Source organism: Primulina eburnea, chromosome 8 (assembly GCF_022965805.1).
Source record: "Primulina eburnea isolate SZY01 chromosome 8, ASM2296580v1, whole genome shotgun sequence".
Classification (NCBI taxonomy): Eukaryota; Viridiplantae; Streptophyta; class Magnoliopsida; order Lamiales; family Gesneriaceae; genus Primulina; species Primulina eburnea.
Window position 1 is genome coordinate 24157036 of NC_133108.1, and position 72089 is coordinate 24229124.

Genomic DNA, 72089 nt, shown 5'->3' on the forward strand with positions numbered 1-72089 from the left:
TTTTCAGCAGCACCCTTAGCTGCTCCCCCCATATATCCTCAGTCACTGACTTGAGCGTCGGAGGGGCTACGCCAGGACACCCTCCTGGCCCCCTCTTAACGGTCTTTTTCGTGATTTCAGGCTCGGGACTATTTCAAAACCCTGCGTCTGTACTAGTGACACTTGCCGGGAGCGGACCCTAAAATTCCCGTGAGTATCACTTGGCGCCGTCTGTGGGAACATTTGAGTTGAGACGTAGAGATGGTAGGGAAGAGAGGGAGTAGAAGAGCTACCTCAGCATCATCGCGTCCTCAGAGGGGACCCGAACAGTCTCATGTTGAGGCAATGCAGGAACAACCCCATCAGGAGTCGAGAACAGAACAACCTCGTCAAGAGAACAGGGTCGAGCAACCCCATCCTAATGAAAATGTGGGGAACTTGACCCTGGAGCAGTTGGGTCAATTTATCACTCGGACAGTGGATGAGGCAATGAAGAGGAATCAAGAATCTATGTTTGCAGGAGAGCAGGCCGCTCGCTGATAAAGATAAAAAAATTTACATTAATTAAATGTTTTATAATATAAATATATAGTTTTTGTTTTATTAAATGTTTAAATATTACATGTTTTATATTAAATTGTATAAAATATAAGTTGTGTGTAATTATAATTTTTACTATTTTTTACAGGTTCGATAAAACAAGAATAACCTTGGCGTTGCAAATGGGATTAAGATGATTCTTGGACCTGTAGAAAGTTGATTATAATATCTACAATATTGTTGACAAGCATGAGATAAAAGTCCTCTCACAATTGAGATCAAATTAAGCAACAAAGAAAGTTACCAAAGGAGTCGTAGTTTTACCATGCTCTAGTATTTTGACCATATCTCTCAAATTACTTGGTCAAATATTCTGAAAAAAAATACCACAACTAGACAACTCAATTATCCACATGTTTCTTTTTATGTGAAGAAGCAAATTCGGAGAAGAAGATTTTCAAAAGTGATGTGTAATATAATATTAATTTCTTGGAACACCAATGAAGACTTCTGTGTAAAAAATAATATTTTATTTGTGGTTGTCTCCCCAAATTTGGTTATAAATAGGGGTGCATTGTAATGTATTGAGATATCCCTCATTCTATGAACAAACCTTTGAGTTCATAATATTTTTCTCTATATTTTTCCTTTATTTCTTCATTTAAATATAATTAGCATGTTAATTTCATATTCAAAGTTTTACACTTTGAATAATGAATAGCTAACTTCCTAAAGTTGAGATGATAAGGTGAAACTCTTGGCATGATAATAAGGTTAATAAAAGGTAAGAATGTATGTTTTATATTATTTAATCATTATTTATTTTTTATGTTATATTTATTTCTTTAAGCATTTTTATACCCTACTTATAAGTGGGAGTTTTGATTTATTGTTGCTATATGTTACACTAAATTCTTAGAACCATTTAAATGTTAGTTTGGTATTACCAACCATTTAACTTGGATTCCTTGATTTACTATATATAAATATATCATAATAATATTTTCTTGGTACCATTTAAATGTTAGTTTGGTTTTACCAATCATTTAAAGTGGGAACCTTGATTTAGTGTTTACAAATATATATATAGTACAATAAATACTTGACCACATTTATAAGTTTTGGTATATATTATATATTTATGAGATAATAAATATAAATATGATTATTTAATATATTGGAACCATTTTATTAAGTGGATTTCAATATTGTTCGTTAATGTTAACTTTATTAAAATACCAAGAGTGGATCCTTTAATCTCAACTACTTAAATTAAAATTTGAACTATTAAAATTTACCCATTAAATATTCAAACAATTAAAATTAAAAAGAAACAAAAACAAAAACAAAACAAAAAGACATTGTAGTGGACTTGTAATTACCTTAGCTTCCCTGTGGATACGATATTCGGACTCACCGAATTATATTACTTGTGGACAACCTGCTCTTGGGAGTGCAACAATCAAAGTCGCAACAAGTTTTTGGCGCCATTGCCGGGGAAGTATAATTTAATTTCAAGTCTATTTAATTTTGTTTATAGTTTATTTTTCTTTATTTGAATTTTTATTGATTTTGTGTGTTTTTATTCTTTTGCATGAGCATTTGGTCACTTACACTTAGTGGTCGACTTATTCGAAATAACCCTTTATTTTTACAAAACATGGCGGAAGAACCTATCCAAGAAAATGAAGATGAAATTCAATCTCAACATGATCATGATAGACGAAGAACACTTAGAGATCACATAAATCCTACACGTACTAGTGCACCTTCATGTCTAGTTTTTCCCCCTGATGCATCTCATTTTAATTTTAAGCCTGGTATTATCCAACTTTTACCCAATTTTCATGGCTTAGATTCTGAAAATCCATACATGCATTTATGAGAATTTGAAGAAGTGTGCAACACATATAATGATTTTAATTGTAGCATGAACACCATTCGACTTAAGCTTTTTCCTTTCTCTTTAAAAGATAAAGCTAAAACTTGGCTACAAAATCTTAGATCGGGATCCATTCGAACTTGGGATGAATTGCAACAACAATTTTTGAAAAAGTTTTTTCCATCTCATAGAACAAATTCTTTCAAAAGGCAAATCATCACTTTCACTCAAAAACAAGGAGAAACTTTTTATCAGTGTTGGGATAGATACAAAGAATTGCTTAATCTTTGTCCACATCACGGTTTTGAAATTTGGAGAGTTGTTTCTCAATTTTATGAAGGCTTAACACCTAAAGATAGGCAAATGGTTGAATTTAGGTGTAATGGAACATATGAAGATAAAGATCCAAACGAGGCAATTGAGTATCTCGATTCATTAGCTGAAAATGCTCAAAATTGGGACACTATAGGTACAATCGAACCCTCAAACAAGATTCAATCTCCTACATCTGGTGGAGGTATGTACACTCTGAAAGATGAACATGATCTTCAAGCTAGATTTACCTCTTTGGCAAGAAAAGTTGAGGCACTTAAATTGAAAAAGAATGGTCAATTAAAATCTGTTCAAGAAAATGTGTGTCACATCTGTGATACAAGTGATCATTTTACAAAAGATTGTCCCACTTTGCCCTCTTTAAAAGAATGTCTCCATGAATAAGCCAATGTTTTGAACAATTTCAAAAGGCCAAATTTTGAACCATTTCCTCAAAATTACAATCCAGGTTGGCGAAATCATCCAAATTTTAGTTGGAGGAATGATAATGCTGCACAATTTTCACAACCACATTTCCAAAATCAACAAAATTTTCAAAATTATGCACCTTATGTTCCTCCACCTAAAAGAAATTTGGAAGATACATTGAATTCTTTCATTGCAAAGCAAGAGTCTATCAATACTCAAACTGCTCAAACCATGACAGATTTGAAAGATACTCTTGATAAATTTGCATCTGCACTTAATGTTCATGAGAAAGGTAAATTTCCTTCACAACCTCTACCTAATCCCAAGGATCATCATTCACAAACTGGAACTTCTGGAACTCAACCGATGGATCAGGTAAAATCTGTTATTACCCTTCGAAGTGGTAAGGTTGTGGAAAAATCCATTCTTGAACCTTGTGAAGATGATGATAAATCAACTTCAAAGGGTAAGGAAGTGGAACCCATAACTTCCGAAGAGGAGGTTCCACAGACAGTGTCACCACCATTCCCTCATGCATAAAAAAATACAAAAAAATCAAATTTGAATTCTGATATATATGATATTTTTAAACAAGTAAAAGTTAATATTCCTTTATTAGATACAATAAAACAGGTATCATCATATGCAAAATTTTTGAAAGACTTGTGCACTGTGAAAAGAAAATGGAATGTGAAAAAGAAAGCATTTTTAGCCGAACAAGTAAGTGCAATCATTCAAAATAATAATACTTTGAAATACAAAGACCCTGGTTGTCCTACTATTTCATGTATTATTGGAGAACGAAAGATTAAAAAAGCCTTGCTTGATCTTGGAGCTAGTGTTAATTTACTTCCATATTCAGTTTATCAAGAACTCAATCTAGGCGAGTTAAAATCTACGTCGGTAACACTTTTACTTGCTGATAGATCTGTTAAAGTGCCAAGAGGTATGGTAGAAGACGTGTTGGTCCAAGTTGATTACTTTGTATATCCTGTCGATTTCATAGTTTTAGATACACAACCTATCGAAGCTTGTAATGCAATTCCTGTAATTCTGGGTCGTCCATTTTTAGCAACTTCTAATGCTCTTATAAATTGCAGGAATGGAATAATGAAGTTGTCATTTGGTAACATGACCTTGGAGCTCAATGTTTTTAATCTTTGTAAGCAACCACATGACAAAGGAAATGAAAGTGAAGATGAAAATCTTATTGAAACTCTTGTGGAAGAAAACATTCGAGAAGAGAGTACTCGTGATCAATTAGATATTTGATCAATTGAAACTGTTAAAGAAAATTTGAAATTGATCTTGATGATTTTATCAGGTATCACTTGTTACCAGGATCAGAGAAAGAATTTGATGCAAAATATGATAACAAAGACGAACCACCCATATTGGAGTTAAAACCCTTGCCAGAAGAATTGAAGTATGCATTTCTTGGAGAAGATGAAACATATCCGGTGGTAATTTCTTCCAAACTAGAAAGTGATCAAGAAGGTAAATTAGTTGATATGCTTAAAAGACATAAAAATGCAATTGGTTGGACAGTAAAAGATTTCAAGGGCATTAATCCACTAATTTGCACACACAAAATTCATTTAGAAGAAAATGCTAAAACATCTCAACAACCACAAAGGAGATTAAATCCACACATGAAAGATGTTGTGAAAACTGAAGTTCTCAAACTACTTGATGTTGGGATTATCTACCCTATTTCTGATAGTAAGTGGGTAAGCCCAACACAAGTAGTTCCAAAAAAATCTGGCATCACAGTGATAAAAAATGAAAAAGGTGAATTGTTAACTAGTCGAGTCCCATCTAGTTGGCGGATGTGTATTGATTATAGAAAATTAAATGACGCCACTAGAAAAGATCATTTTCCATTACCATTTTTGGATCAAATTTTAGAAAGAGTAGCAGGTCATCCATACTACTGTTTTCTTGATGGATATTCAGGTTATTATCAAATTCCCATTGCACTCAAAGATCAAGATAAAACTACATTCACATGTCCCTTTGGAACATTTGCATTTAGAAGGATGCCATTTGGATTATGCAATGCCCCAGCAACATTTCAAAGATGTATGCTAAGCATTTTTTGCGACATGGTTGAAAAGTGTTTGGAAATTTTCATGGATGATTTAACTGTCTTTGGGAATACATTTGATAATTGTCTTGAAAATTTGGAAAAAGTTTTAAAAAAATGCGAGGAAAAAGGTCTTATTTTAAATTGGGAAAAATGTCATTACATGATTACTTCTGGAATTGTTTTGGGACATGTCGTGTCATCTCATGGAATTGAAGTTGATAAAGCAAAAGTTGATGTCATTGCCAATTTACCCCCTCCAAAAACCATTAAAGAAATTCGCTCATTTTTGGGACATGCTGGATTTTATAGGAGGTTTATAAAGGACTTTAATTTAATCTCTAAACCCATTTGTAACCTCTTAACAAAAGACAGTGCATTTAAGTGGACTCAAGAATGTCAAAATGCTTTTGATAAAATCATTCGACATTTAACATCAGCTCCTATCATGCAACCTCCTGATTGGTCTTTACCATTTGAAATCATGTGCGACGCGAGTGATTATGTAGTCGGTGCAGTACTGGGTCAAAGAAGAAACGGTAAGCCTTATGTGATATATTATGCAAGTAGAACTTTAAATAATGCTCAAATGAATTACTCCACAACTGAAAAAGAACTACTTGCTGTAATACTTGCAATAGATAAATTTCGTTCTTATTTGATTGGATCAACGACTATTGTGTTTACTGATCATTCTGCTATTAGATATTTGTTGACGAAACAGGATGCAAAGCCACGACTGATACGATGGATTTTGTTGCTCCAAGAATTTGACATTGTGATCAAAGATAAAAAAAGGAACCGAGAATGTCGTAGCCGATCATTTATCGAGACTAGTAACAGGATCATCTTGTGAAATGACACCAATTAACGATAATTTTCCTGATGAACATCTATTTTCAGTTACTACTACACCTTGGTTTGCTAATATAGTAAATTTTTTTGTGACAGGAAAAATGCCACCGCAATGGAGTTCCCAAGATAAGAGAAAATTTTTGAATGAGGTAAAATACTTTTATTGGGATGATCCGTATCTGTTCAAGTACTGTCCAGATCAAATTTTTCGACGTTGCATACCCGACAATGAGGTAAGTAGTGTCATTAAATTTTGTCATTCAGAAGCATGCGGAGGACATTTTTCTTCAAAGAAAACAGCTGCAAAAATCCTGCAGTGTGGATTTTATTGGCCCACTTTGTTTAAAGACACCCACGAAATCTGCAAGATATGTGAAAATTGTCAAGAATTGGGTGCAATTTCAAAAAGAAACATGATGCCTTTAAATCCTATCATTGAAATTGAAATCTTTGACTATTGGGGAATTGATTTTATGGGACCTTTTACACCGTCGTTTGGATACTTGTATATTTTAGTTGCAGTTGATTATGTTTCCAAATGGATAGAGGCAATTCCATGTCGAACAAATGATCATAAAATCGTCATCAAATTTTTGAAAGAAAATATTTTTAGTAGATTCGGAATTCCTCGAGCTATGATAAGTGATGGGGAACTCACTTTGTTAATAAACCATTTGCTTCATTAATGAAAAAATATGGTATTACTCACAAAGTAACTACTCCTTATCATCCTCAAACAAATGGACAAGTTGAATTAGCTAATAGGGAGATAAAGCAAATTTTGGAAAAAACTGTTAACTCAAATAGAAAATATTGGTCTCTGCGACTTAATGATGCACTTTGGGCATATCGAACAGCTTTTAAAACATCATTGAATATGTCTCCCTATAGGTTGATTTATGGAAAACATTGTCATTTGCCTGTGGAATTGGAACATAAAGCTTATTGGGCGATCAAAACTTTAAATTCAAGCATGGATGATGCCAACAAATTGCGTAAATTGCAACTTAATGAACTTGATGAACTCAGAAATGACGCGTATGAGAATTCAAGGATTTATAAAGCAAAAATCAAATCATTTCATGATAAAACAATTCTTAGAAAATCTTTTGAGATTGGTAAAAAAGTTTTGCTTTATAATTCTCGATTTCACATATTCCCAGGAAAATTACGATCAAGATGGACAGGCCCATATGTTGTAAAGCATGTGTATCCTTATGGAGCTGTGGATATTGAAAATCCTAAAAATGGTGATGTTTTTAAAGTGAATGGACAAAGGCTTAAACCATTTTTGGAAAATGAAATCTTTCAAGAAGAGTTTATTTCCCTTTCTGATCCTTAAATTTTTATGTTGCATTTAATTTTGTTTGTTTTTATTTCAGGTTTCCTTAATCTTTTTATTTTCCCGGTTAAATGGCGGATAACGGTACTCCGTGACTCTCATAGTCGGTTAAATCAGTTTCCCACAATTGCTGATACAAAAATAAAAAAAAATCATTTCTTTTCTTTTCAAAATGGATGAAATTCTCTCAAAAATTTGTAAATATTTTCCATCTGTTTCTGAAAATGTTCTAAGAAAAATTTATTCAGGAAGGTGTGAAAGATTGAGATTGCTAATGCAAAAAGGAATTCCAGAAGATATTCGTCTTGTAATAGAAGCTAAGGTCCGATTAGGAGGAGAAGTTCCACAATCATTGCTCATTCGGTATTTGCCTGGATTAGGAAAAAGCACTTATGCGAAAAAACGAAGGGCCAAAAGTTTAGGGGTTTGTCATAAGTGTGCGAGATGGACTTGTGACAAACGATGCAGATCTTTGGGATGTGTTTCCAATAACAGAAAAGATAAAATTGATTTCATTAAGAATGGGCTGAGTAAGGAGTCTTTAGATAACATATTATTGACTCTTGAGACGCATTCTAGTGGACATGTGCATATTGAACTTCTCCGTTTAGGGAAACAATTTCAAGATGAGCGTCATAGTCTTGGGAATCTGACTAAAAAAGACGTTTGCCAATTTATAAGAAAATTGGATGGGAAGCATATCCTCGACTCATAGAAGGCGTTGAAGCCGTTTCTGGACGTAAAACCAGAGGAAAATTGTGAGCCACAATCACACTACTGTTTATATGCATGTGTGTCATTATTGTTTTTACTATTTATTCTGTTTACAGCTGTGACCCATAGTTTTGTCATGATAACATATTACCCCTATAAAATCTCTCATCTTTCTCTCTATTTTCGCATAAAAAAAAAGAAAGTAAAAACATGGCTGGATCCTCTGCACAAACATTGAAAAATATTTGTGTATTTTGTGGGTCGAGTCCTGGAAAAAATGAAATGTTTGTAGAAGCGGCGAATAATCTTAGAAAGATATTGGCTGAGAGAAAAATTCACTTGGTATATGGGGGAGGTAATATTGGGTTAATGGGATCTGTTTCAACATCTGCTCATCTTGGAGGTAGTCAGGTTTTGGGTATTATTCCTACAGCTTTAGCGGAAGGAAATATTACAGGTGTTACGATTGGGGAAAAATTAAAAGTTTCTTCTATGTATGAAAGAATCACCAAAATGATTGAAAATTCTGATGTTTTTATAGCACTACCAGGTGGTTTTGGTACATTAGAAGAAATTTTTCACACTGTTTCTTGGGCACAACTTAATATCCATAATAAACATGTGGGCTTGTTGAATATCAATAATTATTATGACAGTTTGTTGACATTTCTTGATAAAGCTGTGGAACAGAATTTCATTTCAGAAAATTCACGACGGATGATCATCTGTGCTTCGACTGCCGACCAATTAATTGATGATTTGGAAGCTTTTGTTCATAAGCCTGATCCGATGATAGAAAATATCAATTGGTCGCAATCAAGCAGTAAGAAAAGGAAGTTGGATCATTGATTCAAACGTCGAGGATTGGTTTGCGTTTGTTTCAGTTTGTTATCTTCAATAAAATTTCAGGTGATATCTCTTTCATTATGTACTCTTTATTAATAGCTATTTTGACATTAGGGACAATGTCATATTCTGATTGGGGGGAGAAAAAATTTGAAAAAAACAAATTTAAAAAAAATTAAATATTATTTTAAAATAAAACCATGTTTATTGTTTGTACCTTAGTAATTTTTGCAAAAATGTCATACTTTACATATTTGAAAGATTTAAATTAGAACATGTATTAATCTATTTAAGAATGTTTAAATTTTTATTTGAAAAAAGGTCATTTTTAATATTCTGATCAATATAAAAATATGATTTATGAAATCTTTTTGAGTGATTAACCATTGTGATAAAATTAGGTATTAAAGTATATGGCCCAAGATATACCTTATAAGAGTGCCTAAAATTTAAAACTCACACATATTTTGTGAGTGAGTGGAGAGGACTGAGAAAACAGCTTTCGAGCCTTTATTGATCATGAGAGAGACTATCTATTGTTTAGATCTTGAGTTCTTATTTTGAAAAAAAAAATGATATTTCCTGTAAAAAAAAAAAAAAGAGGAGAAAAAAAAAGAAAGATATTGAAGATCTATGTAAATTTTAAGTTATATGCTACGACCCATATATCTCTCATAAAAAAAAAAGAGAGAGAAAATTATTGTACAAATTAAATAAATATGTGGTCAAGAAGCATAAACTTAGACTGATTCCATGATGTTATGAAAAAAAAAATTAATAAAAATTATCAGGAAAAAAAATATATAATAAGAACAACTAGATTTTGAATCAATGGATTTTCTATCTTTTGATTAGTTTGGCTCGTTTGTCTGTCTGCATTCTGTAAACCATTTCCTTGAGCATTTATCTGTATTCCAACTCCATGAGAGAAATCGTTGCCATAAATTTGAAACATTTATTAACCTGTGAGGATTTGGAGTTGAGACTCTTACTAGGAATTTCTAAAGGCCGTATACATTTAACTACCTGAAATAAGCTTTGAATTGATCATCTCAAATTATTTCACAAATTATAATTATGATGATCTTGATATAACTTTGACAGTTTTCAAATTTATTTTAAACACTTGGATAGTTTTGATTACATTTCTATTTAAATTAATCAATATGTTTTGTGTTGCTATTAACGCTTAAATTGCTAGGGACTAGCAATAAGCTGGTTGGAGAGTGTGATAAAGATAAAAAATTGTACATTAATTAAATGTTTTAGAATATAAATATATAGTTTTTGTTTTATTAAATGTTTAAATATTACATGTTTTATAATAAATTGTATAAAATATAATTTGTGTGTAATTATAAATTTTTACTATTTTTTACAGGTTCGATAAAACAAGAATAACCTTGGCGTTGCAAATGAGATTAAGATGATTTTTGGACCTGTAGAAAGTTGATTATAATATCTACAATATTGTTGACAAGCATGAGATAAAAATCCTCTCACAATTGGGATCAAATTAAGCAACAAAGAAAGTTACCAAAGGAGTAGCAGTTTTACCATGCTCTAGTATTTTGACCATATCTCTCAAATTACTTGGTCAAATATTCTGAAAAAAATACCACAACTAGACAACTCAATTATCCACATGTTTCTTTTTATGTGAAGAAGCAAATTCGGAGAAGAAGATTTTCAAAAGTGATGTGTAATATAATATTAATTTCTTGGAACACCAATGAAGACTTCTGTGTAAAAAATAATACTTTATTTGTGGTTGTCTCCCCAAATTTGGCTATAAATAGGGGTGCATTGTAATGTATTGAGATATCCCTCATTCTATGAACAAACCTTTGAGTTCATAATATTTCTCTCTATATTTTTCCTTTATTTCTTCATTTAAATATAATTAACATGTTAATTTCATATTCAAAGTTTTACACTTTGAATAATGAATAGCTAACTTCCTAAAGTTGAGAGGATAAGGTGAAACTCTTGGCATGATAATAAGGTTATTAAAAGGTAAGAATCTATGTTTTATATTATTTAATCATTATTTATTGTTTATGTTATATTTATTTTTTTAAGCATTTTTATACCCTACTTATAAGTGGGAGTTTTGATTTATTGTTGCTATATGTTACACTAAATTCTTGGAACCATTTAAATGTTAGTTTGGTATTACCAACCATTTAAAGTGGATGCCTTGATTTATTATATATAAATATATTATAATATTAAATTCTTGGAACCATTTAAATGTTAGTTTGGTTTTACCAACCATTTAACTTGGATTCCTTGATTTACTATATATAAATATATCATAATAATATTTTCTTGGTATCATTTAAATGTTAGTTTGGTTTTACCAACCATTTAAAGTGGGAACCTTGATTTAGTGTTTACAAATATATATATAGCACAATAAATACTTGACCACATTTATAAGTTTTGGTATATATTATATATTTATGAGATAATAATTTATAACATAATATAAATATGATTATTTAATATATTGGAACCATTTTATTAAGTGGATTTCAATATTGTTCGTTAATGTTAACTTTATTAAAATACCAAGAGTGGATCCTTTAATCTCAACTACTTAAATTAAAATTTGAACAATTAAAATTTACCCATTAAATATTCAAACAATTAAAATTAAAAAGAAACAAAAACAAAAACAAAACAAAAAGACATTGTAGTGGACTTGTAATTACCTTAGCTTCCCTGTGGATACGATATTCGGACTCACCGAATTATATTACTTGTGGACAACCTGCTCTTGGGAGTGCAACAATCAAAGTCGCAACACTCGCCAGGAGCAAGAGGAGATTTGGAGGGCCACCAGAGCCGGGTTGAAGAGACGCATCCCCTCCAAGGTAGGGAAGTTAGTGAGATAGAATAGATGTGGAAGGAGATACGGAGGTTGAGGGGGCAGTTGGGAAGCAGAGCGCCGACACCCAAGAGAGGAAGTCCTTTTTCACTAACCATTTTAGAAGAAGGGCTTCCTCCAAATTTTCGACAGTCGAATGTGGGAGAGTACGATGGACATACTGACCCCGAGGAACACTTGGGGAGGTTTGAGAATGCGGCTCTGTTGCACCAATATTCGGATGGAGTCAGGTGCAGGGTGTTTCTGGGCACGTTGGTGAGGTCACCCCAGCAGTGGTTTAACACTTTGCAGCCCAGCTCTATACGTTCTTTTGAGGACTTCTCAGCTGCCTTCTTGCACCGATTCGCTAGCAGCAAGAGGCACCAGAAAAATTATTTAAGCCTGTTCGTGATGAAACAGCAAGAGAATGAAACTTTGCGAGAATTTGTCCAGCGTTTCAACAGTGCAGCGCTGGAAATACCAGCGGCTACCCCTGACATCATGATAAGTGCCTTCACACAAGGACTTAGGGGAGGGGAGTTTTTCAAGTCGCTAGTCAAGAAGACTCTGTTGAGCTATGATGATCTGTTGGCTCGAGCTGAGAAATATGTAAACTTGGAAGATGTCCAACGGTATAGAAGGATGGAGAGCCGGACCAGAGGAAGTAGAGTTGAGGGAGCGGAGAAAGGAGGAAGGAAGAGGGGTGCAGCGGAAAGAGAGGAAGACAGAACTAGTAGTAGAAGACAATTCTCATCCCATGTTCCCCTAGATAGGAGTCGGGACGAGGTGATGGAGGTGAGGGAGCCCGCGGGGAGGCGGGAGAAGTCGCGAAGGGTTGGGTGCAGTGCTAGATTGCCTTCACGGGATAGACGAGAAGGATCCTCATTCAGGAGTCGACAAAGGTCTCGCTCGCCCCCTAGGCGTGGTCAAGGCCCTCCATGGATAAATCAGAGGATGGGTGAGCAGAGAGGGGAAGGTCGATGTCAAGATGTCCCTCAGGAGCTCGTGGAACCAAGGAGGGGAATGAATGAGGATAACCACCCAACGAGAGGAATGATTCATATGATCTCGGGGGGTGCTACTGATGGAGACTCTGGGCGAGCTCGGAAGGCACATGGGAGAAGGTTGGAGAACTTTGAGATATCTAGGGGTGCAGACTTACCACAATACCCAGTCATCAGCTTTGAGACGGAAGACCTCCGAGGTGTTGTGACTCCACATAACGATGCCTTGGTGTTAATGTGGGGACCCGGGCTCTAACTCAATTATTTTGGGATTTATTGGATCTTTGCTCGAAAATGTGGGTCAAAATTTTGCTTTTAACATGAACTCAAATGTATAATTAAAGCATGACATGTCTCTATATTAATTAAACAACATAATGTACATACAAGTCTGTCTAGTACAATCATACGCTAGTGTTTAAATGCCAACTACAAATATCAGTAGTACAAGTCTAATAAGCAAACACTAGAAATCTTCAACGCCCGAGATCTCCACGCTATCCTCAACCTCTCATCTAGCTCGAGACCCAGATCCTGCTCCACATGTTGCCATGCACACATACAGACACGACAACAGCCGGATAACTCCGGTGAGAACAAATCCCAGTATAAAACATGGTAAGCATGTATAGAAACAATCTAAATCATAAAACATGCTATCATGAACATATTCAAAAGTAATAGATTTCATAATCTATGAAATCAAATCAAAATTAGCATGCAACCCAATTCAGATACACATGAAATTTAAATCAAATCATATAACCATGCTGTCATGACTGGAAGCAATAAACATGGATTTCATAGTCTATGAAACCACATTCATAACCACATGCAGTTCTAGTCAACTCATGTCTAGACTCGACTCAACTATATCTCTAGGGATCCCGGGGTGAATAAGACGTAACTGTCTGTCACCTACCCTCCCAATCGGGGTGACGTACGTCTTATTCCTAGACTTCGGTCATATCTGTATCGAATAATCTACAATAGGAGGGTGTCTGCTCCTATGTAACGATACACCGAACGTCTAGAAGTCTGACTATCTGTCAAACTTTCCTACCTCAAATGCAATGTATAACAATCTGTAAACAAAGCATGTTCATTTCAAAGGATTTGAATATAAAGTCTATAAACAAATCACAATTATATCAAAAGATAAACAATAATCAAGTATGTGATTTTATTGGGAAACTCAAATGAGATCTGATTTGAGTTATATCTTCCCAGATATCACATGAATTATACCTTTCTTGCCGAATCGTCGGTGTCGTCGTCGAAGTCTCGAGTTCACAATAGCCAACACAAATCTGAAATGGCATAGTCGAGGTGCACTCTATCAATATACATCTCAAACAACTCAATAAACATAGCTGAAATCGGTTTCAATACAATTTGACGGCGTAACGGTGTAATTCTCGGTACCGGTCAACTCAATCTCAACAAAACAATATATACAATAACCACAACTCATAATCTTCATAATATACTCATCAAAACACAATATAACATGCTCAATTCTTCCAATCAATATCGATATACATGCTGGAAATTCGTAAGGCTCGTATACGGTGTCCGAAAATCATTCTGATAACAAATATACGATGCTCGGTATACCAAGAACACATATTTCTAACAAAATCATAATTTCCCCAATACATAGATTTCGAACCATGCTGAAAATAATCGAAACTTACATCCTTAGCTAGCCCTCGTTGCAAGGATCAATAATCCGGACTCGGAATTAAAATCAAATGAGCAAATCTTGCACAATCTCAAATCTAAGATGACAAAGCTTGAAGGAACAAAGCTTGCTCTCGATTCTTTCCCTCAATCTGAAAGGAGAATGAAGACTCAGCAACTTTATGTATATATATACATGCCATGTGTCAACACGAAATTTAAAGGTGGCAATCTCGCATGCAGACCGCGGGTGCGGTGACTCAAGAGTGCGGGTGCGCTGTGCTCTCGGCAGCAATATTATTTTCTGGAATTCTTAGACCGCGGGTGCGGTCCTTACATGACCGCGGGTGCGGTCTCACACCGCGGGGGCGGTCTTGCTAGCACCGCGGGTGCGGTGTCTGTTCGCACAAATTCACCAATTTCTGTCACCTACACCGCGGGTGCGGTAGTCTTAGCACCGCGGGTGCGATGTGGCTTCGGCCCTGCTGATCAAAATCTCATAATTCATGCATTCTTATTTCCACAAGTCTAACATCAATGACAACGAATAATTCTCGAGCCTTACATTTCTCCCCCTCTTAGACAAGAGTTCGTCCTCGAACTCATAAACCAGTAATCACGCAAGTATACACAAAATTGCATGTCATGCATTCTCATATCTTTCGAGTCTTACATTAACGAAGATTAACAATCTTGGTTTATCAATTCTATAATTCTTGGGCATTACATTTCTCCCCCTCTTAGATCTGAGTTCGTCCTCGAACTCTCAAGTAATCAATTCAGCTATACGAGAAGAAATGTATACTCGAGTTCAACTCGAACTCAACTCTCTGATTCCAGTTTGGAATAAGAATTCATGAAGTATCCTATCATAATACTTCTTAAACTAACTCTGACAGAATCAATCTTGCCATGCGGGTTATACAACATCTGTATAAACCAATTACAGTTTAGTAACCAATACCAATAGTCATTGATCAACCTGTTTATCCCAATCAAGGATATACTCAATCTTCCACTCTCAATACCAAGCATCATCATCCGATGTTGGTTTATCAAATCTGTCATTTCTGAGCTATCTTTATTTCTGTCTGAATCTTCGTTATATGGACTCTGTAGTACTTACTGTACAATGTGTCATCTGTAACGATCTCCGTACTCTTTTGATAGCTATCACCACACAATCACCCATAAGGTAACAAAACTTTATGCCAACTAGTGCTAGCATCCAGCACTACCACTCTCTGGATATCTTCCAATATCTTGCTAGTACATTCTGACTGTCTGTCAATCTGTGAAAAATCTGCGAGAGAGAGCTCATGATATCTTCTATAATAAGTACAAAATCAATCATAATCACAATCTGATATAATCTACTTAAATGTTCTGTTCTATCTGAACATTTCTTTGACATCGATCTATGTCATTTAATTCTGTTTGTACGTAATCGGGTACAAACTGATAGATATAGATTGAGTAATCTTTCAATCATAATCATATCATATCTCAATCTAAAGAAAATGATGGTAATTTCATTACGAAAGCCATAGAAATGTACTCCCATTTCTATTCAGAAATATACAAATTCTATAGTAAACTTCTTGTTACGCCTTAAACGCATACAAATCTCGAGGATGAGATTAATGTTTTTAATGCTGTAACATATCCCAAAGTTTTTGTTTTGATGATACCAAAACTTGGCTTAAAAATGTACTAATGTTTTATATTGAGGCATGCAGGAAATTAAGAACAAAGTTACGTTCGGAAGATCCGAAGTTGGTTCGGACGTTCCGAAAAGGTGCCGATCAGAAGCAAAGTGGAAGCTGTTCGGAAGCTGCGAGGAGCCAGTTCGGACGTTCCGAAGACGTGATCGGACGTTCCGAACACAAGCAATCAAATCACTTCAATGCGGAGACAAATTGATATGACTGATTGATCGAGTAAGATTTCGGACGCTACGAAGACATTTCGGACGCTACGAAGTGTTGAAGATTTCAAATCTCCGGAAACGCGGGAATGTTCGGACGGTACGAACTGGTGTTTTCGGACCTTCCGAAGCTGTGCATAGACGGTCTGAAAGAACTGTTCGGAAGCAACGAAGTTTGATCGGTTCCTCCGAAGCATATGTTCGGACCCTACGAAGTCAAGAACGGACGATCCGAAGTCATCCCAAAATTACGGAAATTGATTTCAATCACATCGGACGTTCCGAAGCATAAACAGAAGATCCGAACCTTGGCGTTCAAGACTAGTATAAATAGGCCTTTGAGGATGCATTTTCAATCATCCCACTCCACTCTCTTGTCTCTTACAAAGCTTTCTACTATCTCTTGTGTGCGTTGATTAAAAGAGTTGTAATATCAAAAGAGTTTGTAGAAAAAGAGTGAAAGTAATACTCTCGAGTGGGTTGTAAAGTTCGTGGCTATCCTTGGAGCCCTCAAGGCCAAGTAGACGCATCGAGGCGTGGTTGTAAAAGCTAGCTTGGAGCTCCTAAAGCCAAGTCGATATAGTGATACCTCGATCCTCATCGAGAAGGGGAGACGTAGACGATTCTTCGTCGAACTTCCATAAACATCTCTATCCCTCTTTACTTTACGCATTTACTTTACTACGCATTTATTTTACGCACTTACTTTACGCATTCATTTTATTTGTGATTGTCCCTCAAGTCTTCCGCTTGCAATTTTTGCAAACTCGTTTTAAAAACGCTAAAGGGCCTAAAAGAACCTATTCACCCCCCCTTTAGGTTCTTCAAGTGGTATCAGAGCAAGGTTTTTCAAAATCTTTTAAAATGGCCAATCTAGCAAGCGAGTATGCCCAAGGACAATCCACAAATCGTCCCCCTCTTTTCAATGGTACTAATTACGGATATTGGAAAAATAGAATATCTCTATACATCCAATCCGTCGATTACGACCTTTGGAAAATAACGGTGAAAGGTCCCTATATCCCCATGAAAACGGTGGATAATAAGGAAATTCCTAAGGGAATGGATGACTTCACCAAGGACGATATGAAACTTATCTCTCAAAATGCTAAAGCTATGAATATTCTTCATTGTTCTCTAGATATGAATGAATACAACCGAATCTCGGCTTGTACCTCCGCCAAAGAGATTTGGGACAAATTGGAGATTTGCCACGAGGGAACCAATCAAGTCAAAGAAACGAAGATAGACCTTCTCCAACTCAAGTACGAGACCTTTGAGATGGAACCCAAGGAGGATATCGACACCATGTTCCGGCGACTCACCCAAATCATCAATGAGCTTGCCCAACTTGGTGAGAACTACCCAACTAAACAAGTGTGGAGGAGAGCCCTTCGAGCATTACCGGCGGAATGGGATGCAAAGCGCACGGCTATCATTGAATCCAACAAGGGAGATGCGGCATCCTACGACCTTGATCAACTTCATGGGACCCTAAAGACCCATGAACTTGAAGTATCTACCCGGAAGGAGACAAAGAAAGATGACGACAAAGTAAAGGCGAAAGGGATCGCCTTGACAAGTCAACTTGAAGATAGCGACGATGAAGAAATGGCAGTCCTCACTAGAAAGTTCAAAAGATTCATGCGGAGTTCCAACTTCAACAAGAAAGACAAAAAGTTTGAGAAGGAAGTGACCTGCTACAACTGTCAACAAAAGGGTCACTATGCAAACGAGTGTCCCTCCAAGAAGAAGGCCGGCAAAGACAAGAAAAAGGCCCTTCTAGCCACGTGGAGCGACAGCGACAACGAAGAGGAGTCTACCCTATGCTTCATGGCGAAGGAAGATCATCTGACCGACTCGGATGACGACGAGGTACCCTCTTACGATGAATTACTCTCCGCTTACACTAGTATGTACAATAAGGCTAAGTCACTTAGAAATGAGAATAAGCAACTTAAAACTGAACTAGAAGCTAGGATGCATGACAACACTAAGCTCAAGACAAACCTAAGAGACTTAGAGAAAGCCTTCAACAAGTTCAATGTGAGTAGCGGTAAACTAGAAAACCTCTTGAGCATGCAAAGGTGTAACTTCGACAAAGGAGGTCTAGGATATGAAAAGAAATCAGTCAACTTCGCTAGTCTTATCGCAAAGGCAAAACCAAGAACACCACCAACATGTACTTACTGTTGTAAGATAGGCCACATAAGACCTAAATGCAAGAAACTTAGACACCAACACAACAAGAATAGTTATTGGAAATGGATCCCCAAATCCCCAACTACTACTAACCCCAAAGGACCCAAAGAAACGGGTACCAACTATCAAACTGTATCTCAACCTTGTAGGGACAAAGGGGAGACAAGTCATCGAGCACTTGGTATCTTGACAGTGGATGCTCTCGACACATGACGGGAGAAAAGAAGCTGCTACAATCCATTCGACCAAAAGAAAAGGGATCGGTGACCTTCGGAGACAACAGCAAAGGGATCATAGAAGGCATCGGCTCAATAGGTATATCTAACTCTACTATTATTGATGATGTACTTCTTGTGAAAGGGCTTAAACATAACCTCCTAAGCATTAGTCAATTGTGCGATAGGGGTTATGAAGTCAAATTCACACCACACGATTGCACTGTATCACTCACAACTGACAAAACCATTAGTTTCAAAGGTTATAGAAGTGAAAATGTTTACAAGGTCGATTTAAAGATTTCATCTTTTTCAAAAATAAAAAGCCTTGTAACATTAAATGTTGATGACAACATTCTTTGGCATAGACGACTTGGTCATGTTGGGATGAGCACCATAGAAAAACTTTTAAAACTTGACCTAGTTTCCGGAATGCCAAAGCTGAATTTAAAATTAGATTCTTTTTGTGATGCTTGTCAACTTGGTAAACACACAAAGGAATCTTTCAAAAATAAAAATTTTGTATCCACTTCTATGCCCCTTGAATTACTTCACCTAGATTTATGTGGTCCCTCGAGGACAACTAGTCTAGGAGGAAAATCTTATGCTTTTGTCATTGTAGATGATTTTTCACGTTTTACTTGGACATTGTTTTTAGCCCACAAAAATGATGCCTTTGATCATTTCAAAATTTTTGTCAAAAAGGTTGAAAATGAGAAAAATCTTTTGATCAAACAAATCCGTAGTGACCACGGAACGGAATTTCAAAATGAAAATTTTTCAATTTTTTGTCAAAGCAAAGGCATTGGTCACAACTTTTCTTGTCCTAGAACTCCTCAACAAAACGGTGTCGTTGAGAGGAAGAATAGCACCCTAGTAGAGATTGCAAGGACCATGCTATGTGAGCATTCTCTACCAAAATATTTTTGGGCTGAAGCAATGAGTTCTGCTTGTTACATCATCAATCGCGTATCAATAAGGCCAATTCTCAAGAAAACTCCATACGAACTATGGAGAGGGAGAAAGCCTAACATTTCTTACTTCCGCGCTTTTGGATCAAAATGCTTCATCCACAACAATGGTAAGGACAACCTGGGTAAGTTCGATGCTAAATCGGACAAAGGTATCTTTCTTGGTTACTCTACTTCTAGCAAAGCATATAGAGTCTTTAATAAACGTACTTTACTAGTTGAAGAATCTATTCATGTCATATTTGATGAAACTAACCCTTGCTTGCCTAGAACTGTTGTTTCTGATGATGATGATATAGATATCCTTGGCGAAAAGTTGGAGTCCACAAGCCTAGATAATGTTCCTAAAGATCAAGAGGACGCACCTCTTCCGAAGGAGTGGACTACACACAAGGATCATCCCATGGACCTCATCATTGGTAGCCCATCGAAGGGAGTATCTACTCGCTCTTCTAATATGTGCAATTATCTTGCTTTTCTTTCTCACATAGAGCCTAAGAACATAGAAGAAGCTTTACTTGATGATTCTTGGATTATTGCTATGCAAGATGAACTAAATGAATTTAGAAGGAATAAAGTTTGGAATCTTGTACCTAGACCCACTGATAGACCTGTCATAGGAACTAAATGGGTATTTAGGAACAAGTTAGATGAGCATGGTACAATCACTAGAAATAAAGCTAGGCTAGTAGCTAAAGGATATAGTCAAGAAGAGGGAATTGATTATGATGAGACTTATGCCCCTGTTGCTAGACTAGAATCCATTCGCATGCTACTTGCTTTTGCTTGCTCTAGAGACTTTAAATTGTTTCAAATGGATGTTAAAAGTGCTTTTCTTAATGGTGATTTGAAAGAAGAAGTGTATGTTGAGCAACCTATTGGTTTTGAAGATGTGCACTTATCTGATTATGTGTATAAACTTGATAAGGCTTTGTATGGTTTGAAACAAGCTCCTAGAGCTTGGTATGAGAAATTATCTACCTTTTTGCTGTCTAATGGTTTTTGTAGAGGTAAAGTTGATATTACCTTATTTACCTTGACTAAAAATAATGATTTGCTGATAGTACAAATATATGTAGATGATATTATTTTTGGTGCTACTAATGAACACTTGTGTAGAGATTTTTCGAAGCTTATGCAGGATCACTTTGAGATGAGCATGATGGGCGAGCTCAACTACTTCCTTGGTCTCCAAATCAAGCAATGCAAGGATGGTTTCTTTGTCAACCAAGGGAAGTACATCAAGGAGATGCTAAAAAAGTTTGGGATGGAGTCTTCCAAAGCCTCATCCACACCTATGAGCACGACAGTCAGACTCGACAAAGATGAGGGAGGTAAACCTGTTGACCAAAAGTTATTTCGTAGCATGATTGGCTCCCTACTCTATGCGACTGCTAGTAGACCTGACATTATGTTTAGTGTTTGCTTGTGTGCACGATTTCAATCATGTCCAAAGGAATCACACTTATTCGCCTTAAAACGCATTTTCAAATATCTTTCAAATACTCCAAATCTCGGATTATGGTATTCTAAGAACTCATTTTTCGATTTAAAAGCTTACTGTGATGCCGACTTTGGAGGATATAAGGTGGATAGAAAGAGCACTAGTGGAACTTGTTTCTTTTTGGGAAATTGCTTGGTGTCATGGTTTTCTAAAAAGCAAAACTGTGTTGCACTTTCAACGACCGAGGCCGAGTATATGGCTGCCGGTAGTTGTTGTGCACAAATTCTTTGGATGAAGTATCAATTACTCGACTATGGTGTTACTTTTTCAAAAATTCCAATCTTTTGTGATAATACAAGCACCATATGTCTAACAAAGAATCCAGTTCAACATTCTCGTACTAAACATATTGACATTCGACATCATTTCATTCGTGATCACATTGAGCAAAATGATGTTGAACTTCACTATGTTGACACCAAGAATCAAATTGCTGATATTTTTACAAAACCACTAGATGAATCTACTTTTACTCGTTTGCGTGGTGAACTTGGCATGATTGAGTTGTAAACACTAGTCGAATACTCTCGTACATATTTGTTAAATTGAGGGGGAGTATTATTAATGTGAGCATTATAATGTCGGATAATACAAATTAATTGTATTTATCCATAATTATGGCTCAACATTCATTTATGTGCTAAATATTTTAAATTTTAGGTGTTCCTCATCTTGGCCACTTCGGAATCACCGTTCTTTTTCGGATGCTTCGTTTCACTTCGGATCCACCGAACGTGTTCGGATCGTCCGAACCTGACCATAGGTTCCAGAACCTCCGATTCCCTCTTCGGACCATCCGAACAAACATCGGATCGTCCGAACTCCTTCCGATGTCATTTATTGTTCGCGCCTTCCCATGCCTGATTGTCAGACTTCGGACCCTCCGTTTACGCTTCGTAGCCTCCGTTCTAGGATCGGATCGTCCGAGTATGAATCGGATCGTCCGAACATCCTGCCAGCTAACCGTTCCGTTCACATTCCGGACCTTCCGAACTCATGTTCGGACCATCCGAACATGGCCTATAAATAGGCGTTCGGATCCTCTGATTTATTTGCCAATTCACATCTTCTTTCTTTCCCCACACAAAACACTCACTACTCACTATGCCTCCGCGCCGTAACGTAGTTGGCCGAAATGTTCGCCCTCGTCACGGTGCCTTTCACCATGATCTTACCCAACCACCCAACCCTCGTCCTACCCCACCTGAATTCGAAACCCGTAACATTCTGCCTGGTCGTACCCTTCACACCGATTACCTTCGTGCAAATTTCTTTACGTTGATTACTCTTATTGAGTCTCAACGTTGGGGAAACTTTTTCCTACCTTCCGTACCCGATCTTATCTACCCTTCTCTCATACATCAGTTCTATGCGAACTTTTCCTTAGTTCTTGGTGGTGATGACACTCGTGTTGTTACCATTGTTCAGGGTCGGTTCATTTCTTTTTCTACCGCCGACCTCTCCACTTGGTTCGATCTTCCTCGAGACGGACCGAGTGAGTTCTTTTCTCAGTCTTGGACTGAGAATGACCCTACTTTTGATCGAGTCACTGCCTTGACCACCATCTTCGGTCGTCCGCCTACTCCTGCCGATGACCGTCCTCATGCGAAGGACCTTTCTCCTCAGCTTCAGCTTGTTCTGAAGCTCATCACTTCTTCTATTGTTCCTCGCAGTGGAGACCTCTCCACTTGCAAATATCTCGATCTGTACATTCTCTATTATTTAGTCTCCCAGCGTCCTTTTAACCTTCCCCGTTTTCTTATGTACGCCATGGAGTACGCGGCTTCTTCTACTCGCGTCTCTTTTCCATTTGGCCGGTTCATTAACCGGATTCTAGCCCATTTGGGCATTGACTTTACAGATGAAGAATCCTTATCTATTTCTCCTCGCGAGACTATCGACCATGATACTGTTGTTAAGATGGGACTCTCTTGGAATCCCGTCTTATCCTCTTGGGTCATCGACAAGGATCGCATCTTTGCGTCCTATCGTCCGACCGAACACTTTCATGTTCCCTTCGGTCTCCTTCCTCCTCACGTTCAGACGAGAGGATTTCCCGCTGGTCCCCCTACTACGGGTACCACTCCTACCCCTTCGGTTGATATTCCCTCTTCATCCCATCAGCGTGTTCCCGAACCTATTAGCACTCCTTTGATGACCATGGATGACCTTCCTCATGGCTTCACTCCGCCTGCTCCCTCTGGACCCTACGATCGGATTTTCGAGTATCTCGAGCGATTGGAGACTCGTTTCGACACTCGTTTTTCTCTTTTAGAGTCTACCTTAGAGCGCCATCATACCGAGACTTCTTCGCGTCTGGATTCCATCGAGGCTGAGATGAGGAGACATAGAGAGTCGCGGGATGCGGATTCTTAGATTATGTTTTTTGTTATTTTTGTTTATTTTATCTTTATGCATCATTGTATAAAAGACTTGCATTTATTAGTGGATATTTTACCTGTTTATTTGTCTCTCTTTATGCTTATGTCTTTTTGCTTATCACAAAAAGGGGGAGAATTTATTTGGTTAAAATTGCTATTAATTGGTTATTAAATTCGCCTTAATTCAACCTCTTAGACTTGTTATTTGATTAAGGGGGAGTTATTTAATAATCATTTCGATTATGTTGATTATTGTTATCTCAATTTTTAACCAAGTTTTGTGATCATCAAAAAGGGGGAGATTGTTACGCCTTAAACGCATACAAATCTCGAGGATGAGATTAATGTTTTTAATGCTGTAACATATCCCAAAGTTTTTGTTTTGATGATACCAAAACTTGGCTTAAAAATGTACTAATGTTTTATATTGAGGCATGCAGGAAATTAAGAACAAAGTTACGTTCGGAAGATCCGAAGTTGGTTCGGACGTTCCGAAAAGGTGCCGATCAGAAGCAAAGTGGAAGCTGTTCGGAAGCTGCGAGGAGCCAGTTCGGACGTTCCGAAGACGTGATCGGACGTTCCGAACACAAGCAATCAAATCACTTCAATGCGGAGACAAATTGATATGACTGATTGATCGAGTAAGATTTCGGACGCTACGAAGACATTTCGGACGCTACGAAGTGTTGAAGATTTCAAATCTCCGGAAACGCGGGAATGTTCGGACGGTACGAACTGGTGTTCGGACCTTCCGAAGCTGTGCATAGACGGTCTGAAAGAACTGTTCGGAAGCAACGAAGTTTGATCGGTTCCTCCGAAGCATATGTTCGGACCCTACGAAGTCAAGAACGGACGATCCGAAGTCATCCCAAAATTACGGAAATTGATTTCAATCACATCGGACGTTCCGAAGCATAAACAGAAGATCCGAACCTTGGCGTTCAAGACTAGTATAAATAGGCCTTTGAGGATGCATTTTCAATCATCCCACTCCACTCTCTTGTCTCTTACAAAGCTTTCTACTATCTCTTGTGTGCGTTGATTAAAAGAGTTGTAATATCAAAAGAGTTTGTAGAAAAAGAGTGAAAGTAATACTCTCGAGTGGGTTGTAAAGTTCGTGGCTATCCTTGGAGCCCTCAAGGCCAAGTAGACGCATCGAGGCGTGGTTGTAAAAGCTAGCTTGGAGCTCCTAAAGCCAAGTCGATATAGTGATACCTCGATCCTCATCGAGAAGGGGAGACGTAGACGATTCTTCGTCGAACTTCCATAAACATCTCTATCCCTCTTTACTTTACGCATTTACTTTACTACGCATTTATTTTACGCACTTACTTTACGCATTCATTTTATTTGTGATTGTCCCTCAAGTCTTCCGCTTGCAATTTTTGCAAACTCGTTTTAAAAACGCTAAAGGGCCTAAAAGAACCTATTCACCCCCCCTTTAGGTTCTTCACTTCTGATTCCTATCTTTCTGTCCTCTTCTGTTAGCAATTCAGACATATCAGTACAATTTCTGCCAACATTTCGGTACAAATTCTGCCATAACTGATTTAATCTGTCTATATCATAACTATCTGTTCGAATATCATACATTCACAATTACTTGAATGAAAACTGAACTCACTACTGTGCATTTCTGACACTATCTGTGCTTTCAGATTCGAACTATCCTGTATAAACAATCAGTTAATAATATAAAATAAAGAAGAAATACCTACCTGGTATTCGGCTCTGATTGTAGATATCAATTCTGTTATACAATTCTGAAACATTCTGATATCATAACACAACCAGTCTACTACAAAACACAAAATCACATATCTGTTTCTCTGACCGATACCCTGCTCTGATTATCGAAATACTGCTCTGACCATTCTGATCACGTTTTTGAACTGCTGAAATTATAGAATTCATTTCTGATACAAGCTGGACTGTATATACCCTCAACAGTTCAGAAAATCTGTATCAATACTGATTCAGAATAACAATAATCTATACTAATCTAATAAATATATAGGATTGTAAATTCTAACAATACTATCGATTTTGACAAATCAATCAGATCTTCATGCCATTCTGATCCACTGCTATATATCATCTGCAAATATAATATGCTCCCCAAACAATACAATTTGTATAAAATACTGATCTAGAAGCAATCATTCTCGAGCAGTTCAAAACACAATCATATCAGATAATCTGTCAACTCATAGAATATCAGTCTCTGACAATTCTGACATTTCTGATTTCCTGATTTTTCTGATATTAGTATCTGATCAGTCATTGATCACAATATCAACTGTCTCAAATTCAATCAGTATACTAACATCAGATATCATCTATTCTGAATACAATCTGTTTCAAACAAAATACATATCTGAACAATTTCTGTATACAATCATTATAGTTCTCAGAATATTCAATACAATCTTCAGATATTCTCTTCAATCAATCAAATGCTAGAAGTATATCAAAATCTTACAGATATAACAAGCATAAAATCATCAGAACATCTCTGAATATACTGAAACATACCAAAGAGAAACACTAAATCAGATGTAACTCCTGGTTAGTACTCTTCTACTGATTTTACAATTCACTCTGTATCATTCTGGTCATTCCATATCATTCTGTACTGAATTCTAACATACAATCAATGTCCGATCTCCATTCAATTCTAAACTCTATCTTTCTGATATAGCACACAAATCTGAAATCTTATCTAGGCAAACATCAGCCAACTCATACATCATTGACATATCTGTCAATGTTAGGCTCGATTTCAGTAGGTCTACTGAATATATAGGGATGCAATCTGCTCCTTTCTGTATTAATCGAGTCATTTACAATACAGACATCAAATGAATTCTAAATTTAGGATCCTTATCGTGGTATCTCCACTGATCAGTCATCTCTGATCCGACTTTTACCAATTCTGGAAAATTCTACAATATATCTGTACTTGTTTATCCTATACATATCAATAATGCGTTCAAATCAGAAAACACAAGTATGTCATAATCTATCTCTATTTCAGTCTCATCTTACTGTAGTATACAATATATGCAGAAATCTCTGATATCAACACTTCCTCAACAAGCAAGGACATCAATACTACAGTACATACAAACCCAATAGATACAGCATATTTCCATGCAACTTAGTCAAAGATATTCTTAACAATTGCATTAGTATATTTCAATACATATGCAATAGAATCATAAAGAATAGTACCTATTGTAAATTCTGGATCTGTGGTTTCAAGTGAACTCTGTTCCCTACGATCTTCGGGAACGCTTCTGGGGACAGACTTTAGCAAAGTGTCCCGGCTGTCCACAAATATTGCATCTACCAGTCACTCCCTGGCATTGCTCGGTGAAATGTCTCCCTCCGCAACTCCTGCACTACACTCCAGTATAGCTCGGACTAGAACTACTGGAACTCGAGGAACCACTTCCTAACTTCTTGAATGGCTTCTTCTGAGCCTTCAGCAAATATTGCTTCCCACTCGTACTGCCGTGATCATATCGAAGAGGGGATTGCTGTGCCTGAAGTGGCTTCACACACAACCTTGTCAATTGTCTAATCAGACTCGCCTCAGCTCTCTTTGCTCTACTCAGGATGTCAGCAAAATGGTAAGGTCGTTGCAAATTCATAAATGCAACTACCTCCGAATTCAGTCCTCTGATGAACTGATTCACTACAACTTCATCATTTCCAGCTATCTGAGGGGCAAAACACAGTAGAATCGAGAATTTAGCAGCATATTGGTCAATATTCAGCTGCCCTTGGCTCAAATTCTCAAACTCTGCTTTCTTGTCCTCTCGGTACGAGACTGGGAAAAATCTTCGATAAAATTCAGTTCTGAATATTTCCCACGAAATCACTGTACCTCTCTGTTCCCACATTCTTTTACTGGTAATCCACCAACTCCTGGCGGCTTCTCGTAACTGATAAGGCACCATTTTAACCTTCAGTTCATCTGTACAATCAAGCAAATCAAACAAGATTTCTATCTCATCAAACCAGTTCTGACAATCTTCAGATGTCTCAGTACCACTCAGAATCGGCGGCTGTAATAACTCAAACTCTTTCATCTTTTCTTCTAACTGAGCTTCTGATACATCCATCTGTTCAGACGAAGTGCTACCCCTTTCTGGAAATCTCCGAGGCGGTATATCTGAATATCAAACAGATTAGTACCCAATCTATACAGTCTGTCTCAGCCCTCCTCTGATCATATACCTCTGATCCAGACTCAATTCTGATTCAGGCTTGGTAATTACATGCTGTAATCAACTCAGATAACAAACGACATGTAATAGGAAAAGCAATAAATCATGCTAGCACACACAATGTTATTCAACATTGAAACAAATCTCATGCTAGCAATCATATGCAAGGAAGACAATTCAATCTACCCCGCTCATTCTCTACTATCTCATTCTAAAAGATCTATCAATTCTGACTATCTCAATCTAAAGGATCTATCGCTCTGATACCACCTGTTGTGGGGACCCGGGCTCTAACTCAATTATTTTGGGATTTATTGGATCTTTGCTCGAAAATGTGGGTCAAAATTTTGCTTTTAACATGAACTCAAATGTATAATTAAAGCATGACATGTCTCTATATTAATTAAACAACATAATGTACATACAAGTCTGTCTAGTACAATCATACGCTAGTGTTTAAATGCCAACTACAAATATCAGTAGTACAAGTCTAATAAGCAAACACTAGAAATCTTCAACGCCCGAGATCTCCACGCTATCCTCAACCTCTCATCTAGCTCGAGACCCAGATCCTGCCCCACCTGTTGCCATGCACACATACAGACACGACAACAGCCGGATAACTCCGGTGAGAACAAATCCCAGTATAAAACATGGTAAGCATGTATAGAAACAATCTAAATCATAAAAAATGCTATCATGAACATATTCAAAAGTAATAGATTTCATAATCTATGAAATCAAATCAAAATAAGCATGCAACCCAATTCAGATACACATGAAATTTAAATCAAATCATATAACCATGCTGTCATGACTGGAAGTAATAAACATGGATTTCATAGTCTATGAAACCACATTCATAACCACATGCAGTTCTAGTCAACTCATGTCTAGACTCGACTCAACTATATCTCTAGGGATCCCGGGGTGAATAAGACGTCACTGTCTGTCACCTACCCTCCCAATCGGGGTGACGTACGTCTTATTCCTAGACTTCGGTCATATCTGTATCGAATAATCTACAATAGGAGGGTGTCTGCTCCTATGTAACGATACACCGAACGTCTAGAAGTCTGACTATCTGTCAAACTTTCCTACCTCAAATGCAATGTATAACAATCTGTAAACAAAGCATGTTCATTTCAAAGGATTTGAATATAAAGTCTATAAACAAATCACAATTATATCAAAAGATAAACAATAATCAAGTATGTGATTTTATTGAGAAACTCAAATGAGATCTGATTTGAGTTATATCTTCCCAGATATCACATGAATTATACCTTTCTTGTCGAATCGTCGGTGTCGTCGTCGAAGTCTCGAGTTCACAATAGCCAACACAAATCTGAAATGGCATAGTCGAGGTGCACTCTATCAATATACATCTCAAACAACTCAATAAACATAGCTGAAATCGGTTTCAATACAATTTGACGGCGTAACGGTGTAATTCTCGGTACCGGTCAACTCAATCTCAACAAAACAATATATACAATAACCACAACTCATAATCTTCATAATATACTCATCAAAACACAATATAACATGCTCAATTCTTCCAATCAATATCGATATACATGCTGGAAATTCGCAAGGCTCGTATACGGTGTCCGAAAATCATTCTGATAACAAATATACGATGCTCGGTATACCAAGAACACATATTTCTAACAAAATCATAATTTCTCCAATACATAGATTTCGAACCATGCTGAAAATAATCGAAACTTACATCCTTAGCTAGCCCTCGTTGCAAGGATCAATAATCCGGACTCGGAATTAAAATCAAATGAGCAAATCTTGCACAATCTCAAATCTAAGATGACAAAGCTTGAAGGAACAAAGCTTGCTCTCGATTCTTTCCCTCAATCTGAAAGGAAAATGAAGACTCAGCAACTTTATGTATATATATACATGCCATGTGTCAACACGAAATTCAAAGGTGGCAATGTCGCATGCAGACCGCGGGTGCGGTGACTCAAGAGTGCGGGTGCGCTGTGCTCTCGGCAGCAATATTATTTTCTGGAATTCTTAGACCGCGGGTGCGGTCCTTACATGACCGCGGGTGCGGTCTCACACCGCGGGGGCGGTCTTGCTAGCACCGCGGGTGCGGTGTCTGTTCGCACAAATTCACCAATTTCTGTCACCTACACCGCGGGTGCGGTAGTCTTAGCACCGCGGGTGCGATGTGGCTTCGGCCCTGCTGCTCAAAATCTCATAATTCATGCATTCTTATTTCCACAAGTCTAACATCAATGACAACGAATAATTCTCGAGCCTTACAGTTAACGACCACCATTGCCAATTATGATGTGGCGAGAATATTCATTGATAATGGAAGCTCCGTGAACGTCTTGTTCAAGAGCACGCTGGATCAAATGAAGATGGGAGGATTTGAGTTTGAGCCGGTATCCACCCCACTGTATGGGTTTGCAGAACACGTCATCTTGCCTTTGGGTCAGATTGTTCTTCCCCTATCCTTGGGGACTGATAATCGACGGGTAACAAAGATGATAGCCTTCACTGTAGTAGATACCCCGTCAACGTATAGTGGAATTCTAGGACGACCAGCCCTGAAGGATTTTAGAGCAGTAGCTTCCAGTTATCATCAGAAGCTTAAGTTTCCTGTGGGAAAAGGAGTTGGAGTCATGTGCGGAGACCGAAAAGTCGCACGTAGTTGTTATGAAAGAATCGTGAAGGAAGAAGAAAAGAGAGATCATGAGCATTCGCATGGAAGCTTGAGCTCAGTCTTTCAGTTGTAGAGTCATTCGGAGAAGCTTCGAAATGGGTAACTTTGTCTTGTGGAGATACAAGAGGAGCTGAGAGGAAAGTTGGAGAATGCTGGGTAAGGCTCTAAAGAGGCATAAGAACGCTTACCACCTTAAGAATATCTTTACTTCATTTTTGATGTATTTCGTTCCTGAATTTGTCTTACGTTATTAGTTGATATTTAATAAAGCCAAGTTCTTATATTAAGTTCGTGGTTGTTCTTGTATTATGAGGATTATATGAATTTTATTTTACCTACTTAGGCTGCGCCTAGTAGAAGAGAAGAGTGGAGGAGAGAAAAGTTAAATTTTTCCTGCTAAGGCATCGCCTAGCAGAAGAGTAGAGGGTGAGGTGGAGAATATTTATTTTCCTGCTAAGGCATTGCCTAGCAGAGGAGCAGAGTTGGGGAGAAGAAATTTTTATTTTCCTGCTAAGGTGTCGCCTAGCAGAGGAGTTTGAGGGTGAGGGTGGAGAATATTTATTTTCCTGCTAAGGCATCGCCTGGCAGAGGAGTTAGAGGATGACGAGATGAAATCTTTATTTTCCTGCTAAGGCGTCGCTTAGCAGAGGAGCTAGAGAGTGACAAGGTGAAATTTTTATTTTCCTGCTAATGCATCGCCTAGCAGAGGAGTTAGAGGGTGACGAGGTGAAATCTTTATTTTCCTGCTAAGGAGTTGCCTAGCAGAGGAGTTAGAGGGTGACGGAATCTTTATTTCCTGCTAAGGTATCACCTAGCAGAGGAGTTAGAGGGTGGGGGCGTTGAATTTTCATTTTCCTGCTAAGGTATCACCTAGCAGAGGAGTTAGAGGGTGATGAGGGTGAATCTTTATTTTCCTGCTAAGGCGTCGCCTAGCAGAGGAGTTAGAGGGTGAGGGTGAAGAATTTTTATTTTCCTGCTAAGACCCGGCTTAGCAGAGGAGTTAGAGAGTGGGTAAAAGGAAATAAACAAATGTAAACATCGCAAAAAGTCGCAAGGATGAGCCGGAGATGAGCAAGTACGGTGTACGCTCGTGCGAGGTGCTCGGGCGAGCGTGCAGGCGGGGATGGGCGAGCGTGTGGGGGCGCTCGGGCGAGAGTGCAGGCGGAGATGGGCGAGCGTGTGGGGGCGCTCGGGCGAGCGTGCAGACGGGGACGGGCGAGCGTGGCGCTGGAGCGAGCGTACGGGCGGGGACGGGCGAGCGTGTGTGCGCGGAGGGGCGAGCGTGTGGGCAGGAGCGGGGGAGCGTGTGTGCGTGGAGGGGCGAGCGTGTGGGCAGGAGCGGGCTAGCGTGTGTGCGCGGAGGGACGAGCGGGCGAGGGGCGAGCGTGTGGGCAGGAGTGGGCGAGCGTCTGGGCGGCTAGTGAGGGGCGAGCTCGTGGCAGGGGCGTGCTGCTTGGCGAAGGGCGCGCGCGGCTGGGGTGCGCGGCAGGGCGAGGGGCGAGCGTGTGGGCAGGAGTGGGCGAGCGTCTGGGCGGCTAGTGAGGGGCGAGCTCGGCGAGGGGCGAGCTCGTGGCAGGGGCGCGCTGCTTGGCGAAGGGAGCGCGCTGCTGGGGTGCGCGGCAGGGGGAGCGGGCGAGCGTGTGGGAAGGAGTGGGCGAGCTCGTGGCTTGGACTTGCGTGAGGCGTGCGGCAGGGGCGCGTGGCTTTGATATCTTTCCCTCCAGGTCGATCCCCGTAATAGCGGTGAACATCATTCGTCAACGGCAAACAAAATTAATTTTTCTGGCACGGTCCGTCCTCATCGCCGAGAAACCAATGACAACACAATTAATCGAACTTTGAACCTACGATTCAGTTCGACTTGGGAAGGGGAGACTGGTGATACCCCATGGAAGACAGTCCCATCCAAGGGCCCCATTATGGAAGACAGGCCCATCAAGGGCCCTATTATCCCTGGCTCATCCCCAGCCCAAGTGGAAAACAAACCCATCAAGGGCCAAGGTATTCTCCTATAAATACCAGGTTTCAGCGTTCAGTTGATGAATTCACTATATTGTTTTCAGCAGCACCCTTAGCTGCTCCCCCCATATATCCTCAGTCACTGACTTGAGCGTCGGAGGGGCTACGCCAGGACACCCTCCTGGCCCCCTCTTAACGGTCCTTTTCGTGATTTCAGGCTCGGGACTATTTCAAAACCATGCGTATGTACTAGTGACACTTGCCGGGAGCGGACCCTAAAATTCCCGTGAGTATCATATATAATTCCAAATCGAACAAAATAAATTTCTATTTGAACATTTATATTTGAATTATAAAATTCGATTTTCGGTTCGATTAGTGTTCAATTTTTTAGATTTAAATTCTCTGTTTTTTCGATTCTATACGAAGTTTGAACTTTCCAAATCATAATTGAGTTGGAAACATGTTCTAAATTCTTGATCTTACAATGGGCCACAAACCATTAACCTCAACATGAAAAAGTTGTACAAAAAATAAACATTACAATTTAATTTGGATGTATATCGAACATTCAAATATTGAAAGTGGTACGCACTGAGCATTAAGTAATTGGACCGACCTAGTGGGAACAAGCATTTACTTTCTCACCTGTAAAAAACCCTAATCATCTGCCACGATTTCACGAAATTAAATTACTGAAAAGGAGTTGGCCATCACCAAAATTATTCTACCACCCGCTCATTAATTGAAGGGGTATTTTGGTCTTCTCGGGTACCTGCGGGGAAGAAGCAGGGGAGGGGCCAACGTAGTTGGTTCGATAAAGCAATTGCTCGTGCCCACCCATAAACAATTATTATATTATCGTAGTTTCTTGGCCCTCTTCTCTTTTTTTAACCCCACCCACATATACATTCATTGGAGAGAGATCTTTTTGATATGAATCAGATAAGCGAAATCTAATTCATTTCTCTCTGCCTTGGTGCCGTTCGTGTTCGTTTTTCGTGTATATATGTTGTCGTGTTGAAGTTTTTTTTATGATTGTTGTTGTTGTGGGTCATCTTTGATTTGGGCCATGCGGCGGGGGAGAGTAGCGCCGAGGCAGGCGGCGGCGGCGGCGGAGGTTCATGCTGGGGAAGATGACAGATCTAAGGAGATCAGATTCCGGGGTGTTAGAAAGAGGCCGTGGGGGAGGTTTGCTGCGGAGATCAGAGACCCTTGGAAGAAGACCCGGGTTTGGCTCGGCACCTTTGACTCAGCTGAGGACGCAGCTCGAGCGTATGACGCCGCCGCCCGCTCTCTTCGGGGGCCCAAGGCCAAGACAAACTTTCCCTCACCTGCCGACGGCACTTTGTTTCCGGTTTTCAACGCTAAAAACTCGCCTCATCTTCGGATGAGCAGTAACCCGGCGATCCGTTAATGGATTCTCGGTTTTACGTCCAGGACCACCAGATAATGGCCCAGCAGAGGCCAACGTCCAGCAGCATGAGCAGCACCGTGGAATCTTTCAGTGGGCCTCGACAGCTACCGCCGCCCCTTGTACAGCAGCAGAGGAGGCAACCTCGGTTTCCGCCAGCTGTTCCCGATGATTGTCATAGCGACTGTGATTCCTCTTCGTCCGTGGTTGATGATTCTGATTGTGACATCGCCTCCTCCTCTTGTAAAAAGCCCCTTCCTTTTGATCTTAACTTGCCTCCGTCGCTGGACTCTGCCACTGACACGGAAGAGCTCGCTTGCACCGCTCTCCGGCTCTAAGGGGTCTCAGAAGATGATGATCGCATAACTAGCGAAAAACCCCATTTGGTTCAAATTACTCAGTTTGTTTCTTCTTTTATATTTATTTTACTGAAAAAAAGGGGGAGGAGAGTGCTCACAGACAAGGCTGAAGACTGTTGTGGCCTAAAAACTAATACTTATCTTTAGAATGTGTTCCGATTGTCTGTTGTCTGAAGAGGATTTACGTGTTTTATATTTATAAACTTCAATGTCATTGCTAATAGCCGATATCGTGATGAGATCTTTAGTATGTTCTGTGCTGTTTTAGACCTTTTAATTTGTAATATTGCTATGATGTTCTGACCATACCCTTATCCGTTTTCTTGTTTATTATTTCAGGTTCTGAATTTCTGGGTTTGTAATTTGCTAAATTGCCCTCATTTTGATGTAAACATAGAAAGTTTAACAGCGCGACTCTGCTCAAGTGACTATGATGATATAATGAATGGTGAATTATGGGAAGATCAAGTTATGTGAACTTTAAACCAATTATTCTAGACGTTTTACTCGCCCGTTTGTATCATTTCCTCCCTTGGTGGATCGCTGTTGCGTTAGTTTCATGTTTGCTTTTATTCATTAAGATGCCTTTTTTAAGGTTCTAAAGGATGATATTTTGAGTTTTGGGAGCTGTGGTGCTCAGTTATTCCTCACTGGGTCAGTAACACGGCATTCTTAGTCCGAACAATCTCATATGCATTCTTCGTATTCGTCGATGATTTCAATCGCAATGTAAAGGTAGTGCAAATGATAAGTCGTAAATACTTAGATTAGCCGTGAAACATTGATTAATTGAGTTGTCATGTTATGCAGTAAGTGTGACTTAGTTTTTGCAACTTGATAGTCCATTGAGTGTCAAGTCATTTTTTTTAATTTATAAATCTGTTGTTTCTAATTTTTGTGGAAACACATTTTCATTGCTTACAGATTCTTTAATTAGCTATACTTTCAGTCTCACGAGTGACGTGCTGGGCTTTATTTTCTGCTGTGGTAAGTGTTCGATGGTCTAGATCTATGCTACTCTTCTTTTTTATATTCACCTGTTGTATGCTAACTCTTCTTTGTTATATTTACATGCTGTATGCTAATGGCAGGAATACAAACAATGCACACACATACACACATGTATTGGTGTACGTATACGTGTATAAATGCACCTGAATAAAGAAGATAATTGTGGAGTAGATGCGTTTAGCTTTGAATTTTCTATAGTTTTTAACATATAATAGTAGTCCGTTCTGTTTGGTATCTGTTCTTTCATACAGTTTGTTAGTTATTAATAGTAGTCCGTTCTGTTTGGTATCTGTTCTTTCATACAGTTTGTTAGTTATTGACTTATCTCATATCTGGTAATTGTTGTTATTTCTGATTTTGAAGGATAATAGCTAAAGTTAGAGACGGATTTATTCTAGGGTTGTACTAGGCTGTAGCCCAGCCCACTTTTTTTTAGCGACGGTTTTTCAGCAACCGTCACTAATATTTGCGACGGTTTTAGTACAACTGTCGCCGATGTGGATCGGCGACGGTTTTAATTCAAACAATCGCTATTAGCGACAGTTTTTTGAAAAACCGTTGCTAATAGCGACGGTTGTTTCAAAAACCGTCGTAGATCAATGTCTTAGTCCAATCAAGTCCCGTCCATTTACAAGGATGAGACCAAATTCATTCCATATCCTCTGATCCGCCCCACCTCAATTCTACAAAATTTCTCTCCCAAGTCCCAAGTCCTTTAGCGACAGAATAGAATTGCGGACTTCCGAAGAAATCGAATTGCTCATCGGCAAGGCAACTATCCAGGTAAGAATCGGCTATACATTTTTCATTTTGTTTTTTATAGCTTCTCTGTGCGTGATTTGTGGTTTTTTTTATTGTTTGTTGTTGAATTGTTGATTGACTATTACTTGTTTATTTGTTTAATAATTATTTTATTCTTGTTTAGGATTATAACTTGAACTATTTCAAAATGGAACATCAATCTGCTGCAAAGAAAGGAAAAACATTGATATCCTCTTTCTTTAAGATAAGAGATCGTCAAGCTAGTGAAGATACTTCAATTCCTACGGTCCTTACAATGCAACATCAAACCAGTGAAAGTCTTCTATTTCCCAATATCCAAATTCCTTCATGTTCCTCTCCTAGAGACGATCATCAGTCTTCGTCTGCTTTTATTGAACGAGATCCGGGAAAAAGAAAACAGATATGTGAATATCATGTTAATGTACGAGATGAGATAAGACGTTCATATCTAAATATGGGGCCTTATCAACCAGATATGTTGGAGTATCCAGGTACAAAATTTGGAAGCCAGAATCGTCGTTTTCAGAAAAAATGGTTTCAGAAATTTTATTGGTTGGAGTATTCGCCTTCAACAAATAAGGCATATTGTTTCTATTGTTTTCTTTTCCTGAATGATGTTAATTCATCTAATATAAATTTTTTTTAATAATATATAACTTATCATATTGAGTTCAAGCCCTCTCAACTCTTATTTTTGGATCCGTCCCTGGTTAAAGTAGCCTTTTATCTTTGCTTATTTTGTGTCATGGTCAGGTGAGAATTCGAATTTGGATTTAGCTACCGTAACCGTCTTTGCTTATTTTGTGGCATGGTCAGGTGAGAGTTGTTTTTTTATTATTTTTTTGTTTTCGCTAGAGTGCTAACACTGTGATGGAAATTGCTGATATGAGGACCGAATGCAAAAAAAATAAAAAACAAACAAACAAATAAACCAAATTGGTTATGTAAATTTACTTATTTTGTTCTTTATAGGTTCTATAAGTTGGTTGTTAATTTGGGTTTTTAGTCTTATTCTTCAAATGTCAGTATTGTCTTATTTTCAAGGCCATGTCCGGAAAAAATAAAAAAATAAAAAACTCATAGGAATAACGATAAATTTCAGAAAAATGTTTTTGTCAATCTTTCAAATAAGATTAAATATCTAGCCACAATTTTTTAGAAATTGGTACCTGACAATGTTATACTTTTAGTTTTAACTTTTTACAACCAAAATTTACATTTTTATTTTTTATTATTTAATTAAATATATTTTTTTATCCACAAAAATTATATGTGTCTTATCTATTTAAAATATATTAATTTTAAAAAATATTTTTCCTCAATTATCACAGAATAAAATAAATACTTATGTTGACATACAAAATACCTATTATGGGCTTTTAGATATTTGATTTCGTTCTTTGAATACTCCAAATATATTAGAAAATATTATAGTTTGGAGCATTCACCACAAATTCAGTTATTGTTGGTCATTTCATGCATTAGGATGACTTATTCACGTCATTTTATTTATATAAAAAAACATAGGTCATCACTCATCATAAAATAAGATTAAGTATTTTATTATGACCTACAAAATACCTACTTTGGAGTTCCGAATGTTTGATTTGACTCATTGAAAACTCCAAATGTTTAAGAAAATACTAGATCTTCGAGCCATCACAATAAATTATATAATTGTTGGTCTTTTCATTGAAAATGAATTAAGATGACTTATTCATGTCATTTAATTTTTGAAAAAAACATTTTTTCACTTATTGTTGAATTAGAAAAAGTTTTGATCGATAAAATACCTATTTTGAGGTTCCAAATATATGATTTGGCTATTTGAATATGTTGGGTGCAATAATTGTCCATGTTTGGTAGAGCGATCGAACCGTGGTATTTGAGGTGCTGTGCGGTTTAAAATATTTGAGTTGCACCATTACCACAAGCTATAGCTTTTGGTAAAGTGGCAAGCGCTCGGTCTCACAGAATACTTCAAATATGTAAGAAAATACTTAATTTTCAAGAAATATTAAGTGACTTTTGATGGTTTCATATGTGAAGTTAAAATGTGATACTTAAATTGGTATAAAGAGTATCTAATTATAATCTATAAATACATGATTTTATCCCTTAAATACTCATATCCAATTATTTGAGGAAGCCAAAATATAATTTGAAGTTAATATTAACTTAATCGATGATAATATTCGTGAAGTAAAAAATATGATACCTAAATTAATATAAATAATACATAATTCAAGTCCAAATACTTGATTTTAGTTTTTAAATTGTAATGCACATGGGCTGTTCCCGATTGGGCTTAAGTCTCCTCACGGTTATCCCATTACCCATTACTCATAGAACTTCTCCAGCCTAGGCACTGGAGCTTTTGCCTCCCCAGAATTAGAACCCAAGACCTCCTGGACTTATATAGATCTTGACAGCAATCCTGGTACCAGTTGAGGATTGTAGAACCCGCAAATTGGACTGCATATAAGCCATGCATAATTTCTAGTATTTAAATTAAAATGATTTTATTGCATGAGTATTTAAATTCTTTTCTTTAAATTTATTATTACGCAGTAGTTTAATTGTTGTCTTTTCAGTTAAATAAGTGAGGCCGGACTGGAGATGGAGTATTGAGATAAGTTAATAAAGACTTATTTAAGAAGTGGTAATTTAGCATGTTAGTAATTATAATTTTTTTTAAAAAAAAGTTGGCATGCATGCAAATTATTAAATTTCTTTGGTATTTTATTAAATTATTTTAAAGCATAAAATGCATGTTTATTCCATCAATTTATGTTTAATTATTTTTATGCATTTTATGCATAATTCATTCGTGGTAGAATTTAATTAATGAAATTTTAAAAGTTCACGCATTAGGATTTCTAGGTGCATTTCACGTTCGAACGAGGATCGAAGACCGAGGAATTTTCATGAAAATTATTTTTATTTCACGATTTATTTTTATAAATTAACTTAAAACATTTTAAGTGTATTTTTTGGAAATAGGAATTTTTGGGTATTTTTACCCCCAGAATTTTAGTTTTTAGCGGTATGCGAATTTTATCAAATCGGAGGACTTTTTGAGAGTTTGGCTAATATTTTCAAAATGTTTTCAACACGAAATATTTTACAGGAGTGTGTTCGGGTTTAATGGGCCTAATTTTAAGCTTATTGAACTAAAAATCTTTTAAGTTTTTTTGTTTAACCAATTTAGGGCCCATTAAACATTTGATTACTATTTAATTATCACTAAACCATTCTCTAACCTAAACCTAAAATATTATAACCGACACCTCCCCTCTCCATTCAGCCTCCCACCCCCTCCAATCAAGTATCCTCTTCGTGAATTGTTGCAGCAAGAATTTGGTTTCATATTTTCCTTTGAGAACAAGCCTTCCACGTGCCTCGGTCATGGCTCTCCTAACATTTGTTCACACAAAATTCATCAGGCACGTCGTGTACTTTCTTTGCTGCATCATTTACGTTGAATAGTTGCTGTCAGGGACGGAGCCACCCCAAAGGCTGGGGTGGGCTCCAGTCCAGGGTAGAATTGTGGGCCTTCTAAAAAATACAGACTGATTTTTTTTTTTTTTACATTTTAGCCTTATGTTTTGAATTTATTAAAAATTAGCCCATAGCCCATTCCCAAAACTCACCCGGCCCATAAACCTAATACTTAACTTCAGCACCTTCGTGTAGTGTACGTGCGTGTACACTTCACTTTCATCCTCGCGCGATCTCATCCTTCACTTCGCCCGTCAGGTTTGTCATTTTTGAGTGTTTGCTTCGGATTTATGCTGATTTTTCGATGATTGTTGCTGCTTGTGGTATATGTTTTGAAGGACGTCGATTTGGGTTGTTTCCAGATTTCATTTTTTTTGTGTAACTACTGGTTTCTCGACGATTGTTATCTGGTTTCGTTTTTGTTTTCCTTCCATTTAATTTTGTTGCTGGTTTGTCGAAGTATGATTGAAGGGTTTCGATTTTTGTTGATGAATGCCTGCTAGATTTAGTCAGAATTTTGAATAAATTCCCATTGAAACATAAAAGAGGCTGCAGATATACAGTGCCTTACTATTCTCATCTTCACAATTGTACTTCCTCTAGAATGTAAAAAGACACGGAAGAAATTTACATTTGTGAATAAATTATCTATCCTCCCAAAATAAACATTTTGATTTTCCAACTGTGGTTGTTTAACAAGCATCATTTGAATGAGGTAAATGGTGATTCATTCGGTACTCAGCTAAGCTGGTGGAAAGGAAAAACATGATTACCAAAAAATAAATTCACCCTGAGTAAATAATCAGATTAGTTTCTCCCTCAGTTTGAAAAGTTAGCTTGCTTTGTGATGAAAAGTTAGCCCATTTGTATACCGAGTTGCAAAGTTTTGAAAGAGAAGTGATACTAAGAAAGATCTAAAATTAAATAGATCTAATTTGATAAATATTTGTGGTGATAAATTATTTTGTTGCTGGTTTAATTTTGAACATTGTTTCTAAAGACATGTACACAGTTAGTCTTACTAAAGACATGTACACAGTTAGTCTTACTCAATTTTCTTAAATCAGCATTAATTTTCTTGTTGGATTTTGTTTAAAATTTGCAATTTGGTAATTATTTTGGTGTTGAAAGGTGTAGGTTACAATGGAAGCTCAAAGAGGCAAGAAAAAAAATATGTTTTCATATTTTAATCCTAAAGCTAGTACATCGACTAGAGATGAACGTTCTCTAACTAATGATGAGATCTCAAACCATGATGAACAACATCCGGTCAAGTATCAAAGAGTTGATAGTGATGTTAGCGGTTATGTTCAACTAGATCCGGTGAAGCGTACTCCAATTTGGCAATGTCCTGTCAATGAAAGAGATGCAATCAGACGAGCTTATATTTTAAGGGGGCCATATCAACCTGTTATGGAGTATCCGCGAACCAAATTAGGAGAACAATGCGGCGATTTCAAAAGGCTTGGTTTGAGCAATTTCCTCGGTTGGAGTACTCTCTTAATAAAGATGCAGCATTTTGCTTCCCATGTTTCCTTTTCCAAGGAAAAGAGGCTCGTTTTGCCGCATTTACAGCTGATGGTTTTAGAGGTTGGAAAAGAGTTAATGATGGGAAAAGATGTGCTTTATTGATGCATACAGGAAGTCCCACTTCACCACATAACAATGCCGTAGAATCTATGACTGCTTTGATGAATGTAAGTGGTCACATTGATAAAGTGATGAATGCACAAACATTAGAAGAAGTGAAGAAAAACCGTTTGAGGCTTACAACCACAATTGAAAGCATTCGTTGGCTTTGTTTGCAAGGATGTGTATTGAGAGGAAATGATGAATCTTCATATTCCAAAAATCAAGGTAATCTTATAGAAATGATAAAGCTTATGGGAAAAATGGATGTTGTAGTATCCCGATGCCTAAATTGAGTAATTATTGGATTAATTATATTCTGCGAGTTCGGAAGGAACGAACCAGGATCGGACCGTCCGAAGAGGTTCGGATCGTCCGAAGTGGGTTCGGATGGACCGTTCGGTTCGGTGTCAGACCGAGTCTTGTCAACAGTAGACCGTGTCAGGGTTCGGATCGTCCGAAGAGGTTCGGATCGTCCGAAGACAGGTGGCTGGACACGTGGAAGACATGCAGAGTTCGGAACGTCCGAAGTGGATCGGATCGTCCGAAGTGCACAGGATCGGATCTTCCGAAGTGGATCGGATCGTCCGATCGTCGTCTATAAATAGAGGCGCGAGGCTTCACTTTTCAATTACCAATTCCGAGAGTTCCAGAGCGTTTTAGTCGTTTCTGATGGGTTTCTAGCTTTTCCCGAGGTTCGGGCACTAGCAGGGAGCTACTGGCTTTGTAGCGGAGCTGTGCTCTAGTTGGGAGCTAGCGGCATCAGTGGGCTGACTACGGACGCAGGTATGGTTCTAGGTTCCCTTGAGATTTGGAAGTATCTATTAGTCTAGTTAAGGCTTTTAGATGTGGTTTAGTGATATGGTATCACTTGGATTGTAGGCTTGATTCTAGGGCTGATTACTAGGATCTACTGGTTTGAGGTACGGAAGTACTATCCGAGATATCCTGGTTGAGTATGCTTTACTATGTGTTGCATGTTTATGTGTTGCATTATTATCTGACATATGATGCATGGTTTATTATGCGGCATTTGCATAATCATGTTGGGCCTGTTTATCTTTTGAGATAGCCTGTTCAGAGGGTGCTCAGCCCTCGGTTGTTGTGGATGGTTGGACCCCGTTGGCCGACGGTGGTCAGGATACCGGTATATCCACAGGTTTATGGTATGGGAGCCACCTCCTGGTGCGACGGCGCAGAGTGCTACATACCTTGACGTCATTTGCCTGAGCAGTTTTTCGTTATACCCAGACCCTGGTATCCAGTACATTTTGCATACATGCATGTCATAGTCTTGTATACTCATTCTTTCGGTACTGAGCGTTTTATGCTCACGTCCTCGGTTTATCTCTGTTTTGGACACCCTATTCGATGGGGCAGGTCTCAGGTTGGACGGTCCAGGAGGGAGAGGACAGGGAGCTAGCAGGGGTTGACCTGTAGTTGCTGGTATTTTATTCTCGGGATTTAGTTTGATTTGGTTGTTTTAGTATTCGTACTTACTGATTCGATCGGGCTGTATATGTTGTTTTTTCCGCTGTTTATCTGATTCAGTTTTATTAAGTTAATTGCATGCTTAAGTTCTGATTAGTAGGTGATTCTGGAACGGGTCACTACATTTATGGTATCAGAGCATGCATTAAGATTTTGGGATTTAGAACTGTTCTTTTGGGTCTAATCTCTGGTTACTTTTTGTAGAGATGTCTGGTTTTGACGACGATGCTAGTAGTCATGGCAGCGTGGGACGCTGGGGAGACCGCGACGATCGGGAGCGTCGTCGAGAGCATCGGGAACGTCGTCCACACCGACGAGATGAGCCTCGGAGTTTCAGTATGCATAGGTTCTTGCAGATGGGGCCGAAACCTCTTTCGGGCGGCGAGACTCCGGATGTTGCGGAGAACTGGCTTGAGAGGATGGAGAGCTGTTTCAAGTCTTTCCAGTGCTCGGCGGAGCAGCAGATGGATACCCTTGATTTCTTGCTGGAGGGCGGTGCACGTAAGTGGTGGAGGTCTACCTCTGCACCGATAGTTCAGCGTCAGGGCCGAGTTCTTTGGGCCGATTTCCGAGCTGCTTTCATGCTGCTTTACTTTCCGCCAGCTCTTCTGCAGACCAAGGCGATTGAGTTGATCAATCTGAAGCAGGGGAGTTTGTCTGTTGATGAGTATCAGCAGAAGTTCTTTGAGTTGCTCCCATATGTTCCGCACGTCAGTGACAATGCGGTGGCCAAGTATAATCATTTTCTTCAGGGCCTCAATCAGGAGATTTATGATCGGGTCGTGGTCTGTGATGATCCGACGTCGTATGAGGGCCTTGTGAACCGTTGTCGTCAGGCAGAGGGCAGTTTGCTGAGGGGTCGAGCCATGCAGTCTGCTCGTCCTACTAGTTCTTTGGGTCCCCGTGCCCAATCATTTAAGAAGGCTGGATCTACTTCTTCTTCCTCTGGATCTGGAGGAGTTCACCATTTTGGGAAGAAGAAGGGCCCGTGTCAGCATTGCGGGAAGGACCATCCGACAGAGCGTTGTCGCAGAGTTGCGGGTGCTTGTTTCAGGTGCGGTGAGATGGGCCACATGAAGAGAGATTGTCCACAGATGGGTGGAGGATCAGGATCTGGTTCTCAGGCTTCAGTTCATCAGAGGCCACAGCAGGGACAGTCTACTCAGGGCTCTAACCTCCGACCGCGTACTCAAGGGCAGGTCTTTGCTCTTAACCAGGATCAGGCTGCTGAGGAGAACGAGAGAGTTATTGCAGGTATTTGTAATTTATGTGGATTACCTGCTTACGTTCTCATTGATACTGGTGCATCGCATTCATTTATATCTGCGAGGTTTGCTAAGCGTCATGCTTTACCTTTCACTTCTTTGGACATTGTGGTATCTGTTTCCACACCGATGGGTCATTCGGTGTTAGCTAAACGTCTAGTGATGGGTTGTCCTCTAGAGTTTGAGGGTAATATCTTAACTGCTAATTTTATGATTCTTGCGATGGAGGATTTTGATTGCATTCTGGGAATAGATGTGCTGACTGTGTATAGAGCTACTGTGGACTGTTACCAGAAGTTCGTGCAGTTTTGTCCAGTGGAGGGCGACAGTTGGTTTTTCTATGGAGAGGGAGCGCGACCCCCGATGCCTGTGGTTTCTGCTCTGAAAGCCTGTCGTGCCTTAGAGTCGGGCGGAGAAGGCTACCTTATCTATGCTATTGATTCGTCCGCAGACAGTGTCGGGGTCAGTGACATTCCAGTGGTTTGCGATTTTCCGGATGTTTTTCCCGAGGAGATTCCTGGTTTTCCTCCAGTTCGGGAAGTGGATTTCAGCATTGATTTAGTGCCAGGCACGGCACCAATCTCCAGAGCTCCTTATCGTTTAGCTCCATCAGAGATGCAAGAATTGAAACAGCAGTTGCAGGATCTTCTTGACAAGGGGTATATTCGACCCAGTGTGTCCCCGTGGGGAGCACCAGTTCTTTTTGTCAAAAAGAAGGATGGTTCTATGCGGCTCTGCATAGATTATCGGCAGTTGAATCGTGCTACGATAAAGAATAAGTATCCGTTGCCACGGATTGATGATTTATTTGATCAACTGCAAGGTACCTCTGTGTATTCCAAGATCGATTTAAGGTCTGGTTATCATCAACTTCGAGTTCATCAGGGAGATATATCAAAGACTGCATTCAGGACCCGGTATGGGCATTATGAGTTTCTGGTTATGCCTTTTGGGGTGACGAATGCACCAGCAGTTTTTATGGATCTGATGAATCGGGTATTTCGAGACTTCTTGGATAAATTTGTTGTGGTGTTCATAGATGATATCTTAATCTATTCGCGTGATCAGCGAGAACACGTACAACACTTGAGAATTATTTTACAGATACTTCGCGAGAATCAGCTTTATGCGAAGTTGAGTAAATGCGAGTTTTGGATTGACAGGGTTGTATTCCTTGGTCATGTTATTTCTAGCGAGGGAGTTTCAGTTGACCCGAGCAAGGTGGAGGCGGTATTGAACTGGTCGCGTCCGACGACAGTAGCCGAGATCCGCAGTTTTCTGGGATTGGCTGGGTATTATCGCCGCTTCATTGTCAACTTCTCTCAGATTGCTAAGCCACTTACTCAGCTCACTCGGAAAGATGTTTCATTTGAGTGGACATCAGAGTGCGAAGAGAGTTTCTTGGAGCTTCGCAGACGGTTGACATCTGCGCCTGTTTTGGCCTTACCGGCTGGATCTGGTGGTTTTAGTGTTTACACCGACGCCTCTTTGCAGGGTCTAGGGTGTGTTTTGATGCAGAATGAGCATGTGATTGCTTATGCGTCGAGGCAGTTGAAGCCTCATGAGGAGAACTATCCTGTTCATGATCTGGAATTAGCAGCGATCGTTTTTGCTTTGAAAATCTGGCGCCATTATCTGTATGGTGAGCGATTTGAGATTTTCACCGATCATAAGAGTTTGAAGTATCTGTTCACTCAGGCAGAGTTGAACATGCGTCAGCGTCGCTGGATGGATCTACTCAAGGATTATGATTGTGAGATCAAGTATCATCCAGGATCTGCGAATCTCACGGCTGATGCTCTTAGTCGCAAGGTGAGATTGTCTGCTCTTCAGACTTGTGCTGTATCTGGGATTATTCAGGATTTCTGTTCGATGGGATTCAATTATAAGCATCGGAAGGGATCAGAGAGTATCCGTGTGGCTACTATTTTGTCTGAACCAGTGTTGTACTCTCGGATTAGAGATGCTCAGATGTCTGATTCTAAGGTTCAGAAATTAGCTCGGTTGGCTGATGAAGATAATACTTCTGGTTTCCACTATCAGTCTCAGGGTCTTTTGTGCTTATCTGGTCGTGTTGTTGTACCGGAGGATGACACTTTGAGGGAGGAGATTTTGTCCCAGGCTCATCGTAGCAAGTTGAGTGTTCATCCGGGGAGCAACAAGATGTATAAAGATTTAAGGACTCGATTTTGGTGGAAAGGTATGAAACGCAATGTTTATCAGTATGTCTCCAAGTGCCTGGTCTGTCAGCAGGTAAAGGCAGAGTATCGACGACCTGGAGGTTTGTTGCAAAATCTTCCTATTCCGGAGTGGAAGTGGGAGCATATCACGATGGACTTCGTGACTCACTTGCCTATGTCTGTGGGGAATAGAGATGCTATCTGGGTTGTAGTAGATCGGCTTACCAAGTCTGCCCATTTTCTTCCGTATAACAGAGATTTCACTTTCGATCGGATGGCACGGTTGTACATTCAGGAGATTGTACGGTTTCATGGTGTGCCTGTGAGTATCGTTAGTGACAGAGATCCTCGATTTACGTCTAGATTTTGGGGTAGCTTTCAGCAAGCTTTGGGCACTACTTTGAGTTTGAGTACTGCGTATCACCCAGAGACTGACGGACAGTCAGAGAGGACTATTCGTACGCTTGAGGATATGTTGAGGTCTTGTGTGATGGACTTCGGGCCAGCTTGGCAGGATCATTTGCCACTGATAGAGTTTGCATACAACAACAGCTTTCATAGGAGTATTGGTATGTCTCCGTTTGAAGCGTTGTATGGTCGACGTTGTCGTACTCCTCTGTTCTGGGAGGAAGTCGGAGAACGACAGGTCGAGGGTCCAGAATTGATTCAGCAGGCCAAGGATAAAGTTCTTGTGATCAAGCAGCGGATTAAGACTGCTCAGGATCGACAAGCGAGTTATGCGAACACCAAGCGCAGGCCTCTTCATTTTGATGCAGGCGAGAAAGTGTTTCTCAAGGTATCACCTTTTCGGAGGATTCTGAGATTTGGACTCAAGGGTAAGCTATCTCCGAGATTCATTGGTCCTTTTGAGATCTTGGAATGTGTGGGAGATTTGGCCTACAGATTAGCCTTGCCACCGTATCTGTCTAGTGTTCACAATGTGTTTCATGTGTCCTTGTTGAGACGATACGTAGCGGATGAGTCCCATGTTTTGCATCCGACAGAAGTTCAGTTGAATCCGGATTTGTCTTTTGTAGAAAGACCGGTTTCGATCTTAGACCGGAAGGATAAGGTACTGCGGAATAAGACTATTCCTCTTGTCTTAGTGCAATGGCAGCGCCGAGGTACTGAAGAAGCTACTTGGGAACTAGAGAGTCGCATGCGGTCAGAGCATCCTGAGTTGTTCTAGTTGTAGCATTTTCAGTTATGATTGTAATTTCAGTTGGGCTTTCAATTTGTAATTCATTCTTGAGATGAATGTATTGATTGTTCAGAATTGTTATTCTTCAGACTCGATTTCGCGGACGAAATCCTTTTTAGAGGGGGAGAATGTAGTATCCCGATGCCTAAATTGAGTAATTATTGGATTAATTATATTCTGCGAGTTCGGAAGGAACGAACCAGGATCGGACCGTCCGAAGAGGTTCGGATCGTCCGAAGTGGGTTCGGATGGACCGTTCGGTTCGGTGTCAGACCGAGTCTTGTCAACAGTAGACCGTGTCAGGGTTCGGATCGTCCGAAGAGGTTCGGATCGTCCGAAGACAGGTGGCTGGACACGTGGAAGACATGCAGAGTTCGGAACGTCCGAAGTGGATCGGATCGTCCGAAGTGCACAGGATCGGATCTTCCGAAGTGGATCGGATCGTCCGATCGTCGTCTATAAATAGAGGCGCGAGGCTTCACTTTTCAATTACCAATTCCGAGAGTTCCAGAGCGTTTTAGTCGTTTCTGATGGGTTTCTAGCTTTTCCCGAGGTTCGGGCACTAGCAGGGAGCTACTGGCTTTGTAGCGGAGCTGTGCTCTAGTTGGGAGCTAGCGGCATCAGTGGGCTGACTACGGACGCAGGTATGGTTCTAGGTTCCCTTGAGATTTGGAAGTATCTATTAGTCTAGTTAAGGCTTTTAGATGTGGTTTAGTGATATGGTATCACTTGGATTGTAGGCTTGATTCTAGGGCTGATTACTAGGATCTACTGGTTTGAGGTACGGAAGTACTATCCGAGATATCCTGGTTGAGTATGCTTTACTATGTGTTGCATGTTTATGTGTTGCATTATTATCTGACATATGATGCATGGTTTATTATGCGGCATTTGCATAATCATGTTGGGCCTGTTTATCTTTTGAGATAGCCTGTTCAGAGGGTGCTCAGCCCTCGGTTGTTGTGGATGGTTGGACCCCGTTGGCCGACGGTGGTCAGGATACCGGTATATCCACAGGTTTATGGTATGGGAGCCACCTCCTGGTGCGACGGCGCAGAGTGCTACATACCTTGACGTCATTTGCCTGAGCAGTTTTTCGTTATACCCAGACCCTGGTATCCAGTACATTTTGCATACATGCATGTCATAGTCTTGTATACTCATTCTTTCGGTACTGAGCGTTTTATGCTCACGTCCTCGGTTTATCTCTGTTTTGGACACCCTATTCGATGGGGCAGGTCTCAGGTTGGACGGTCCAGGAGGGAGAGGACAGGGAGCTAGCAGGGGTTGACCTGTAGTTGCTGGTATTTTATTCTCGGGATTTAGTTTGATTTGGTTGTTTTAGTATTCGTACTTACTGATTCGATCGGGCTGTATATGTTGTTTTTTCCGCTGTTTATCTGATTCAGTTTTATTAAGTTAATTGCATGCTTAAGTTCTGATTAGTAGGTGATTCTGGAACGGGTCACTACAGATGTTAACATTAATAATGTTGTTTTGGAAAAAGCTCCAAAAAATGCAAAGTACACATCACCAGATATTCAAAAAGAAATTTTGCATATTCTTGCTGAGAGAGTGAGAAAGAAAATACGTGAAGATGTTGGGACTGCAAAATTTTGTCTTTTGATTGATGAGGCTAAAGACATATCAAACAAAGAGCAGATGGCTATTGTGTTGAGATTTTTGATCGTGAAGGGTTCTTAATGGAGCGTTTCTTTGATATTGTGCATGTTTCTGACACCACTGTGGTAACACTTAAAAAGAAATATGTAATGTGCTTGGTCGACATAATTTGCATATCAAAGATATTCGGGGTCAAGGATACGATGGAGCTAGCAATATGCGTGGCTCATGGAATGGACTGCAAGCTCTTTTTCTGAGAGATTCTCCTCAAGCATATTATGTTCATTGTTTTGCACATAGACTTCAATTAGCGTTGGTGGCTGCTGCTGAAAAGGAGAGTTCTATTTGGCTATTTTTCTCAAAATTGAATTCTATTTGTAATCTTATTAAGGCATCTCCAAAACGTCACACTGAGTTGCAATCTGCCCAAGCTATTGAAATTGCAACCATGGTAGCTACTGGTATTCTCGAGACAGGTACTAAACTTAATCATATGATTTCTTATTAATAAAATTGAGTTCTCATTTTATTTCTCATTAATCATTTCATTTCTCATTTGTTTGTGACACAGGTACTGGCCTTAATCAGATTGGTGCTTTGCAACGAGCTGGAAAGACGCGTTGGAGTTCTCATTTTGAGTCGATTTGCAGTATAATAGATATGTACAGCTTTGTGATTATTGTGCTTGAGCACATGACGGAGGAAGCGTCTTCGAATTCTATACGAGGGGAAGCTACAGGTTTTTTGATTGCATTGAGATCGTTTGATTTCATATTTATCCTATACTTAATGCATAAGATTATGGGGATCACAGATTTGCTTTGTCGAGCTTTGCAAGAGAATTCTTTGGATATTTTAAATGCAATGGATTTTGTCTCAACTACCAAAGATTTACTTCATACTTTGAGAGCAGAAGGTTATGATATTCTTCTAATGATTGTGCAATCAGTTTTTGAAACTAATGGTATTGAGATACCAGATATGAATGCTTGGTATAGATCTGCTACAGGACGATCGAGCCAGCAGAGGGATTCTATTACATTTGAACATCATTACCGTTTTGATGTATTTAATGCTGCAATAGATTTTCAAGTGGAAGAACTCAATAGCAGATTCAATGATGGGGCTGTAGAACTTCTTAGACTTAGTTCTGCTTTGGAACCTCGAGACAACTTTAAGTTGTTTAATGCTGATGATATTTACAATCTTGCAGAGAAATTCTATCCTAGTGATTTCAATAAACAAGAACTACATTATCTGAAAAGTCAGTTGGATCATTATAAGTTTGATATAATTCATCATGAAAGGTTTCAGAATATTGGTACTATTTCTGAATTATGTCGAAGATTACTAGAGACTGAAAAGGCGCGTCATTATCACTTAATTGACAGATTGATTCGTCTTGTTTTAACGCTCCCTGTTTCTACTGCGACAACAGAACGATCATTCTCAGCTATGAAACTTCTTAAAACATCTCTCCGGAATAAGATGGAAGAAGAGTTATTGGCAGATTCTATGATTGTTTACATTGAAAGAGAGTTTACTGCAAGGATAGACATTGATTCAGTAATTGACGAGTTCTACTCAATGAAAAACCGCAGGGCACATCTTCAGTAGTTTATATCTGGTTTGTATCACTTTCTAATATTAATAGTTAATTTTTAAATATTTGATTTATATTATTTAATGTTGTTTATCGATTCATTCAGCCCAGTCTGAAATTATTTCCTGGCTACGTCCCTGGTTGCTGTCAGGCGTGCCATTCTCTTGTGAAGTTCGTTCCCTACATGCTTTCATCGGTATTTTCTTTATTGCATACGTTTCTTTATTTACAACCTCACGGTTTTGTTTTGTGCTGTGCAAGGGCTGTCGGCTGCTGTTGCTAGGGGCTGTGCAACATTGTTGGTTAGAGTATAGTAAGGTGCATTAACGGTTTGGGGTTGAGAGTGTGTTTTGCTCGAGAGATGTAGGTGTTGGCTTCAGGTTGGTGTTTTGTGAGAACCGTGATCGTGGGGAGGGCTGCGGATTGCATGGGGTGATTTGCGTGAGCCCTTTGTGCCCAGAGAGGTCCTAGGGTAGCCTAGGTGTGAGTGGTTAAGGGATGATTACGTTGGGAAGGGCTAGGACGCAAGTTGGGGGGGGGGGGGGTGTGAGTTTAGGATTGGTGGTTATTTTGGGAAGGGCCGTGAGTTCATCAATTTGCTGGACTAGCAGCCGTGGATTTAAGAGCTTGATGTTAAGATTTGAGGACCATTATCGTGTTTTTAAAATATGATAAAAAGTTGGGAAAATTTTGGTTAAGTTTCGGATCGATTCGGATTAAAATCGGGACCCCGAACTGAGTTTTAAAACGAATTAGATAAGCGGAGAATTGGGCTCGGGTTTAAGTTTAGAAAAGCTTTTAAAAATGTTTTGGGATATTTTAAGGAGTTTGGTAAGCTTCGGGTCAATTTTAGAGGTCCAGGGGTAAAATGGTAATTTTTGGGTTTCCAGGGGCAAAATCGTCATTTTGCACCCGGTGAGATTTTGGTCCTATCAGCGTCCTGAGCACAAATCATGATATTTTTAAATGTTCATGCATCACGTTTATGATTTTTACGCTATTATAATAATTATGGTGCATGCTTAATTTAAAGGAATTAAGTAAGAAAGTGAAGAGCACTCCGTCTCCACCGCGTCGCGTCAGTATTTCGTTTGTTTTCTGTCAAAACAAACACAGGCATGTTTATATCTCCTTTGACTCTTCAATCAAGTCATATAGATATTTTTAAATTATCGCAAGTAAATGATTTTAATACAGGAGATTGAAATTTTTCAGATTTGATGATGCCATTTAATTATATTACGTGCATAGAAATTTAAAGTGTTTATTTTTGAGATTTATGCGATATTGCTTGTGGCCGTAGCACTATCATGGGAGACTTTGTAAATCCGGTCGCCAGTTACCGGTCAGTTTCAGTTTGTACCACCCAGTATACTGTGGCATTTTGTCTGATCAGACGAGCATATTTAAATCTGATCGCCAGTTATCGGTCCGGTCGCCATTCACCGGTCATTTTGCAGTTTATATTAGTGCAGTGGCCACTTGCGGATACCATAATCTCACCAGAAAATTATCACTTGATATTTATGACAGGGCTTGATGGAGCAACCATTTTTACTACGATGTTCAGTTTAGTTATGCACGTATTATAATTGTTTATGGCGAAGTATTTTCACTTTATGACTCCTGATATGACATCTTACCCCATGCAAAATTTTACTATTTATTTATGTACTCGCTATATACGATTTATGCATGCTGAGTCTTTAGGCTCACTAGACTTGATTGTTGTAAGTACTGCTGATGTCGGGGCTGAGGGCGGGGACCAGTGAGCTAGCTTGTCGGCAGTAGTGGAACCGAGGACCTCATTTTCAGCACTTACGATTCTTATGCTCAAACATTTTACCTCTTGTTGAATTATTTTAAATTGTTACTTTTTAAACATTAAATTCTTCCGCTGCTATTTTTAAACATTAAACATTATTTAACAGTTTATTTTATGAAGTTGATACTTCATTTAGTTTAAAAGAAAATTTTAAATTTTTCCGCAAAAATTTTCAAGCACGAATTTTAGGGCCTTTACATAAATACTCAAATTTGATTGATTATGTCAAAATATATATTTTGAAGATAATACAGAGGATTCTTTAATTATGAGATTTGTGAATAAAAACGTGTTACCTAAATTGGTAAAAATAGTACCTAATTTGATTTTACTTTTTTAAGACCCGATTTTGATTATTTTGAGTTATAAAAATAATATAGTATCAAGTAATATTGAGTGACTTTTGATGTATTATTTGTGAAATTAAAATGTGATAACTAAATTAGTACAAGAAGTATCTAATTCGAGCCTACTAATACTTAATTTTACTTCCTCTTAATTTGAGTTTGCAAATACTTGATTTCGTAAATGAGATACTCACGATATATATTAAAATACTGGATATTCGAATACGTAACGTAATTTCACCAAGTGTTGGTATTTTTATGGAAGATACATTTGGATGACATATTCATCTCATTTAATATATTTTTTAAACAAAACCAAATTCTAAACTAAGTATGAAAATTTTAAAGTACTTATTTTTCTTTGAGAAGCACCTAATTTAAGTTTGCAAATACTTGATTTCGTAAATGAGATACTCACAATATGTATTAAAACTGGATATTTGAATAGGCAACGTAAGTTCACCAAGTATTGATATTTCAATGGAATAAGCATTTGGATGACATATTAATGTCATTTAAAAATTTTTTGTAATAAAAAAAAATCCCAACTAAGTATGGAAATTTTAAATTACTTATTTTTATTTTAGAAGTACCTAATTTGATATTACAAATATTTGATTTGGTACATGAGATACTCATAATATGTAATAGAATACTGGATATTCGAATATGCAACGTAAGCTGACTAAGTGTTTATCTTTCTATGGAAGATGTATTTGGATGATATATTGACCTCATTTAATTTTTATATTTTTTACTTTAATTTTTTTTTGTAAAAAAAAAAAAATTCCCAAATAAAAATTGAAATTATAAAATACTTAGTTTTACTTGAAAATTTATCTAATTTGAGTTTGCAAATACTTGATATCTTAAATGAGATACTCACAATATGTATTAAAATACTGGATATTCGAATAAACAACGTAAGTTCACCAAGTGTTGATCTTTCCATGAAAGATGCACTGGTACAAATAGTATCTAAATTGGTGAAGTTAAAATAAGATAGTTAAATTAGTACAAAGAGTATCTAATACGAGTTTGCAAATACTTGATTTTACTCTCTAAATACTTATATCCAACTATTTGGGGATGTCAAATTATATGGTTTGAAGTTAATATTGAATGATTTTTTATGATGACATTTGTGAAGTAAAAATGTGATACCTAAATTAATACAAATAATACATAATACAAGTCCATAAATACTTGATTTTACTATTTAAATACTCAAATTCGATTATTTGATGATGGCAAAATATATAATTTGATGTCAATATCGAGTGGCTTTTGATGATGAAATCCGTGAAATAAAAATGTGATACCTAACTTGTTACAAATATTACATAATTAGATTCCACTGATAGTTGATTTTATCTTTTAAAAACTCAAATTTGATAATAAGTATAATGAACGAATATTGATACATATAATGAATGATTACCAATAAATATTATGAATGAATACTAATGATGATGACATCAAATGAACTATTGCCTTGTCATTTAATGAATATCAACAAGCATTGTGAATGAATATTAATGATTTTATAAATTAATACTCATAAGTATAAAGAAAAAAATACTAATAAAAATAATGAATAATTGTTAATAAATATTATGTCAAATAATTTATTCAATGAATATCAAAAAGTATTGTAAATTAATATTGATTAGTATTTTATAAATCATTAATCCAAGAATCGATAGATATGCTTGAAGTGCAAATTTCAAGCTCATTTACGAACAATGTTCATAATGCATCTCCAAATTAGCCCATGATGAATAATGAACTATGTATATTTATTTAAATGACATGAATAAGTATCCTAATGAATTTTCCATGGAAAGATTGTCTATTCGAATATCTAATATTTTAATACATATTGTGAGTATCTAATTTACGAAATCAAGTATTTGCAAACTCAAATTAGATATTTTTCAAGTAAAACTAACTACTTTAAAATTTTCATGCTTATTTGAGAAGTTTTTTTACAAAAAAAATATATTAAATGAGATGAATAGATCATCCAAATGCATCTTCCATAAAAAGCCAACACTCGCTGAACTTACGTTGCATATTCGAATATCCAGTATTCTATTACATATTAGGAGTATCTCTTAAATAAAATCAAGTATTTACAAACTCAAATTAGGTATTTCTCATCCAAATGAATATTCCATGGAAATAGCAACACTTGGAGAACTTACATTGCCTATTTGAATATCCAATATTTTAATATATATTGTGAGTATCTCATTTACGAAATCAAGTATTTACCAAGTCAAACTATATACTTCTCAAGTAAAACTAGGTAATTTAAAATTTTCGTGCTTATTTGGTAATTTGTTTTTTTTACAAAAATATATTAAATGAGATGAATATGTCATCCAAATGCATTTTCCATTGAAATACCAATACTTGGTGAACTTATGTTGTCTATTCGAATATCCAATATTTTAATACATATTGTGAGTATCTTATTTATGAAATCAAGTATTTGCAAACTCAAAATATGTAATTTCTCAGGTAAAACTAAGTACTTTAAAATTTACATGTTTAGTTGAGAATTTGATTTTTTTTAAAAAAATATTAAATGAGATGAATATGTAATCCAAATACAACTTTCATGAAAGCCCAACAATGATTGAATCTATGGTGATCGTTCGAAGATCCAGTATTTTTTTTACACATTTGGAGTATTTAAAGAGTCAAATCAGGTATCTAGAGCTTCAAAATAAATACTTTATATGTCAAAATAAGTACTTAATCTTATTTCATGATTAGTGAGGAATTATATTTTTTAAAAAATAAAATGACATGAATAAGTTATCATAATGCATTTTTAATGAAAAACCAACAATGACTGAATTTATGATGATTGTTCGAAAATATAGTACTGTTTTACACATTTGGAGTATTCAAATAGCAAAATCAAGTATCCGAAGCCTATAATAGGTACTAATATTTTGGTTGATGGAAAACATACAATTAATTTGGTAGATAAAATTATATATTTATTTAAATGGATTGGAGATCAAATTGTATGTTTTCCATCAACCAAAATATTGACCGTACTTGTTTGCAAAGCTGTTGAATAAGATTTCTAATAGGGAAATTTCTGAAATGGATTGGAGATCAAATTGTCAGAAATATCAAAATATAAACGATTAGGTGATCACAAGTGATGCGATCTCGTTGAAATGGATGAGCCGGGTAAGGAGCTCCAACGGATTGAACCAACAATTTATAATATTTGAGAATTTTGAGTGAAGGTAATGGCTGAGATTAACACCTGCAAACAAAAAAGTAACTCGTGAATGGACGCCGGAGGGGTGTCCGACGTAGCTACTCCGATGCTAAAGTCAGCAGGTTGAAGATGAACACAAGCAATATTTTGGAGAAAATATATATAATGCTTAGAGTTCAAAGATTTCCCGATCATTAACTGAGATTAATACCTGCTATTTATAGTGGAAGAATGGGTAGTTACCTCGACTTCCGTGCCATCTACTAAGTCGGTTTACCATACTAGCTTCTGATGACTTCTCGGACACTCCAAACCCAAGTTGTTCTGACAGATTGGACTACCTGTATCCATTACACTCGAGTGCGGTTTGTTTCTCGAGGTGGTGCAGTTATCGAGGTTGCCCAAGTGGTAATGTTTCCGAGAACTCTGCCCGGGAAGCTGAGAAGCGCCCGGATGGTTCCGCGAGGGCCCGGGCGGATGGTAGGAAACCCGGGAAGAGGAGACTTGTCTGGATTGTTAGGAAACTTATCCTGCCCTTGAGTCACGATCTCAGTCATCCAAGTAACAAACCGGGTTAATGCCAACCCGGATCCTAATGGGGGTATCACCAGTCATCCCTAAAATAGTCGGGCTAGAGTTTGACTCGCTGTCCCAATCAGTCATACTTGTTTTTTCCTAAAATATACTCCAAAGTAAATAAGGTCCCGGGGGCTTTATCTACTGCAGGTTTCGGGCTCCCACGTCTCTCGGGTTTTGAATATTTGGCATTTAATATTCTTGGGAAGTCCCAGTAGTGTCATTATGACGCACGCGTTAGTGTTGTTACTGCTGAAAATTTTTCGTATTCCGATGTAATAATGAGCATGTTTCCTCGATATTTGTACATTTCTTTTCATCTGCCTGCTCAATTTCCTAGATTCCTTCTGATCGTCCGATTAGATTCGGATCCATAGTGGAGATTGATTGCTTCCTATATATATAGTGACCCGCTTACTTATTCTCCTTTATTCCAGCAATTCAGTATCCAAGAAGTGCAATGGCAAGTTCTAGTGGTTCGAAAGCTCCCGACATGGCAGCAGAGTTCATGCAGGAAACTTTTGAGAAACGAAAAGCTGAATTGGAAGATGAAGTCTTCCAAAAGATCCTCCATTACTGGGAGGAGCTGCAAGGACTTCAGCTTCTTTACGAGTGGGAGGAGGCTACCACTTCTCAGCCGGTGGCAAAGCTTGCAAAATATCGGGACCGCTTGCAGATTTCTGATACGGAGAACCTCTTTGAGGATGACTACATCCTCCAACTAATGCTTCATGAAGAAAGGAGGACGCTGCAGAAGATTGCCGACTCCGCTAGCTTTATGAAGGGCTTCACTGGTAGCTCTGTAAAGAGTTTGATGATTAAGTGGATGGCCTCTCTAGAAGAGGAATTTTTTAATGTAGCTGGTAAAGAATTCCCAGAATAAAAAATGCTTATCTAGTTTACTCTTATTGCCCATATTTCACTGTCACCGAATGATATATGTACCATAAAATGAATCAAAATAAATATCCAAAACTGATAAGTGACCGACTGAAAGACCGGGACCTAAAATTTCCCGTGCTCAAAATGAAGTACCGGGGCCTTACTCTTGCCGGGATTTGGATAAGAAACCAAGGCTTCGAATATCCCGGGCACTAATATACGATGCCGGGGCCTAAGGCCTCCCGATCTACGATGCGGTACCATAATAATACATGAATCAGCATTAAATTCCCGCTTATAAACGTTTCATCTTCCGAGGTAATAATGATTTTGTGTCATCGGTACTTGTGCGCGCCCCTTCGATTACCCGGAACAATTCACGAGGAGCATCCTGATCGTCCACGTGCGCTTAAACTAATAGTCGTGATTAACTCTCCTCACGCATAAAAGGGAAAATGTTTCGACTGGCTAGAAAACTTCCGACTTCTTCCCCATTAAATGCCATTTGCCTATAAATAAGATAGTGAAAACGAAAAGTGATTGTCAATTCAACATGTCGAGTTCAAGTGAGTCCAGTGATTGCAGCAGCACGGTTTCTTCCATAGGTGCACATAGCCAAACACCAACCGAGGTATGTCCTTTTGTGGCGACTCTGAAAAGGACAATCGAGGAGTACATTGAGGTAAAGGTCATGTCCACCTGGTTCAAGATCCAAGATATTAATATTGCGCACCAAAATGGCTTGGTTCTCAACCGTGGACAAAGGGCAGTGGCAAGGAAATACAGGCGAGAGCTGGGAGTAACTCGAGTTGCCGACTTGGCCACTAACTAGGTTCTGATGCATGCGATGCGATGGAAGGAATGGCATCAGCTGAACAAGATATCGCTCTCCGAGTTATTTCCAATCTTCACGTTCCAGAAATAACAGATTGGATAAATGAGTGGAAAGATTATGTAGCCTCAAGATTGGCACAAATGTAATGCGATATTTAATATCTTCCTTCAATAAAAAAGTTACTTGGTTTATCTCGGCCTTCTACTTTATTACCAGCATTTAATTTCGCCATTTGATATATATCGTAAAGCCAAATAACTTTTTAAAAATGACAAACCAACATGCCAGGGCCCAATATTTCTTCAAACCTCTATAATAAGAAACCTGGATCTCAAATCTCTCGGGCCATAATGTAAGATACCGGGGCCTTAAATAAGATGTCGGGGCATCAAACCCCCTGGGCTGTAAATAAGGTGCCGGGGCCTCAAACCTCCCGGGCTGATAAGGTGCCGGGGCCTCAAACCTCCCGGGCTGTAAATAAGGTGCCGGGGCCTCAAACCTCCTGGGATGTAAATAAGATGCCGGGTAATCCAAGGGGTGTCATAATAATGCATGTCCTTTCTCTCAACGGTCAAGAACGCTTCACACTTCGAGGAGTCGATAAGTCTGACAATATAATCATTGCGCGTGTCCTTTCATATACCCGCACAATTTCTGAGATTCAGCTCATCCGTCCGATTTGATTCAAATCGACGGTGCAGATCAATTCTCCCTTTCTATAAATTTTGGCCGCCTCATTTTCAAAAATCACTCTCAAATTCAAAACTTCGGCGAAGCCCTTGCAAAAAATTTCCTCGAAGCTCATCCGCGCAGTTTTCCTTGTCTACGGTGCATCTCCGCCGCTGCCATCTCCCACACTAATCCGTCTCAAAATCGTAAGTCTTTCTTCCCCTAAATGTCTAACTCCACTTCTTCTACTTCTGGAGCCAATGCGCGAGGCTCTCCTAGTGACGAGTCCACCGCGCTGCGCTCTGACTCCTCTCCGTCTCCCCCTCGCCGTTCTATTACCCAGTCTTCCAAAAAACCCATATCTTTCCGAACCAAACCTTCCTCTGCCAAACCCTCCTCCTCGGGTACCTCTCGCGTCCCCAGAAAGGACAAGGGTAAAGGTAAAGCCCAGGCTTCAAACCCCCCTTCTTCGGAGGCCCCAGGAGTTCCCTGGTTCTCCTCAATAAGCAGCACATTGTGCTCGGGGGCGGACGAGGAACTTTGCTCTTTGGGGAATATCCCTTCTTCCCACTCTATTCTAATTCCCGGGGCTTCTGACAGGGCAGACCACCCTCCCCCGGGCTATACCACTTTTTTCCAGAACCAACTTAGAAATGGCCTTCGCTTTCCCCTCCCTTCTTTCTATACTGATGTCGCCAAGTTTTTTGGTGTCCCGGTTAATCAATTCCATCCCAAATCCTTCAGGATTATGGCCTCGGCCTATGTCCTCTTCAAAATGAACGATCTTCTCATCACCCCCTCATCCTTCACTTTTTCTTTGTTTGTAAATTAGGTGATAATGCCTTCTCTCTTTCTGCCCGGCTTAATGCCCGGTTCCTTGATGACATCCCCTCTTCCCAGAAGGGATGGAAAGGAAGATTTTCTTCATCCAACTCCCGGCCTCTCTTCCCTGTCAAACCGGATTCATCTCTTCCCTTCCCCAGCAACCTGTACTCCCTCGGGCTTAATAATTTGAAGAATTCTACACCCGAAGCCAAGAATTGGTAGAGGGCAAGAAATTTTCTTCCTCCGCCCTTATTGCTGATGAGAACCTGATTACCTACGGGTTGAGTGCCCGAGCTGAGGATCCTCTGGAAAGGGTGATTGATGAGGTTGCTGTCTCGGGCGCTCAAACCGGTAATTCTTGATGTCTTGGTTCTTTTAAAAGCTTTTATACTCACTATTCGTACTGACTCCTTTTTTCTTTATGCAGATAATTCAGAGATGCAGAAGGCCTTTGCAAAGAAATGGGCGGCTGAAAAGGCAGCCCAAGAGAAGGAGTTGGCAGCCCGGAAAGCCGCTCTTGAGGAGAAACTAACCGCGGAGGCAGCGGCCCGGAGAGCTGAAATAAATCGGGCCGAGACCCGGCAAGAGGAGGTAACCCAGGGTGACTCCCGAAAGGCTGTCAAAAGCCCGGAGCTGATTTTACTCGATGATAACCAAGAGAGGGGGCAGGGTTCTTCTCAGGCTACTCAATCAGTTACCCCTCCTCGGCAATCATCTCCAGAGGAGCCTCCCCAAGAACCTCTCCTGACTGATCAACCCACCTGGCCCATCATTTTTTTGGAGGGAGCCACCTCAACAGGCGCTCTTCGCTTTAAACACATGCTCACTCCGCCTGAAGAGGCCTTTCTGAAGAACCACGGGCCGGGTGCCCAGTTTCTCGATGGATCCAACCGACTTCTATTTGTAAGTTCCTCCTTATCTTTTCTTTCCTTGCTTCTCTTTCTTTTCCTCTAATTTTTATTTGTACAGGCTGCCCAAATGATAATTTCGGCTTTTGAGGAAGTGGCGGTGGTGGCCTCTCAAAAAAGCCAACAAGCTCGGGCTGCTCAGGAAACTCAAGACCAACTGCACAAAGAGCTTGCCCGAGCTAAGGGCTTTCATGAAGAGGAAATCGCTGTCCTCATTGCTTCCTTGGGGTCAGCTCAGATGGCACTAGAGAAGACTCGGGAAGATCTTAACGAGGCTGTTATCCGAGAAAAGTGTCTTCAAGGTGTTGTAAATGCTGCGGAGGCGAGCAACCTTGCTCTCTCCGAGCAAGTAGAAGTGCAGCAGCGTCGGGCAGAGAAAGCCGAGAGTGCTCTGGCTCTGGTTGAATACAACAAGAATAAATGTCAAGCCTCTTTTCTCCAATCGCCTGAATTCAAGAAGGCCGTGGCAGACCAAGCTTATCCTCTTTTTCAGACCAGCTTTGAGAAATGTCGGGAACAATTTGAGGAGGCCGGACTCCTGCCCCCAGGTAAGGAAAATTTTCCTGATTTTGGCCTGGCTATCGCGTCCCTTCCTAAGGATGGCGAGGAGGAGAAGGAGGAAACCCAGAAAGAGCAGCCAGAGTCCGAGCATATCGCCATAGATTAGAATTTGTATTTTTCTTTTATCCCTTTTCTGTAATCCACGCCTTCGAGCTTTCATTAATGAAAAACCCTTTTCCTTTTAACAATGTCTTGAGCTTCTCAATTATTCTTTGAAGTCGAATAATACATTTGTTTTTATGCAAACAACTAGAAAGTATTCTAAGTATTGAGAACTAACCGGGAATCTTGATAAGTGATCGGGATGATAAAATTTTAAATCGGGAGTTATGAATGGTTAAGCGTGCTCCCCGAGCCACGGTGTAGTGCCCTGTGCTTTTAAGAACCAAGGTGCGGAGCCGTGGTCCGAGGAACATGTCCCGGGACTTGTGAATGGTCGAGGTGGTTCCCCAAGCCAGGGTGTAGTGCCCTGGGCTTTTAAGAACCAAGGTGCGGAGCCTTGGGCCTGGGAACATGTCCCGGGACTTGTGAATGGTCGAGGTGTGGCTCCCCGAGCCAGGGTGTAGTGCCCTGTGCTTTTAAGAACCAAGGTGCGGAGCCTTGGGCCGAGGAACATGTCCCGGGACTTGTGAATGGTCGAGGTGGTTCCCCGAGCCTGGGTGTAGTGCCCTGGGCTTTTAAGAACCAAGGTGCGGAACCTTGGGCCGGGGAACATGTCCCGGGACTTGTGAATGGTCGAGGTGTGGTTCCCAGAGCCAGGGTGTAGTGCCCTGGGCTTTTAAGAACCAAGTGCGGAGCCTTGGGCCGGGGAACATGTCCCGGGACTTGTGAATGGTCGATGTGTGGTTCCCCGAGCCAGTGTGTAGTGCCCTGGGCTTTTAAGAACCAATGTGCGGAGCCTTGGGCCGGGGAACATGTCTCGGGACTTGTGAATGGTTGAGGTGTGGTTCCTCGAGCCAGGGTGTAGTGCCCTGGGCTTTTAAAAACCAAGGTGCGGAGCCTTGGGCCGGGGAACATGTCCCGGGACTTGTGAATGGTCGAGGTATGGTTTCCCGAGCCAGTGTGTAGTGCCCTGGTCTTTTAAGAACCAATGTGCGGAGCCTTGGGCCGGGGAACATGTCTCGGGACTTGTGAATGGTCGAGGTGTGGTTCCTCGAGCTAGGGTGTAGTGTCATGGGCTTTTAAGAACCAAGGTGCGGAGCCTTGGGCCGGGGAACATGTCCCGGGACTTGTGAATGGTCGAGGTATGGTTCCCCGAGCCAGGATGTATTGCCCTGGGCTTTTAAGAACCAAGGTGCGGAGCCTTGGGCCGGGGAACATGTCCCGAGACTTGTGAATGGTCGAGGTGTGGTTCCCCGAGCCAAGGTGCAGTGCCCTGGGCTTTTAAGAACCAAGGTGCGGAGCCTTGGGCCGGGGAACATGTCCCGGGACTTGTGAATGGTCGAGGTGTGGTTCCCCGAGCCAGGGTGTAGTGCCTTGGGCTTTTAAGAACTGGTTTTTCCCAAGTTTAAGATACGAGAGATAATATAACACTTCTTCTTCGAGAAAAAACAGATCTTTTATTATATCTTCACCAAATGATTACATCTGTCATGAGTAATACTGCTTTAAATTAAATACATTCCAAGACCTTTTGAGAGAACGTCCTTGAGCATCTTCTGTGAGACCCCGAGACTAAAATAGCTTAGATGGCATTTTGGTAAATAAGTTGAAAAATATTCAATTTATTTTGATGGCATTTTCGTAAATAAGTTGAAAAATAATGAATTAATTTTAAGGACAAAATGGTAAATTGTGACATATCTTTTTCATATTAAGTCCAAATGATTTGAAATTTTGATACAACGTAGAAAACTCAAATTTAGAGAAGTTTCATGTTTTGAGTTTTGGAAATTTTGATTGTTTGACGGATCCGAAGGGATACCGAAGTTAAAATGTTAAATAGTATATATTATATTAATCTGTTGTGGGGAGTCAGACGCTAATCATGTTCATAATCATCATTGGGACTAATCAAACAATTATGAACAAGGTCTAATTTTTTTTTAAAATGCGGAACGTAGCGAAATAAACGTATATACATCTCAGTATAAAAGTACAAGTCCTGTACCACATACATTTATTTAACTAAGGTTTAACAACTAATCTCAAGTATCCCAAACCCTATCTCTAATCCAAGTCCGGAGCCTCCACTCTAATCACGATCTCTCCTCATCTCCTGGACCCTGAACCTGTCCCACCTGTTGTCATGCACCCATACAAACACTACAACATCCGGATAATTCCGGTGAGAATATAATCCCAGTATAAATCAACGAAACATGCAATCATATGATAAACATAAAAGCATGGACAGATAACAGCAGTATATATCAAAAGCTGAAACATAATCAATATCATACTGTCGAAAATGCTCGTGACTCCACGACTCAGACTAGACTCTATCCTAGCCTAGGGATCCCGGTTTCCAGATGTGGTATTCCTATATCGACCAACAGTAATAGGAAAGACTCAAGTTCTATCCACGTCGATATAACCAAACATCCAGTGTCCTGACCAATCCTTCATGGACTGTGGTCCTATCACCAATATACTATCTCGTGACATCGTGCAATGTGCCCGTGGCTATCCCGCCACTATCAGGTACTTCTGTCACAAGATTACTCGTCTAATGCATGCTCCTATAACTCCATAGAACAGGAATTTAATCAAATCAAAAATCACAATAATAAAACATAATAATAAGTATGTGATTTAGAGAAACTCAAGTACATCCTACTTTAGTCGATGTCCCAATACCACATTGACTTATACCTTTCGTTCGTAGTTTCGGTCTGGAATTCAAACTCTGTCAATCCCTCAGTGTAAGGCCCGAGAATTCGATTACCGTAATCTGAAATGATTTGGGGGATAATTGATATGTTTATTGACGGAAAAAATCGGATCGAGAAAGACGGGAAAATGCATGAAAATGTGCGAGGAACAGTAGCCTCGCGCATATGCGCGGCACAGATGCGCGACGGGGGCAGAGAACCTCGCGCATATGTGCGACATGAATCCGCGCATGTGCGCGAGGTAAACCGAGAGTTGTGAAGAATTTTGAGGAACCTCGCGCATATGCGCCGATTGAGGGCGCGCATATGCGCGAGGCGTTGTGCATGCTACGCGCCGAGACATAGTGTCTGGCGCATATGCGCCGAGTTATGTCGCGCATATGCGCGAGACGTTCAGCACAAAGATTTAGCCACATGGCTTTAACATGCACGAAGTATATATATATATATATATATATATATATATATATATATATATATATATATATATATATATATATATATATATATATATATATATATATATATATATATATACATATGTTCCTTCATAAATCAGAAACAAAAGAATCGAGAAAGGTTTCTGAAAAAGAGTGAAAAATCCTTACGCCTTTTGTGAGAAATCCGTCCATCTGATTTTGAATCCGACTTGGGTATTGTGTTCCTATCAACGTAGGCTACAACTGGACGTAAGTTTTGCTATATTTTGATATGTTTTGAAATTATGGTATTCTCAGAATCTGATATGATTTATATATGATGTTGTTGTCATGTTAGACATCGTCTAATCGAAACCGGACTGATGAACAGATACCATATTAAATTGTTATGATTTTTAGAGTTGAGTTGATTGAGAATTGATATCAGAATTGGAGTATTATCGAGTATGAGGTGTTAGGATTGATATCTGACTAATATGGTAGTGCTGGATATATTGAAATTATGACGTTACGGAATTTGATTTAATTCTGATTGTATCCAGTATTTATTGAATGGTGTATTGATATCGTACCCTCGATATTGTTATTATCAGATTGAGTATTGACAGGCTTGGGGTTCGAGACTTCGACCGAGTCAGAGTATCAGAAAGAAATGTATAAATTAATGTTGAGTTGGGATTGCACAACTCGAGTGAGGTTTGACTCGAGTCTCTCTAAATCACATACTTAGTTTATTGCATTGATATTTGTAATTGATGAGATTGATGTTTGTAGTCTATTGATTTATAGCCACTGCATGTATTGACTACTGATTTGTTTAGTCATTGGCTGATTCGCCTAGTTACCGGCTGATTCGCCTAGTTACTGGCTGATTCGTCTAGTCATTGGCTGATTTGCCTATTCTTTGACTGATTCGTCAATTCTGCGGCCGATTCGCCCTGACACTGGATGTATGAATTATATCGATGCCGTTTAGGGATGGATTCATTCCTATCAACTGAGATTCGGTATATGTATTATTATTCAGACACCGGGATCCCTAGATTAGAATTGAGTCGAGTCTGAGACGACGTGTCAGTTGAGTCGAGTCTGAGACAACACGTCGGTTGAGTTGAGTCTGATACAACATGTTGATTTACATTGGTTATATCATTCATGTTTGTTGAATTGCTACATGTTAATGATACCTTGATTATGCTTTTATATATGTTTTTATATGATTGCATGATTACATTGTTTATACTGGGATTTATTCTCACCGAAGTTTTCCGGCTGTTGTCTTTTTTTGTATGTGTGCATGAAAACAGGTGGGGCTGAATCAGGGTCAAGAAGAGGATGAGAGAAGACAGTTAGCGTGGAGATCCGGACTTAGGAGTATATCTGTTACATCACCTGAGATGTAGTGAAGAAGCAGTAGTTATTATGATTTATTATTGTATAGGACTTGTACTTAGATCTGGATAGTAATCTTGTAAATGAGATAAGATTTATTTCATATGCTGCGTACTCTCGTATTTTTTTAAAAAAATTTAGACCCTGTTTATTTTAATTGACTAATTATTTCCAGAAAGTGATTAAGAATTGAATTAAGTTCGGGTCCCCACAACAGGTGGTATCAGAGCGATAGATCTTTTAGGCTGAGATAGAAGCTAGTGAGCGGGGTAGATTGAGTTTTATTTCCTTGCTTCTGATTTCTAGCATGCTTTACTGCTTTATACAATACATGTTACTTGATTTATCTGATTTCATTTTGTAATATGTATTATAGGGAACGAATCTGAACCGATTCTCGATCAGCAGTAAGATGATCGGGAAAGGGAACTGAAGTGAAACAGGTTTATTGGATTGGGTTACTAATCCATTTGATTATCAGATATGCGTCCGAGAAGAGTACCGGAATAGGGTAGTACTTCGAATCCTCCCATGGATGTTACAGCCACTCCTATGGAAAAATTATTGAAAAGATTTCAGTCATTCAAACCGCCAACCCTGAAAGGAACAGAGAATTCGGTTGACTGTGAAAGTTGGTTGAATGACATAGAAATGTTGTTTGATTCGTTGGAGTATACAGATGAACGACGAGTTCGGCTGATAGGACACCAGTTGCAGGACATTGCAAAGAACTGGTGGGTTACGATGAAGAGGGCCTTGGAGCATCGAGGTACGACTATTACTTGGGATGTATTTAAAACTGAGTTTTATCAGAGATTTTTCCCAGTGTCGTACAGGAAAGACAAGGGGGCGGAGTTTGCCAATTTGAGACAGGGTCAGCTGAACATTGAAGAATATGTGACCAAGTTCTCTACCTTGTTGATGTGTGCTCCACATGTGGCTGAAAATGACAAAGCCGTTGCTGATCAGTTCATCAATGGCTTGAATCCCGATATCTTTACATTGGTGAACACAGGGCGACTGAATAACTTTGCTGATGCCATGAATAGAGCAAAAGGCGCGGAAGCGGGCCTGATAAGGCAGAGAGGAGCTGCATCTGTTCCTCTGGGGGCAGCTCTTCTAGCTCCAGTGGTTCTCAACAAAGTTATACCGGCGTTTATTGCGAAACTTGTGGAGGGAGACATTCCACTGAACAATTCCAAGGAGTACTTGGTAGTTGCCACTTCTGCAAACAGCAGGGACATTTTGCCAGAGTGTGTCCACAGAAAGGTTCTCAAAGATCCCTAGGAGCCGAATCATCTGGATCAGCGGCACAGTGGAGTAGACGATCAGCTGCTGTTCATTCATTTTAGCCATCACCATCTCAGTCACAGCAGAGGCCAGGAGGAAGCCAAACAGTTGTCCAGCCTCATAGACAGCAGGCCAGAGTATTTGCTTTGACCGAGGAGCAGGCTCAGGAAGCACCAGATGATGATGTTGCAGGTAACTGTTCTTGATGTAGTTATCCTGCTTTTTTATTGATAAATACGGTTGCTTCCCATACATTTATTTCTGAATGATTTGCATTGAATCATGCATTGCCTGTTGAGTCTTTATCTACTGTAGTGTACCTCTTTACCGGTTGGGGAGAGTTTTATATCAGTGAATTCTGTAAAATATTGTATACTACAGTAGGATGAGAATGAGATTGAGTTAGATCGTGTGGTAGATGGTATTGTACTAGTATTCTCTGATTTTGGGAATGCATTACTGATATTGATATGCTGACCAAGTATAGAGCTGTAATGCCCGAGATTTAATTACTGCAATCAGATGTTGATAAATTGGTAGACTTGAGGTTATAGGAGCTCACGTGGAAAAGCCGGGCGTAGGTGCAAGAAAAACAAGATTTTGTACAGAACTCGTGGCGCCCGAGCGGTAGAAAGAGACCGCCCGAGCGCCAATGCACCATAAAAGTGATATTTGAACAGAAAGTTCTGCGCCCGAGCGGTAGAATATTACTGCCCGAGCGCCAATGTGGGATAAGCCAAGCATCTGGGCAGAGAGTGCCGCGCTCGAGCGGTACTTTCTTACCGCCCGAGCGCGAGACATGCAAATTGGAAAGTTGCCACGTTTCTCGGGGCATGCGAATTGTATATATATATATATACAAACATGCGAATCTTCTTCAGAAAAGAAGAAAACGAAGCCGAGGAAGAAAAGTATCGTGAAATCCTTACGCCTTTAGATTTCAATCCGTCCGTTAGATTTTAAATCCGACTTCGGTACTGTGTCCCTATCAACGCAGGCTACTGCAGGACGTAAGTTTTATTACGTTTTGACATGTCTTGAAATTATGATGTTGTTAGAATTGAATACACGTCATATATGTTGTTCTTGACATGTTAGACAGCGTAGAATCGAAGTCAGATTAAGAAACGGACTGAATATGAACTTGTTATGATTTTCAGAATGAGATTGACTAGAAATGATATCAAGATGGAGTGATATCGAGTATAAGACGTTAGGATTGATATCTGACTGATATGATATGGCTGAATATATTGAGATTATGCCGTTATGTTGTTGAAACAGAATTTGATTGAATTCAGTTTGTATCCAGTATTAATTGAGTGGTATATTGATATTGTACCCTAGATATTGTGATTTTCAGATTGAGAATTGACAGGCTTTGAGTTCGAGACTGCGACCGAGTCAGAGTATCTGAAAGAAAGGTATAAATTTATGTTGAGTTGGGATTGCACAACTCGAGTGAGGTTTGACTCGAGTCTCCCTAAATCACATACTTTCATTTATTGCATTGATATTTGCAATTGATGAGACTTATGATTGTAGTCTATTGATTTATAGCCACTGCATGTAATGACTGCTGATTCGTTAGTCATTGATTGATTTGCTTAGATACTGAATGCATGTATTGACTACTGAGTCGTTGAGTCATTGGCTGATTCGCCTAGTCACAGGCTGATTCGTCTGGTTATTGACTGATTCGTCTAAACTTAAGCTGATTCGCTTAATTACCGGCTGATTCGTCTGGTTATTGACTGATTCGTCTAAACTTAAGCTGATTCGCTTAATTACAGGCTGATTCGTCTGGTTATTGGCTGATTCGCCTAATTCTTGACTGATTCGTCAATTCTGCGGCTGATTCGCCCAGACACTGGATATATGAATTATATCGATGCCGTTTAGGGATTGATTCATTCCTATCGACTGAGATTCAGTATAATTATTATTATTCAAACATCGGGATCCCTAGGTTAGAGTTGAGTCGAGTCTGAGACGACGCGTCAGTGGAGTCGAGTCTGAGACGACGCGTCGGTTGGGTTGAGTCTGATACGACATGTTGATTTACATTGTTAATATCATTCAAGTTTATTGAATGCATGATATTGATTTATGTTTCTGAGTTGATACATGTTATGAATATTTCTTATATGCTTTCGTATATGCTTCTATATGATTGCATGTATACATTGTTTATACTGAGATATTTATATCTCACCGGATTTATCCGGCTGTTGTCTTGTTTTGTATGTGTGCATGACAACAGGTGGGGCTGGATCAGGGTCAAGAAGAGGATGAGAGAAGATTAGATAGCGTCGAGATCCGGGCTTCAAAGCAACATAGGATTCAGCACTGATATGTAGTTGAATCTAGTTGAATTCTTGTAGATAACACAAGATTTGCATGTTCATGTTTAATATGTAATTTGAGTAAATTACATTACGTTTCCGCTTTGTATTTTATAAAAAAAAATTTAGACCCTGTTTTATAATTGATTAATTAGTCCCAATAATGATTAAGATCATGATTAGCGTCCGGGTCCCCACAAGAGCTATCATAGATTAGTCCAGAAGATGGTGAGAATCGGACCTGAGATGGCCAAAGGATGAATATTGTACGATAAGGATTCTAGATTGAGAATTCCTTTGATATTCGTACTAGATATGACTCGATTATTACAGGAAGGAGCAGAGAAACTCCTTATGTATTTAGTTGATTTACTGAAATTGAGTCTATCATTGGCTGATTTACCAATGATATGAAAGTTATTGATGTTTTTCCGCAATAAGACTTCAGATCTAATTCCAGTCAGAGAGATTGATTTTAGCCTTGAGCGGATATCAGAAACGATTGAAATGGTGAAGCCTGATTGAGGCAGATTGCATTCAGGGTGTGTTAAATCTGAAGATGATGTATCTGTTGATTTGAGCAGAATTAAACCGTAATTAGTTGGCCGAGGTGGATATCAGTGTCAAATATTTGCGGTTTTATGAGTTTAGCAGATCAGTACCGATGAGTGATGTTTGAATCTGATGGAATATCGCGGTTATTCGGTCTCTGTGTTGGAATCAGATAGTAGACAATGGGGAATTTAGATTGTACAATCCGAACAAGAGCTGATTTTGAAATATAAGCAGCTCAGAATGTGCATAACTAGATAGCGTGGGTCAGAGCAAGACATCGATCCGAGTATCAGGTTCGTGACAATGTTCTGTATGTAAATAATCGTATTTTTGTGCCAGATGTTTCGGAGTTAAAACGATAGATACTATCAGAAGCGCACGACATTCGATTTAGTATTCATCCTAGTGGCAGGAAAATGTATAATAATTTGAAAAGACAGTTCTGGTGGAAATAAATGAAAGCTGATATTGCTGAATTTGTAGCCAAATGTCTGAATTGCCAACAGGTGAAGGTTGAGAGAAAGAAACTCGGAGGACTATTACAAAGTTTAACCATTCCTGAATGGAAATGGGATCACATTTCCAAGGATTTCATGACAACGTTACCGAGATCCTCCCGAGGTTGTGATGTGATTTGGGTTGTGATTGACAGAATAACCAAATCCGCATGTTTTATTCCGTACAAGATGACGTACCGATATGACCAGATGGCTGAGATTGATGTCAAAGAAGTGGTCAAAATGTACGGGGTGCCAAAGTCGATTGTTTCAGACCATGATCCTCGATTTACATCGTACTTCTGGCAAGGTTTACAGCAGGCTCTAGGTACGAAGCTACATCTGAGCACCGCATATCATCCACAGACCGACGGACAATCTGAGCGGACTATTCAGACATGGGAGGATATGCTGAGAGCTGTAATGCTTGATCTAACACTGGATGGCATGATTCATTACCACCTTGTGAGTTTTCGTACAACAACAGCTATTAGACGAGTATTGAGATGGCCCCTTTCGAAGCGTTGTACGGAAAGAAATATTAATCCCCTGTTTATTGGGATGATGTCTCTGAGGTTCCTGAGATTGGACCTGATATGATCAGAGATATGATTGAAAATGTGAAGCTAATTCGAAAGAAAATGAAAACAGCTCATAATAAACAGATTGAATATGCCAACGTCGGATGATGACTGTTGGTATTTGAGACCGAAGATCGAATATATCCTTGATTGGGATAAACAGATTCGATAATAACGGATGGTGTTGAGTTGTTACGAACTGTTGGTTGATATATACGGATATTGTATAGCCTGTATTGCGAGATTGATTCGATCAGAGTTATGTCGAGTGGTATTATGATATTATATTTCTTGAATTCATATTCCAAATTGAAATTAGAGATCCGTAAAGACAGATATTTCAGAATGGAAATTATTCTGTTGTTGAAAACGCAGTAGGATTTTCAGAATATTGAAGAGATTACCTGGAAGACAGAATCTGATATGAGATTGATTTCAGAATGGATTCATTGAAATGAATTTTCTGATTAAACTCTATTATACATTTTTCTGATATATCTGAATTGATTGCCTGTGATTTCGAGGACGAAATCTATCTTCGGGGGGGAGAAATGTAAGACCCGAGAATTCGATTACCGTAATCTGAAATGATTTGGGGGATAATTGATATGTTTATAGACGGAAAGGATCGGACCAGGAAAGACGAGAAAATGCATGACAATGTGCGAGGAACAGTAGCCTCGCGCATATGCGCGGCACAGATGCGCGCATATGCGCGACGGGGGCAGAGAACCTCGCGCATATGCGCGACACGAATCCGCGTATGTGCGCGAGGTAACCCGAGAGTTGT

At 39.1% G+C, this 72089-nt stretch overlaps 1 protein-coding gene and 2 pseudogenes across 1 annotated transcript; all 3 read left to right on the top strand.

The window, feature by feature from the left end:
- Window positions 1–3508: 3508 nt before the first annotated feature.
- Window positions 3509–30744, top strand: LOC140839101 (uncharacterized; annotated as a pseudogene).
- A 2738-nt stretch (window positions 30745–33482) lies between these two features.
- On the top strand, window positions 33483–34750 carry LOC140839340 (ethylene-responsive transcription factor 3-like; annotated as a pseudogene).
- A 14554-nt stretch (window positions 34751–49304) lies between these two features.
- Window positions 49305–50704, top strand: LOC140839102 (uncharacterized). The gene is made up of 3 exons (XM_073205735.1): window positions 49305–49563; window positions 49659–49826; window positions 49902–50704. The coding sequence occupies exons 1-3, from the start codon at window positions 49305–49307 to the stop codon at window positions 50702–50704; spliced, it is 1230 nt and encodes a 409-aa protein (XP_073061836.1).
- The last annotated feature ends 21385 nt before the right edge of the window (window positions 50705–72089 follow it).

Excerpts from the sequence above, each read along its gene's own strand:
- LOC140839102 (XM_073205735.1), top strand. The coding sequence starts at position 49,305 with ATGCGTGGCTCATGGAATGGACTGCAAGCTCTTTTTCTGAGAGATTCT. Across the intron at positions 49,564-49,658 it reads TACTGGTATTCTCGAGACAG|GTACTGGCCTTAATCAGATT; the intron begins GTACTAAACTTA and ends TTTGTGACACAG. Across the intron at positions 49,827-49,901 it reads TATACGAGGGGAAGCTACAG|ATTTGCTTTGTCGAGCTTTG; the intron begins GTTTTTTGATTG and ends TGGGGATCACAG.